The sequence below is a fragment of the Polistes canadensis genome, unplaced genomic scaffold, assembly GCF_001313835.1.
Source record: "Polistes canadensis isolate GaletaPanama2010 unplaced genomic scaffold, ASM131383v1 scaffold_28, whole genome shotgun sequence".
Taxonomy (NCBI): domain Eukaryota; kingdom Metazoa; phylum Arthropoda; class Insecta; order Hymenoptera; family Vespidae; genus Polistes; species Polistes canadensis.
This window is the reverse complement of record NW_014569575.1, coordinates 34,777-97,275: the sequence shown is the minus strand read 5'-3', so window position 1 is coordinate 97,275 and position 62,499 is coordinate 34,777. Positions and strand designations below refer to the sequence as shown.

The 62,499-nt window shown below is 33.6% G+C and overlaps 1 protein-coding gene across 1 annotated transcript; it reads left to right on the top strand.

Annotated features, from left to right (window-relative positions):
- The first annotated feature begins 8,700 nt into the window (after positions 1 to 8,700).
- On the top strand, positions 8,701 to 32,692 carry LOC106784033 (homeobox protein B-H1-like). Its single transcript, XM_014743122.1, has 3 exons — positions 8,701 to 9,993; positions 20,048 to 20,221; positions 32,341 to 32,692. Exons 1-3 carry the CDS (start codon positions 8,944 to 8,946, stop codon positions 32,620 to 32,622), a joined length of 1,506 nt encoding a protein of 501 aa, XP_014598608.1. The 5' UTR covers positions 8,701 to 8,943; the 3' UTR covers positions 32,623 to 32,692.
- Positions 32,693 to 62,499: the final 29,807 nt, after the last annotated feature.

Genomic DNA, 62,499 nt, shown 5'->3' with positions numbered 1-62,499 from the left:
AAAAAAAAAAAAAAAGGAACTCAACAAGATATACCTACCTTATTTGACTTGATGCGATTAAAAATTGGCAGGTAGATATACTTTTGACAAATTTCCCTTTAAATTCTGTTTTATCCTATTTCTTTCGTGTATAATATAAGACACCATAAATCAAATACGCGTGTCATATAACTCATGTCAGTAAAATTTTCAAAGATCGGTATAGATAACGTGCGTGTTCTTTCAAACGTTGTTATTGTTGTTGTTTCGTTCGATCTCGAGATTGAATTTGAGATCGTAACGAAGAATATAATCGACGAAATGAAAAGTCAATGGTATGTACGTATAACGTGTAACGATCTCCTATGGTCGAAAGATATAAAATCGATACTACCCCATAAAGATATCATTTTCTTTTAGATCGTACGGTTAGTTGCTTGACTTTACGAGGTGATTTGTATACGCGAATGAAACTTTATCGGTCTATCTAGCGTCAGTGTAGGTCTTTCTTGGTTGACTGCCACTGGTCCTCATGGTACCGCCCCCTTGTTTGAGAAATCAAGAGACGAGGCATGCCTCTTCTCTACGACATGCTTCTCTCTTTCTTGATCTCACGTCTCAGGTTGAGCCAACTTATACTCCCTTATTCAACCTCAACTTATATTTTATTTTTTGTTCACCTCTCTTCACGAAGCTTCGGATACTAACATAAGAGAAAGAAAGAAAGAAGCCGATCGAGCCGATCCGCTCGAGCCCTTTTCTATCTCCCTCTCTCTTTCTCTCTCTTTCTCTCTCTTTCTCTTTCTTGTTTTTTCCCCTTCTTATTTTCTCTTCTCGTCCCTTCGATGGAAGGTGGTGCTGGTTCGCGAAGTGGCTAGTAGTTAGCACTCCATTACACATGGTTACCTGTCATCAGAGCACGGGAGCCACGCGATTTCCTCCCCGAGCTCGAATTCTCGGCCCCATGGGTATTCATGGCGCGTAAGTAACGCGTTTCTCGCGAACACACCATGACCCCAAAGTAGATAGGTATATACGAAAACGGCAGACGTGACCATCGAAGCGCCTTGATCGATTATAATCGCTCGTGAATATCATCCTGCTTTTCTTGAGATTCCATAGGAAGGAAAGAGAGAGAGAGAGTGAGTGTGTGAGAGAGAGAGAGAGAGAAAGAAAGAGATTGTAAAGGAGCCATCGAGATGTAGTACGTGATTTCGTAGCCTGACTATTTCAGATTTTTATCGTAGTTGAACGATTACGTAAAGTGGAATGATCTTGAGAATGAGCAAGGAAAATCTTGAGATAAAGTGAACTTATTCATTTTTCTTTTTTCTTTTTTCCAATCGATATTATAGTTCGAGATTGGCCATCTGATTTTGTAAACAAAACTAAAAAATTACGGGGGGCTTGTATGAAGCAGACTATACCTACCTGTAATTATTCACATGGGAGCAAACAATATAATCTTGATATCGTTTCTCAGGAAACATAAATTATGTTTATCGATTGTTACATTTTCTTTATCCTGCGTTGGACAAATATTTGGACTGTTTATTATGGCAAATGGTATAAATTAATATTTTCGAAATAATATAATTTTCATTACTTATAAATATAACATTAAAATATATATATATATAATGTGTGTGTGTGTGTGTGTTTTTGATTTTGTTTCAAAACGGACTTTTATCGTAGCTCGAAAAATATTTGTAAAAAATATATCTATCCGTTATTGGAAAAAACACGTTAAGATCATTGAATTTTTATTGATTAATGTATGAATTTAATTACATATCCACTTGGTTATACTTTTTAACGATAATGATGTATTAAAATTGAAGCCCAACGACCTTAGTCAGATGGGGTCTCTGACCGATGGCAAAAGACCGCGACGATGATCGACGGTTTCACGATTGCTCGCCCACCTCGAGCTTCCGTCTTCTTCTTCTCGAGTTACCGCGGCAACCAACCAACCAACCAACCAACCAACCAACCCATCATCGTCCTCCACGATCGGTATTCCAGTATGGATAAAAATTCGAGTGCGAACACGGCCGATCAATTTGCCCTAAAGAGCCGTTAATTTTCGGTCGATGCACTTCTACTCTCTTGGTTATTCCTTTGAAAATCATTTCGAGGATATCTGTAATAGTGAGTTTGAGAGAGAGAGAGAGAGAGAGGATCGGAGGAGGTCCTTGGCTATATAAGGCAGGGGCTGGTCCTCTTTAATGAGCTATAATGGTTCAGCAAGTATGCGTAATCGTCGATGATGGCCAGGAGCACGATCGGTTTGCATTTTTCTTTAGGCACCTCCGGTTTCGTATATTCATCGTAAAGTAGATACATACTTATATATATATATATATATATGAATACACAGAATAAATATGTATTTGTGTAAGAATATTTTTAGGTATATATATATATGTATAAGGAAAATATATACATAGATAAATAAATTTGTGTGTAAAAGTAAGTAGGTACCTGTTATCGGATAACAATTTCGAATGATTACATAAATTCAAAGAAACAGAATATTTATAAGGAAAAATTTGTATGCCTTTAACGTAATCATGGTAGATTTATTTGTCAGATAAACTTACGTGAGAATACAATTTTTGTTATATTTTGTATTATATATTTTTTCTAATCAAGAAACAAGTATTTTTCTTTGAATTGTCTTTTCATCCAGAAATACCGTCTGATATATATATACTAGACAATTTGGCATTTAATTTTTCAAGACTGTTTCCAATAGAATATATTTCTATGCTTATTTTAGAAATTGGCAAAAATGTGTCAGTAGAAAAGTTCATTTCAAACGTTGTATTAATATATAACTTGCGAGAATATAAATATTGTCAAATAATTTCAAAATTTATTTTTCATGAACTTCGACACATTTCGTTGTAAAATTTTCAAGCATTCACATTTTTTAAAATGAACGTTTCTTTTTTTTTGTTTCTCCTCCCATGTCGTCACTGTTACATTAGAAAGAATAAGTGATGGTGATAAAAATGGAAATAAAGAGATAATAAAATGAATGCACTAGAGCGACGATCACGAAACGTCTCCTCGTTTGTCCTGAGTTCGTTCAAACTTTACGTACCGCGTGCAAATCCGTGCCACGAGCTCGTTTATGTTGGCCCTTCCTTCACTCCTCTCTCTCTCTCTCTCTCTCTTTCTTTCTTTCTTTCTTACATTACCTGACCGTCGGTGTTCGGCTTAGCGAATCAATTTAATCGGGCCGTTGGTCGTTCCAAGAAAATCATCGCCGGTGACCGGTTATTTAAGATACAGAGACCGCGAATACTCAGTGGTTCTCATCTTCTAATACGTTAGACTTCTTACAATTAGTCCTATCACTTTTATTGTTTTTTCGATGCATAATGTCAATTTAAAAAAAAATATAAACAATTATAAATAATATCCGTATTTTTTTGTCTAAGTTGAATATATTGAATTAAGATTTGAGATATCATCCTTGATATTATATTCTTTTCATTTTATTTCTTAACATTATTTTCTTTTTTATTTCGATAGGATATATTCCGCATCATCATCATCATCATCATCATCATCATCATCAGTATTATATACTTCGGGTGTCAAAAGATCCCTAAGAAACCTTGTAACCGTTTATACATTTTTTGTTCGAATTTATATCTAGGCATTATATACCACTTGGAACGAATAAAGAAAGGGAATGGAAGAAAAAAGAGAAAGATGAAAGGACTGTGTCCAGTTTTCTTCGACTGTAGTCCTTCTCTACGGGACACCAAAATAGTCTCGTGCTTCCATTATATCGGCATTACGAGCTTATTATAATTTTAACGCAGAAATCGATACGCACCGAAGCGAACTCTCCCAGCATTCATTGTGAAAGTAATATACAGTATATAGCAAGAAAAAGGGGAGTCTAGAAGGAACAAAAAAGTTTTCACGTTTTTTTAAACTACGACGATTGTTCGTTGATCGGTGAATAAACGAGCTGATTAAGTGTCACGCCATTTTTTTGAGTAATACGATCTATGCGAACACTTTTCAATTTGCCGTGGTATTATAATCAAAAAAGAAAGGGAAAAAATAAAATATATATTATATGCTCTTTATATACGACCATGCTTACCATTTTGAATATTTTAATTAAAACCTTAGTTGCAATTGTGTATAGTTTGCATCTTTTCTTTCACAAATTCGTCTTCTTGTTTTCTATTTTGCGTTTATTCGAAAAAAAATCTATTGTATTATTAAAAATATAATTTTCAATGTGTATTATATATACATAATATATGCAAATGAGCGTAGAGATATTATTGAAAAAATAATTTTTTTGTTATATACGTGGACACACATTATTCTATATACAATTCGTTATTTTTATTTTATAATTATTCTATAGAATGAACACACACACAAAATTGTTAGGGTTAACGTGAAATATTCACATCGACGTTAAAATAATTAATCGTACAAAATAATATTATAGTTTATTTACGAAATATTTATAATGAGTACGTATATCAAAGAAACAAAAAAAAAAAGAGAAAAGAAAAAGAAAAAAATAGAATATGCGTTTGATATAACGAAAGGAAGCAGCGTTGGCAATAGAATAAAAATTGTGAAGGAAACGTTAGAAAGATTCACCACGTCTCGTTTTAAATCGTCGTACCGTCGCGACGCTTCGATTTAAAATCGACGCGTGGCGCAAACAAACGGTCTCGTTAAAATCCTTACCTCGAAATAATGTGAACGCATACATACTTTCCTCTCTCTCTCTCTCTCTTTTTCTCATTCTCTTTTTTTCATCGGATACAAAAAAAAAAAAAAAAAAGAAAAAAATATTCTTTTTGGGAAAAAGTATATCGAAAAGTATTCTCATACAGTGGTCGAACAATGCATCCCTCTATTTCAAATTCAATGGTCTTTTTGTTAGAACTTTTTTATGTTCTAACTTAACGACATTATTCCGAAAAAAAAAAATGATTCCCAGTCGATTAGTCACATGGAACGTTACTTTGTAAATGGTGTTGAGAAGTATACACACATATATATATTATGAGGGGTGGTAGACTGAGTTGTTCTTTTGATAACATAGTACAAAATACACCGATTCACCCTCTTTTATTCGTCGAGCGTTTATGCGAAAAGTGCCGATGCCAAATGTGATCTCGAATAAAACGAAACTGTACAGGAAACGTTTTTCAGACGTATTGAAAGACAAGGAATAAGAAAGGAAGAAAGAGAGAGAGAGACGAAGAAAGAAAGTAAGAGAAAGATAGATAGAATGAGAGAGAGAGAGAGAGAGAGAGATAAAAGATATGAGAAAAAAGTAAAGGAAGAAGCCGTTGGAAGAAGAAAATAGAAGAAGAGTATAGGTAGAATGAAACGGGCGTGATCGGTGCTCGCGCATTGGTGCAGCATCGCGCGCTATGTGTACACAGTCGCCATGTTGAACATCCCCTCTTCGAGTACACACGTGGCCGAGGGCACCAACACACCTGCTTTCTCGCTCGTTGGAGAGAGACGGTGCCGACTAGGCAGCCTCCTCGGTAGTATAGGGCGAGAAAGCAAACTTCAGCAGCTCCGCCATGTGGGCTGGTTTCTTGCGTGGAAAGGGTAGGGCTCTCTCGTTCGCGTGCGAATGAGGGAAGGGGGAAAGAAGCCGAGCCTCCTCCATCGAGTCCAAATGAACGCCGCGACACCTTCGGGGAATTAGATTAGGAAAAACGTTCTCATACGTGTGCTAAGTGTGTATCATCAAATCCAATGTCTTATAACTTTTAACCAAATGTTATCATCTTTATTTTTTTTTTTTCCTTTTTTTATTTTGCCGAATTAGTATTATATATAGGTAATATCACTTGGGTGGGTTGAAAAGTTCTGAGCTTGAATAATAAGAAAAAGAAGAAGAAAACTTTAATTGTGCATTTGTTCGAAATAATATTGTTCCTATGTTAGGCTCGACATTTTTTAAATAGTATGATGTATTATTATATGGGAATTTTGTTCGTATGGTATGTTTATTTTATTGGGAAAATAAGATAATTCATGATGAGGGAGATTTTTGATGCAATTAGATATTTCGGTATTGTTTGTGTTATAGTCATGAGAATAATTGTGGAATATGTTAAAAATGCATGTGAAATCGTGGTTGATTATTTGAGTTTATTCTTAAGGATAAAATTTTGCAATATATATTGGTATAGTCTTCTCTCGTTTCTCAAATGTTAGAAGACTGTCTTTGACGTGCCATATTTTTGTAATATTTTCGATATTAAATATGTGGATTTAATCTGCATTTGTCTGACGCAATTCAGACACAACTCTAACACTTATTTTTCAATATCATAAAAATTTCAAAAGTTAATAGTCCGAAAAAATGTCTTGTCTTTTCTTAATCTGTAATCTTCGATTAAAAAAAAATATTTTGTACATTCAGTATACTAACTAATATGTTAAATTGAGAAAGAAATGCATATCCATTCAATAATCATTCAGTTTCATTGGAAATGAAAATTGGTTTCGATCGAGTATTATTAGATTAACTAATGTTATTAACTCGTAGGTGATATTTTAGATCCATTTGATCATTTTTATTAGCGAAAATGAATATAAATTTAACGCGATAACGTTAAGTGCAGATATTTATCATTTTAATGCAAAGTATCCGTTATGTTGTAACACTTTATTATTGATCTAAATTTCTGCAAGATTACGTTGACGAGATATTTAAATATTTAATATGTAGGTATATGGTATACAATATATATAGTTGCATAGTTAGTTTCTAAGATATTACGCTAGGTTTGGTACATATTGTGATAGAACGACCGACGGTACGAACGTCTTAATTATATAATTACATCGATCGAATTACGGGCTTCGTATCGTTTCACCGTTACATTCTTGATAATTATCACCGATTTGTTTCGAGCACCTATATCACCGCCAATTACTGTGTAAGTATATTATGCTCGTTCTGGAATTTCAACGACGGTCAATGCTTTTGAAATGTGCGATATAAGTAATTCTACGGTAAGAAGAAGAAGAAGAAGAAGAAGAAAGAAGGCAAAAAAAAAATATAATATAAGAACACTTTTTGTTCGAGTCGAGTAATTCGCAAAGGCCAATTTACAATACGACTGACAAGTGCTAATAAGGCACCAACCAAATAACGACCAGTCTCGATCACTCTTCTGTAATATTAAAATTTGATATAATTTTATCCTTTTGCGCAAGAGTAATAGAATTCGTTAGCCATTTATTGAAATTACAGTGAAATACTTAAGAAAATGACGCTTTACAAAAGAGTTTCGTAAGTAGTTGTCCTTAGAAATTTTTTTATATAAATCTTTGAACAGTTAATGCATTTCAAGGTATTTCATTTTTCTCGTTTTAGAATAAATAATTATTATAAAAATATAATCTCCATTTTTGTAAATTATTACTGGTGACAAACATACTATATACTTACCAAGGGAATTCGGCTTAAACGTGATTTTCTGTTCGCTTATTCGAAGATAGTATAAAAGAAGGGTTGAGTTTTAAAAAAACAAAAAAATAAAACAAAAAGGCGGAGAAAGAAATAAAATTAAAAGGATAAAGATAGAGAAAGAAAAAACGTGCGATTTTGTTCATCCCTTTGTCGAAGAAAAAAGAAAAAAAGAAAGAGGAGAAAAAAGGCCAAGAAATGGAAGCCAACTGTGAGAGAAGAGAAAGCATAGAGTAAGAGTAAGAGTAAGAGGGTATAAAAGAGATAGAGAGAGAGAGAGAGAGAGAGACGGAGGCAGACGTATTAATTAAACGGCTCATTTTCATCGTAGGACAAAAACGTGAGTTTAACGCCCATCGTCGACTAAATGCGTTGCCCCACTCGTCGCAGCATCCACGTAGCGGGCGAGAAATCGAGGTAGCTTCGGTTCGAAGGTTGCACAACGGACCAATCAGGTTGTAGCAAGGGTACGCCTCAACAACGGCCTGGGTATGATATAGTAACGCCCATTCGCGGTTGCTGTTCTTCCCCACTAAGGGCACTGGAGTAAGGAGCAAGAGTAGAAAAGTGGGGATACGCGTTAACTTGCTACGCGTTCCCCCACCACCGAGCGGGAGCGCCTCGTTTAGCCTGTAATTTGCTCAAACACTAGCAAGCTCTCGTGCCAGAAGCATCATCCGTCAGAGAACGACGAGCAGAGAAAGAAAGAGAGAAACAGGAAAATCCTACCGACGGTGTTTAACACGCGCATTTGCAAATAAAAATATAAAATGTCGACTTTCCTATTCGAGGCTTCATTCCAAGTGACCAATCATTTTATTTATTAATCACAATAATATTCGTTAAAACGTTCGCGAATAATCTACGAGTTTGGTGGGCTCGTGCGCGACCCCCCTCCTACCCCCTGTAATTGTGACAGTGTGCAGTGACAGACCCTGTTCGTTCAGTGTAACCTGGAATGCTTAAACGTTATAAATAAAGATTAAAACAAAAGGGAGAATATATATATATAAGCGAAGCTGGAGGCGACTTTGCTGTGATTTAGATTTCAGTGTGCGACGCGCTGTGTACGGACGAATGTGTTTCGGAGATGACTTGGAAATTTTAAAGGAGAGCCGTTAGGCCTCGCTGCGGGAATCTTACCTAGAAATTTACCCTAAGAAAGGATCCCTTTGAATTTCTTTTCCTTTCTTTTTTTTTTCTCTCTGTTTGTCTGTCTCTCTCTCTCTCTCTCTCTCTCTCTCTCTCATTCTTTTTCTCTCTTTCTTTTTTTTTTCAAATTATTTTTGAATTTCCGGTTCGCGAATGTACACGAGACTCGAACGAGATTCGATCACGCGCGTTTCAATAATAATAAAAAATGCAGCAGATTTAATTTCGAGGATCCAATTGGAGCGAAGAGGAGATAATTGTCGTTAGGTCTAAGCAAAAGTGGGGAATTCTTCGGCGAGCCGTACGATAATCGTACGATGATGCCGCTCGCGCCGACGCCAATCGTTCCGGTACCCTCGAAGCCAAAGATCGGCTTCAGCATCGACTCGATCGTCGGTGGCGGAGGTGGTGGAGGTGGTGGTGGTGCCGGTACCGGCGGCGGTCCTGGTGTACAGGCTGGCCGAGTCATCGAAGATCGAATTACTGGGAAAGATCGTTTGGATCCTCGAGTTGAAATCGAACGAGATGCCGGTAGTCCGATGGAACTCGTCGAGGCCTCCTCGTCGCCGAAGTCACGTGGCATCGCAACTAGATCACCCGGTGCTCATTCCGAAGGTTCCGATCGACCTGTATCACGTAGTTCCTCCGTAGAATCCTACACGAATAATCCGCGAAGGACACCATCCCACGCGACCACCGGGAATAATAATAATAATAATAATAATAATAATAATAATAATAATCATCACCATCATCATCACCACCACCATCACGCGAATCATCACGGACATCACCACCATCATCATCATCACCATCTCGGTGGCAGCAATCAATTAGATTTCGGTAAGAGTACCGTTCTAAGTCATAGCGGTGGCTCCACTCCGAACGATAGTCCGAGTCCACCTCATAGGATACCCGGACACGGTGATTCACCTGTAAGCTCTCATCCTCAGCCACCTCCTGGCGTTGTAAGGCCGAGTCCAAACTACCTAGCACCACCGCCTGGTGCCGTTACAGCTGCAGCAGCCGTCGCAGCCGAACAACTAAAGTCTCTTTACGGAATACCACCTGGACACGGACCGACGGCACCTCAGACCGGCCAAAACGAATATCATTCCCAACAATTAGCGCTTGCTGCCAATCTTGCTGCCGCTCAGCACTTCCAAGCGGCAAATCTTGCTGTTGCTCTTCAAGCGCATCACGGTGCATCTCCTCATGCTACACCTCATGGACCTTATCCGCACGGTGGCGCACCGGCTGGACCACATCCTCCACCTCATTCTCATCAACCAGCAAGAGATAGTTATCCTCTATATCCTTGGCTACTATCAAGACATGGCAGGATTTTTCCTCACAGATTTACGGCTGGKATGTTATCATTTATTTTTCTCTCTTCCTCTCTCTCTATTTTATTAATTTGTCCTCAAACGAAATCAGTGACGCTTATTGTTACACAATAATGGTATGTTATTATTAAGCATAATCGATAATATAAATATGTTCTCTGTAATTACGTAAATGTTTCCTCACACTTATGTTAGATTTAGCAATGTGCTATTTTTTCGTAAATCTTTTTTATCGGACTCTTATCGCTTTCTCGTATTCTTCCTAGTATTAAAAATGAAGAAAGCAAATAATGAGCGGGGCCTAATCAGTTAGATTATTTTTCTTAGTCAATGAATTCTTTTCATTTCTTGTTGACATTTGATCCAACGATCTCTGACTCCTTCTTATTCTTCTTCTTATTCTTCTTCTTATTCTTCTACCCCTTTAAAGTAGCACCTTGTTTTGTATGTATCGTGAGAATCCAATTTACGGTTTTATCGATGTTAGGTCGATGATAATGGCATCCTGCTTTCCGAACTCTCTTCTTACGAGGTCAGTTCTTTAATGAAAGTAACGCGGAGATAAGCTAGAGAGTACGAAGGAAGAGAAACAGAGTGAGAGGTACAGGAAAAGGAAGAGAAGAAGAGAGAGAGAGAGAGAGAGAGAGAAAGAGAAGAAAGAACGTCTCTGACAGGTAGAAAAGGCAATTACCATAAATTTACCGCGATCGGCGCTTATACGGAATGAGGCGTGCCACCCGGTAGAGGAATATATATCTACTTGAAGAGGACACGAAACTTGTTCCGTCGTAAAAAAATTGTTCGACGCCATCTTTGTCTTCGCGATCTCGCGCTTGTCCCGCGCGCACTACAAATGGTTTTTAATTCTTGGAATTGAAGGGCGGCGAATCTAATTTCCATCGTTCTTTTTAGATACAGCAAATATAGACTTTCAGGAACTAACGTAACGAGGAGGTGTAGACCGATCCTAATGAATTTTTTTATTTTCATTTCTTTTTTCAAACTACTCTCCCCACCCTCCCCCGACTCCCGTTTATTTTTTAAATACGCATCGTGTATTATCGTCAAAAGAAATTCATTAATTTACGCGATAAAGTGTATATTTATATTAATCATATGTGCTGTGTTAGAGGTTATGTCTAATTAATGTCTTTAACATTCATTGGTCTATTTTTTATATTTATATTTTTATTTTTTTTTTTTATTGATGCCTCGCGAATAGACAAATTATAGTGGAGGTCGTTGTTAATTAGGGTCTCGGATTTCAACGTGTTAAGATGTTAAGTTATAAACGATCGTCGTAACAAGTTTCTTTTCAATGTTCCAATAAAGAGTGTTATCGAGAAGGTGTTCATCAATTATAGCGTTAATTTCATTAGGTGTTTCAAAAAACGTTCATCGATTTGTTCACTTTTATTTAATTCCAATATAAGATTCCAATCAAATCCGTGAACCTTTGGAACATTTTTATAGTACTTAATAAATCAAATTATTTCATATTTATAACATCGTATTCAACAAAAATTATATTCAATTTAAAAAATTACTATTTATAATAATAATAATAATAATAATTTTCCGAACAATTAAATAAATCGTTCAATTTGAACGATTATTTGAATGGAGTCAGTCGGTGAGAATAAACCTTTACAATATCGTGAATAGTATGATATAATAGAGGTAGCGACAACATGACACTCAAATTCTCGTTGACGTTCGAGGAATATATGGTATAGTGAATCTAAAAAAAGGGAAAGAAAGTTGAAAAAAAAGTAATAGAAGTAAGCGACACCTTCGATGTTCGATCGACGACATCGAAAAAATCATCTGGTAGGTGTACAATACTGAGTTTAATCAGTATTATTAAAGCGTCATTTTATCCCCGTGACACTCTCACCACGGGGTATCTATATTCGACAATAGGACCCATCTCGTCCTTCTTTTTTTATTATTCTTTTTTTACGGTAGTTCCCCGTAGTTGATTTCTTGCTTGTTCGTGTTCCCCGTTTATATAGATGAGTTTCTTTTCTACCTCCGATTGTATTATATTATTATACTTCTTTTCTTCTTCTCTTATGTATTGTATTATTGCTCCCTTACGAGACTTATTGTTTCTTTTTTCTGTCTTACAATGAGCTTCGAATATATTAAAATTGTTGATGTATCGTTTACGTTCAGGAAAAAGTCATTAACTAACATTTATGTTAATATGAATTATTGCTTGTCGAATTAAATTAACTATAATTTAACTGGAAAAATCAGGTTTCGTTAAAGTATCCTTTTTGTTAATACATTCAGACGCTACTGCTATTGATGGTTTTTTGTTAAATAAAATAATAGGTAATAAATTGGATTGTTTATAAAATTGTGATCAACGTAAAATATATAAATCATTTTATACGAAAAAACGTAGTAATAATGATTTTTTCCGGATACATAAACGATATGTTCCTTTTTTTTGGTGTTTATTCTTTATTACTTGCACCGAATTTGTATTCAAACGAAAATCCTTTCAAAAATGATTTCTCGTGACACGCGCGTATAGATGCAACAAATCATTAATCTTCATCATCTTCACTTCAGATCGTGAGATCGAGTTGGTTTCTTTTTTTTTTTTTCTTGGATAAAACTCGTAAACGAAATTGCCATACAGTGGCGAACAACATTGCTGAGTTTAGTGAACTTGTCACGTCGTCGATATGCCAGTCGATTTCTTTCTCTCTACTAACAAAGAAAATAAGAAAGAGAGAGAGAGAGAGAGAGAGAAATATATATAAACTCGTGTGCAAGAAAACCATGGACTCTGTGTTCTCACAGGTGTCTAGGGAACGTTAGATCGCAGCAAAAATACGTCCCGCGGCGTTCCGGAATTGTTTTTCCAAAGACGTTTACAAGCAAGATGCATTCCACGCTCTACTCTATGTTACGTATTTTCTTTATTTTCAATAATAAATTCGATTACCTTGGGCAGCCATTTGTGTCCACGTTCAAATGTTAAGAAATAAATCATCGTTCTTCCGTATATTTCATTGAAATGTAGATTAAATTTAAAACTCATTACTTTCGTCACATGATCAACAAAACATAACACACACACATACAAGAATAATACACAAAACGATAAAATATGACGAAAGATCGTTAATAAATTCTGTTGTAGTATTATGCAAATTGAAAACTTGTTTATTAGATAATTTACGTTAGAATATTGTAAATTATTGGACAGGATTGGATAGTAAATGAAACGTTTATGTTTATTCGATCTACCGAATTCCAAGAAATGGAAGCTAGTATATATATATATATATGTAAATAGATGTAATGCACATTTTCTTTATCTCTCTTTTTCTCTCTTTCTCTCTTTCTCTCTTTCTTCCACTCTTTCTCCCATTTCTTACGTCTAAAGTCAAGTTAAACGACGCAATGTTTATTCGCATACATTCTCGGTAAAGTAAACATAATACATATATGTATATCTGAATGACGGTGTTGTACGATCGAGTGAATTTACTTACTTACTTACTTACTTACATAGATGTTGCGAAAGGTCGCTGGCTACTCGTCTTGATTATCGTTGTCCGTTCTTGTCGCATAATTTAAGCTCGTTATTATAAAACGTTTTATGTCACGATTTCTATCTTCGAAGCGTGCTCATTATTGTCCTTTTGTTTATGATTCCTTCGAAGATAACGAACGGACGTGACGAGAGATTTGCTTTTGTTATGATGACAAAAGAGAGAGAGAGAGAGAAAGAGGTATAACTTGTATTATATTGTGTTCGAGATCTATTGTAATATTTATAAATTGATCGAGGTTAACCGATGCAAGTGATACTTTATTCATTCTTTATCGATCATTATAATTTTATGATAATGATTTATTCTTTACTTTGACCTTGGACTCCAATTAATAGTAAGTGATATTACGTAATTCGATTTTAATTAAAGAAGAAAGTTAAACGATATCGTATATCGATAAATTTCAATAATATTTGTCACGTAAAGATTTGTTTTGCGTCAATAATTTTAAACGAGATGAGAGATGGCCGTCTTTAGAGATTTAACGATTACAAAAGGGAGGAAAAAGAAAACATTTGGAAATTTTCTTTACCTTATTAAAATACATTTAATAATATCGTAAGAAATATCAACTGGCAAATGTAATGAAATTTTAATCGTTCATTATCAATGAGCTTATCATAGTTAAGAGTAGTCGTGAGTTAAGCGTAAGTTGGAAACCAACCGGTTTGTATAATTGAACGCGGCGAATTGTTAATGCTTAACCAGTCGTCGTCATTTTTAATATTTTTTCTTTTTTTTTCTTTTTTTTTATTATTATTTGAGATAAATGTTCGTACGAGTTTATTAGAATACTCTAATAAGAATGAATTAATTCGTAAGGAAAAATTAATTATCGTTGCGATCGTAGTTACCGATAATCGTTCTCGAACGATTAATCATAGTTCTCTCGTATACTTTAACGTGATATCAACACACAGCGGAACCTTCGTCGGCACGTTCTTTCATAGATATACCGATTTTTCGTTATGAGAAGAAAAACGGGGCGGGGCATGTTGTATTGATATGTATGCAATATATGTACGTATGCGTATATGCATAAAATACCGTTATTTACGCAACGAATGTTTCTTTTATTATTTGCAATGCGTGCATCGGTTCTTTTTTTTTTTCTTTTCTTTTTATTCATATCCTTGTCAATAATAAATTTGTCACGTAAACAAATGTTCTATATAGGAATACATAAATACGGTGGAACTTCCAATATCCGATGATCTTAATATTCGAAAGTTCCAATTATTCGCATGTTGCATTATTGTAATGCTTTATTATATCGATAATTCATTCGTTTTTAATTCAAACAGAAGAGATTTCAATAAAATCAGTAGACTTTTGGAGTATTTTAATAATGCTTAATAAACCAAATAATTTCATACCTTAAATCGTATCTCATAGAAATTATAAATGAATTTATATTGACACAGAATTAACGTAACATGCAATTTAAAAATTACTATCTATATATAACAATAATAAAATCTTTTTTTAAATACTTAATTAAATCGAACACACCGTGTATATAATTTCTTGCTTATGTTTTTATTATTACAGTATGATATAAATATCGTACACATTTACGACAAATCTAAAATTACATTTAAATCGAAGAAAAAATGTCAACAACAAATACTTTATAAATGAAAACACATGACGAAAAGGGGTGCAGTAAAAATGACTAATATTACTAATATTATTATATAAAAATTCCTTTAATATATTCACTCTCTTATACTATACACACTAAATAGATGTTTCTACTACTATACATACAAGATAATTATTCGTATCCGTAAAGAAAGTAAGATTTGAGATAACGTTGTAAAAAAACACATGTTAGATGTTTCTTCGAAAAAATAAACTCGAATAATTAGAACGTTTGAAATCATTAGATATACGTTAACCTACCCCGTATTATATCGTAAGTTTTGCACGATCACCGGCGTCGCACGCTTGCCAACAATTAAAAACACATTAGGTCCGCAGAACAGGCAATGTATTAAAGGTCTCTCTTCCTTTTTCCGTGCTAAAGAAATCGCTGGTAGAATGCAGGAGGAGACGTGAGGCTTCCAGCAGAAGCCCAGGATGCAGAAGAGTTTAGAGAGAATCAGAAAGAGAGAGAAAGAGGAAAGAAAGAAAGAAAGAAAGGTGGGGTGGGTGGGGAGGGGGATGTAGGGTAGGAGAGGAGTATAATTTGATACGTTTACCATTTAGTCTTATTTTTGAGTAATTTCGAGTCGCTCAGGGCGTCTCAGCTGCGATGCCGCAACGCAAGCTCGATGTAATTATAGCCTTGGAAACTTTTTTCCTTTCTCTCTTTCTTTCCTTTTCATTTTCTCTTCCTTTTTTCTTCTTCTTCTTCTTCTTCTCTCTTTCCTCTTCTTTTACGTCGAACAGGACGAACGAGCCCTAGGCAATGTCTAGGAGATCAGCATAGAGAAACGTGTGAGAAAGGAAGAAAAAGAAAGAGAGGGAAAGAGAGAGAGAGAGAGAGAGAGAGAGAGAGAGAGAGAGAGAGAGAGAGAGAGAGAGAGAGNAGAGAGAGAGAGAGAGAGAGAGAGAGAGAGAGAGAGAGAGAGTAAGAAAGATTCAACGGTCGATATCTCTTCAATCTTTCGCGAGAAGATCGAGAGAATCATTCTTCATCCCTATTCACCTATCGTGATCCTTCTTCTTCGTCTACCAACGATTCCAATAATGTGAAAGAAACGATGACCAGCTCTCTCATTCTCTTTCTCTTTTTTCATTTTATATTTTATTTGAAAATATAGTGACCCCAAAATGTTGTTTTACCGACAATAAGCATTAAAAAAAACCAAAGGAAAGATTATACTATATATTGGTTTATTAAATAAAATTATTATATTTTATTGTTTACTTCATAATATATATGAATTTGTAATTTTAAGAAAAAGTACTAATAGCTTATAATTCTGCTATTGTGAGTGACACTCTTTTCTTTTTAATCTTTTTTTTTTGGGAAATTTTCTAATTAAATGATTGATATACACGTTATATTATGTCTAATTTAGTGCACGAAAAATGTTAAATAAGTTTTTATCTATTTATATTATTTTTATTGAATTATTCAGTGGTTACATCTGCTTTTAGCCATGTTTTCTTTTTTTTTTTTTTTTTTTTTTAATATCCAAATGATATTCGCGAGTTCGTTAATCGATTAATTATAAATGTTCTTCTTCCTAATGTTTTAACAACGCTGTCGTCGTTAAAATATTATCAACTTTGTAAGGCTTATTTTTGTTGGATCGTTTCTTTATTGTCAGCGTCTCATTAGTCGTATAATTGCGATTGTTTTGTGACATTTATCATTGGCGTGGCAGATGTCTTGCATTGAGAATCGTATTTGCGTGCAATTAACGGCGAGTCTGTTGCATCTAATATACATTATCTGTTCGATCCAGCACGTGACTAAGCGATTGCAGCTTCGAATAGAGATGTCTACTTTGTCGTTGACAAGAATTAACTCATTCTATAATGAAATTTTTATTTTAAAATGTATTTAACTTTCAACAAGATTGTATGTTTAATTTTCATAACACGCTAGGATCGTAATTTAACTGAGTTTTTTTTTCTTCTTCTACTTCTTCTTCTGAATCATAAGAGATTCATCGCGAATATATATATATATATATAAAAAAAAAAGAAAAAAAAGAAGACTTGTGGTAATATATGTATATTAATTAAGCGTATAATTTTATTGCGTTAGTTTGTATAGATGTTTGAATATGTATATGTTTGATACTTATTTAAATTGTATACGCGAGAATAGTGGTATGTAATTTAAATTTTTTAATCGCATTTGTAATAATTAAAATTTATAACAATTTGCACATATTACAATTTGATTTCGTCATTTCGTAATAATAAATTAAACTTACATTCTATAATATATAGGTAGGTATATATATATATATATATGTACACCTCTCTATATAAGTAAGTAAAACTTCTTCGTTGAATTTTCTTTGGCAAAAGGTGATACGGTCGATTACGTTATGCCAAGTTGGTTACATTGCTATCGGATAGCACGTCGAATGCCTGCGCGTCTACATTGTGCTTGCATAATATGAATTAGCATGTCATCGTGCATCGATCCATCGTATGCATTTTTGAACGCATTAATAGCTTGCTTTCCTATTGTTTTCGTTAAGGACAATCAGGTAAATGAAAAACGTATAAAATCTCTATTTAATAAAAAATAAATTCGAAAAGGACGAACGGTGTATGAGAGATGAAAGGAATACCATACTTTTATATATCTAAATTAAATATATTTATATAGATATTATAAAAATATTTTCTATATATATAGTAATGATTATTAATTTCTTTATCGGATAATATTATTGTTAAAATAACTTTCTTTTTTCCCCCCGAACAGATGAACATATAAAATATGATTAAAATAATTTGTTTGATAATTCGATTGGAAGATTGAACACACATTAATTATGTGTAAGTATAATACAATAGTTTGATCGTTGATATGTTATGAATTAAAAATACAGATGCGTTATATTCTATCACAATTAAAATAGACACATAACGATTTTTATAAATACAATATTTTCGAAAACGAATTCTCGTACGAAAAAATGTTAATACTATTTTAAAATATTTTTCGCGAAGAATTTATTTTGTATTCTGACCCACAGTATAATTCGTACATATATTAGAATAATAAAAATGTCAAAATAATATTTTCACTCGAGGTATAAATCAAAAAGACAAATCGCGTAATTAGAATTTTGAAAGATAATGGATAGTCAGTCAAAGGTTAGAGTAAGAGTAAGTTGAATCTTCGGAGAAACATAATCGTAATAGGATTTCTCGTAAAACTTCTTTGATAGTATATGTATGTATAGTTTTCGATCGATCTAAGGGTGGACGACGGACTTGGTATGGTTTGGTCTTCCATTTTATGTAGCTATACATTTCGAGGCACATGCCGAGTATGTATATATCTGTTTGGGTCGAAGCAAGGATAGAAGGTGTAGCGATTTATCGTGCAGCTTTTCCGGTAAAGTATCTCGAGGTACTTCCGGCAGACGTGGGTATCGGACGATCGACATGGCTCTTTCGAGGTGGAATACTCAATTACCTGAGCGAGTTCCTAGTAGGTACTTCTCTCTCTCTATACTAGTATACCTATACTAACTATATGAGTTAGGTTGTATTATGTAGCTACTTACATAGGTAGGATTATGCGTGGCCAAGCACGCTCGTGTTTCGTGACTTACGACGTTGAGGTGACGAGAGAAAGATGACGAGATGAAAGTATAGTGGGGGTACTTCTTACTAACTAACGAGAATAGAAACAATGATGACACAATGTTTACTAATTAAATTGATCCCACCCTTTGTTTCTTATTTCTTTTCTAAATTTTCTTTTCTTTATCCTTTATATATATATGATATTTTAAAGAAGAAATTCTTACAATTAATCATAAGCAAAGTGTTATTTTTATTTGATTAGAAATATAGATACTATTTACTTTTTCTAATTATCTGAAAGATTGATAAAATAATAATGTTATATATTTAATTTCATACTCAATTCTTGGAATGATTAATCAGTTATTTCGATCAATTATTTATCGTGATTGTACGTATTAAAAAATACGGACTGTATAATAATACCGGTAACATTGTTATTGCTGTTACCAAGCGTAGTCCGATGTTAATTAAGAATGTAAATTATCTACCAAACAACCCTTCTATCGTTGCACGTGTATGCGCCACTTGCTGTATCCTTTCTTACGTATTATCACGATATAATTATAGGTTCTTTCGTATAACGTTAATTAATCACTCTCTGATCATTATTTTTTGGTGGTAACGAACGTAAATAGGCAGGTTTTAAATCGTTAAATGTGAAAGTTAATATAAAAGTTCTGCCAAAAAATATTTTTTAAAATAAATATTACGATTAAATGGAAAACGTTTGTTTCTATTATTATGTTTATCAGTTACTCGTTATGTAAATACTTACTTATCAATGCTCTAATGCACTTAACATTCACATAGCATTTTCAAATCGATTTATTTGACCTTCATATCGTGAATCATTGAATAATAAAATCCAAGATCGTTTGAAAATTGTTTTTCCCTTTGCATTCAAGATTAATTAATATCGTACAGTTGCGTGATATATATATATATACCTAATTACTTTAAATATACATATTTATCTTGTTTATTACTTGATTTACAAGTCTGGTATTGTAAGAATAATAATAGATACATACATTATTACAACTCATGGAGATATTTATATAATTATAGTTTAAGTTTGATTCGTGATATAATTTTTCTTTTTTTACACATGTTGCATTTGAGTAATTAAATAATTAAAGTATACGATCGTTTGCTGTTGTTGTTATTGTATCATTATTATTTATATTATGCTGGTCGAATTTGTAAGAGATAAAATAAATGATTAATTATATACAAAGATAACAATATTTTTATCTTTATTAGGTCCCGACATATCTGGCTTCCTTCTGCAACCCTTCAGAAAACCGAAAAGAATAAGGACTGCGTTTAGTCCAAGTCAACTGTTAAAGCTGGAACACGCCTTCGAGAAAAATCATTATGTTGTTGGGGCGGAAAGGAAGCAGCTAGCGCAGGCGCTATCGTTAACCGAAACGCAGGTAAGGAAAAGAAAATTGATTGATGTCAGATACAAAAAAAAAGGGAAGTTAACATATTTTTTTCGAACGTCTATCCATTAAAACGATCTTAAAGTTTATTATTTTCATTCGAGATGTGAAGACGATCGATCGATCCCATCGTAAATATTTTCACGATTCAAATCTTTTTCTCAGATCGAGTACGAAACCAAATTAATCATCTTATGAAACAATTTTCAAATAATTAAGTATAATGTAAATCGTTTGGAAAAAACTTTCATAACAATTGAAAAAGTAAAAAAGAGAAAGTATTAAAAAAAAAAAAAAATTAGTAGAAGGGGAAGAGGAAGAGGAAGAGGAAGAGGGAAAAAAAGAGAACGTGAATAACGTGTTAGCTTAACGAGGCCAATGGATGTGCAAATTTGCTAAGAATAGGGATGGTTGTGGTGTTCTAAAGAAAACACGTTGCGGAGAATCGGTGAAAAGGGCGCGAGAGTCACGCTTTATGTATTCTATGGGCGTAACGCGCCCCGAAACAAGGGGTGGGGAGTCTTAAGAAGAAAGAGATAGATATATAAAAGAGAGAAAGACAAGAGAGGGAGAGAGCAAAGTAGGAGGGGTGTACGAAGGGGAAGGAGAAAGGTGGCGAGATAGTGAATTAAGCTGGGGGAGCGCTTACCGTCGTCGACGCCATTTTGGAAGGAACTCGTACTTACGCATTGTGGTAACAAGTTCTTTATATATATATATATATATCTCTCTCTCTATCTATCTTTTATTCTAACTTAAACTTTCTATTTTTTCTAATATAACTTTTTCAATTGGGAGGATATTTTTCATTTCATTGAATTATTTTTTTCTTTAGCGCGTGTGAGTAATAAATATAATATTGCAATATGACGATAAAATGATTATGAAAATAATATAAAAATTATAATCAACATTGTGTGTTGTATTTAATGTATATTTAGATATGATTTATTATATATATATATATTTGTATAAATTAATCTGAATTTTGTGTTATAAAATACGTTTGAATATTAAAATCAGTTTCCAATTGTATATCATTTTTCTTCAAATTAATCAATGTTGATAATTAGATAGATAGAGAAAGAATATTTTGTTGATAATGTTTTTTTTTTTTAAATACAACATTCTTTTCGATCAGAAATTCAAAAAGAGATTGTTAATTCGTGTTAAGTTGTACGGTCACGTTTCTCTTATCTGTTTTAAGAAATTCTCTTATGTTGGCTTGTGGGAAAAGGAATAAGACTCGATGTAGGTTCGCGAATGGCAAAAGCACCTACGTGATCGCGATTCGGCGAGTTGATTCGCGGTCATAATGTATTCCCAGGTAATTGCTGGGCTAATCGTACGTAATTAGTGCTCTAATGAGGAACACAGGGTCGCGTGTAACGCGCGTCTTTCTTATGAATCTTAACTAGGGTGAAACGTACCGTTTCTCTGCGTGTTCGGAGAGGCCTCTGTAAGAGCCTAAGGATATAATGTGACTGCTAATTGCGTGCCGTTCCAAGTAAATATATATGTATATATATATATATATATATATATATATGTATATGTATATGTATATGTATATAAGTAAGTACATTGCTGATTGCCTTCCGGATCGAAGAAGACAACGTTGCTGTTGGCCGTCGTTTCTTAAACGTAAATTTGCTCGTAAAGTATCCTGCTACCCTTGGCTACTATTTATTTCTTGGCTACTACCGAGGGGAACACTTACAGCAAACAAAAGAATTCAAGATTATCCTTTGGAAAGAGAGAATTTCTACGTCATACATAACGTATTATCTTTATTGTTATTTATGGTCTTCAATCTCGATTAGCTTCCGAAGTAGGTGTATTAGATAGATAGAGAGATAAATAGATAGTTAAATGATATATAGATAAATAGATAGGTATGTCCATGTTATGTGTTGTAATATCCGACGAGATAATATATTATAATAAATGATAATACGAAAGAGTACCGAAGGTAATTTGTAATTATAATAAGAAACGGGAAAGTCAACGATCGAGACAGTTAGATAATAGGATTAATCGCGATCATGTATCTGATTAGGCGTGGTTCTTGATATTGAAGGATACGACGATGTATACTACGAAGAAATGTGAAAGCTGCTTTTTTTTTTTTATTAGCGAGTTTCCCTTTTAAAATGAAACGTAATATATTATACGTGTTTTATCATAGATATCACGTAGCGATGGATAATGTAATGACAAGTTTAATTCGAATTAACGGATCAGAAGAAGAAGAAGAAGAAGAAGAAGAAGAAGAAGAAATAGAAGTAGAAGAAAAAAGAGAAAATTGAAAGAAAGAAAAGAGAAAATAGGATATAAAGATAACAAAATTATGTGCCCCGAGGATTAATTGGTAATTTAATGCGGGATATCGGGAATATTATAGGAATAATGACGTTAATTATATGCGAATCGATCGATAGAGTTAATTCTAATGATTTATCAGTCTTGAATAGGGCAACGAGTCATTACGGTTGTTGGTGTTCTGCCACTTATAGAGTAATACGGTCTCGTGAGGAAACTTGCAGTCTTATTTACGTACGCGAGACATAAATTATTAATGGACCTCTCCATTAAGCCGAATAATTTAGCCGACCAAACGCACGGTTTACAATCTAATCATACTCACTCTCTTTCTTTCTCTCTTAGTCTCTTTTTTTTTTCACTTTCTTTCTCTCAAACGCGATTGGAGGTTTAGTGCTAAGACAAGAGAGAGACACGAGAAGGCTAAAGATTTTACGACTTTCCTTGCACGAAACCAAAAATGTTTAATTTAACGCACACCGTTATTATATATTGATTTATTTTTCCTAATATATTTAATATTTATTTTCAAGTGTATTTATAATACTACAATATTTTACTCGTAAAATACGATACGCATGATAAATTTAATTTTATGATAATTAATAAACACAATTCGTTTCGAGAAAGTCAAATCCGGAATATATTATATTAGAATAAAATGTAAGAGAATAAAAACGGATTTCTAAAAAGCCGTTCACTTTCTAACGTTTTCAGATCGTATGACGATATTATCTTATCGATGTGTTGATGCTGTTGTGCATTTATATATTTTTTTTTTTCTTTTTAATCTTTTATAGACAAAATAAATATATATATATAATATATAAGGTTTATTATATATATATATATATATGAATTTTATTTAGTAAATTGGCAACGCAGCAACAGTCATCGGATGACCGACGAGCCTTAACTCGCGAATGCTTTATTTTTAGTCCAGCGACGTCACGGCTCATTATGCATAGAGAATCCGTACGCGGCCTGCATAATATGCAAACTTCTTTCCATTACCGTCCACGGCAACGTAATACGCACGGAGAAAAAGTCTAGCGCGATTGGCTGAGAATAAAATAGTGCCATGTCGGGAGAGCTACGATATCGTTTTTCTCTTTCCATCTTTAACTGTCTCTTTCTTTCTTTCTTTCTTTTTCCTCTTCCTTCCTTTCTTTTTCTCTCACGGAAGAGTCGATAGAAATCACGTAAGTAAGTATAATACATTTCGAAGAAGACAACGGTACCGAGCGTACCAATCATTTGACCATCCTCGTTGCAATCGCCCATTTCGAAATTAAATTATTTTTTTCTTCTTCTTCCATTTCAATGTCATTACGTATTCATTGAAGAATTTTTTAATTTCTTTTTTGTTTTTGTTTTCATAAGTAATATTTTCACAAGCAATGCATTTAAATCTTTCTTTAATAATCGCAAGTAATTATCACGAATGATCGACGAGTAAAATACGATCGTACGAATGGCAAGGAAGATCGTTTTGCAAATGCAACCAACGATCATAATTGAGAGTAGAAACCGAACAAGAGAACTTTTCTTATCGCTTAGCGGTATTAAAGTGAAATTAAATTCGTTGTATAACGTTGAAGGTTATCAACTGTATTTTTCTCTCGCGTGTGCTCAAGGGTCTAGTTTCTGAAAGCGAACAATGGTACATTAAAATCTTGGATAATTTCAAATCCCATTAAAGACTTATTCTCTCCTCTCCTCGCAACTACAGTTAGAAAGATCTTCTCGTCGTTCTAAACACGAATATCGTTTTTGCTTGATGTTTTTATACACTACAAGTTACTCGTTTAATATTGTATTATTGTAACCGTTTATCGTTCATATCGTATTCCACGAACGATACTACGTATATATATTTGCGAATTCGAAATTTCACAAAAACGTGACTCTCTCTTATTTATTATAAAATATTTATTATTTATATCATTTTTTTTCTCTTACAATTAATTTTAAAAACAATTTGACGAGCTTGTAAAACTGATCGATCACTTCGATTGAGTATTTTTTTAAATATACTTAAATGACTCGAAAAATTTCTTACCTATTATTTTCTAATAGTTTTGAGACTACACGTCAGAAAGAAATAATATATTAATTAGAAGTTAAGAATATATTTAAGAAGAAAAGTCAAAATGATACGTTATTAAATTAGTTACGTTAATTATAGACAGTTACTATTCTATCTTATTAATTAATTAATTACATACATATATATATATATACTGTCACCTTTGCTATACTTTCTAAAGAAAATTATTAAACACCTATCAAATAAAAACTATCAAAAGGATTGATTAAAATTTCCAAAAAAATCCTACATTTATTTCTGGATAGTAGTAGTAGTAGTAGTCACGAAAAATGATATTATCCCGTTGATCGTCATGTGAGAAGTATATAGAAACGAGATGAAAAAATATATACATATATATACACACACGTGTGTGTAGATATGTGTGTAAAAGAGAGAAAGAGAGAGAGAGAGAGAGAGAGAGAGAGAGAATGCGAAAAGCGTCATTTTATCGAAGCGTGTCGTTTTAGGACCAGCCACCCCAACGTGTACGCACGGTGTCGGCGATTGAAAAATAATATCGTCAAGTTTATTTAGCTGGGAGGGTAGGTTGACGAGAGGGTGGCGGGAGGCGAGGTGGCGGGGGAGGGGTTGGAAGGGGGTGGGTTGAAGCTCGACGATGACGACTACGAGGACGAGGACGAGGACGAGGACGAGGACAACGACGACGAGGACGACTATGGCGTTGATGGTTCAACTACGCGCACCGAGGATTAAAAAATAATGTTTCGAGCGTGATCGTCGGAAACCGAAGGGGAGATTATTGGACCGCCTCGAATCTACGCGATTGGTCGTACCGTGTCCAGCTGCGGATTTTATTCGACTGGGAGAATTGGCTGTGCGTGCCGAAAGAGACATCGATCGACGAAAAAAAAGAGAAAAGAGAAAAAGGAAAAAGAAGAAAAATACAAAAAAAAAAAAAACGAATGAGCAAAAAAAATATCTCTCTCTCTCTCTCTTCTCGTTTGTTTATTCGTCGATATTTCGTTTAACGCACGTTACACACACACACATCATCGTTCCGTTCTTCTTTTATAAAGTTTCGATCAATATTACGCACGCGAGAGAGAGAGAGAGAGAGAGAGAGAGAGAGAGAGAGAGATAGAAAATGTAAAATTGACTAACAAATACTGTGCGACGATTATAAATTGTCATAAATTTGTAAATATTACCGATCAATGTGATTATATAATCGAAGGGAAATGTTAATATTATTAATGATTCTTTTCACGAGATATTTTTTTGTCTTCTAATCGAAATTACTGTCGAGATTGTTTTTTACTCGAGTGGGTCGAAAAGTTTTCAAAATCTCGATTTAAAATGATTTCTCGAGAAGTCTCGTCATTTTTCTACCCACACGGTTTTGCACGTGCAATTATTCGTTTGCAATTATTGTTCCTTGCTTTTTGTTGTTATATTTACATTAGTAGTTCGGGATAGTATTTGTTTGCGTAATTTGAATGAATTCATTTGAATGTTTTAAGTTGTGAAAGGAAAAATATTAAAGAAAACGATAGATTACTTTGCTATTGGTTAAGATACTCGAAACATTTCTTCGTAGAAAATAGATCAATTTGTCTGTTATAGAACGAATGTCGAATGTCATAGGTACTCGCCAATTAAGATATCGCCTAGTTGTAGATTTTACAGGTACATTGATTTATCATTCGTAAGATAGAGTTTCGGTAATAAATAGAATGTTGAAATAAATTGTCAGTTAACTTACGAAGATAATGCGATTACGAAACTATCTGTATATATATTCTTGACTTATATTATTTAAAAAATTTATTTTAATTCTTTTTGGTTGACGCAACCCTGACATATTCATGGTAATTAGTTTATCCAGTGTTTTTAATCGAACATTTTTCCATGAATCTTGTAGAAGTTGTGAAAAATGTCTCACAGTTGAAAAATTCATATACACAAACATATATTTTTTATTTGATGTATATAAAATGTATAAAAATATTACGAACATAAGAAAAATATTAAAATTTCTTAAAACACATAACTCAACTTGTTAATATTTGATATAATAACGATAGATCATTTGAAGAAATCAGCAAATTTTGGCCCCGGTATATTGTATATAATAATACTTATATAGATAACAATATATGCCATCGGAGAACTTAAATGTTGCTGTCGCAATATTAATTTCCATTTAACGAATATCCAATTTCTTATGGTAATAAAAGGAAAAGACTCATCAGCAGGGTAGATCTTAGCTCGTATATATGTACTTTATATACATACTTTACATATGTAGTTTTATAATTAAGCAACGAAAGGTTTTCTCTTAATGGCAACTTCGCTTTCGGCCGTTTCGAATCGCGAAATCGGACATTACGGATTCTCCCGTGGTATTAAATTATCCGTAGTAACTCAAGAAAATTTTTACGAAGATAAACGTCGAGTCGTTATATTTGTTAAAAGTTAAAATACGCATTTTATGCGTATGGCCGGAGGTGTCTGTTATTATTACAAAAACGAGCAAGTACACGACGATAACAACCGTCTAACTTCTCGACAAAATTGGATGATTATGTTACGTTATCGTTAATATCACGTTGGATAGTAATTATGTATTTTTATCATTCATCTAAAACGATACAGTTATATGATCGATCGATAGATATTGATAGATACTTATTAGAAATGAGTAATTATTAATATATAGCTATATATATAAATAGTATTTCTTGTACGAGTATAGTATATAGGACATGATGTTATAAATAACGAGAAATCTATGTTTAATATCTACCTATAAGTAGATATTTAATAAACGTATTGTAAGTGCTACGTCATTAACGTTAACTCATTAACATTCATTTTTATCACGACCGATTTGAAAAATTTATTTCATATTTCATTACAAATTTCATTGAAAATTTGTCTATTCAAAATGTTATTACTTTTTAAACAATTATAATATAATCATTATATTGTGTGTTTTATTTATTATTCAAACCTCAATGAAATTCATTGTTATTTGTATTTAATTTAAAAAAATATGATCCTTTGATATACGGTTACAATAATAATAGGTATATCTGTATAAGTTTTAATAAGGTAGTAATAGGAAAGAAATATGATAATAAATTTTTCTTTTATATTTTTTTTTTTTTATACAAGAAGTAATGCGAATGATATTGTACGATTAAATAAATTATTTAAGATTATAAAATAATCATTTTTTTGGATAATATTTTGCGCAAATATTATGTTACATAGCATGTTTTACATATATACATAATAATATAATAATAATAAGAAATATTTTCACGAACAAAAGAGGAATGATAAGGAGAATGAGATAGAAAGAAAATAAAAAGAGAGAAATGCAATGCGAAGTTTGCGTCCGTCTCTCGTTATCCATTTGTGTTAACCTTGAAAATGTTCGCGAAGCGTTTCTGATCAGCGGACGTGCTCGTCGTGTCGCATAATTAGAATATCAATTAATAATCCGGATTAATTGAGCTCTTCATTATCCATGCATACCAAAGTGATATCCAGAAGCTCGCTGCACGCTTTCATTATTCTCCCTAACGCGTGGCGTTTCAAAGTGCAGAAAAAAAAAAAAATGACAGAGATGAACTACTATGTTAACGATATCCGGCTCGAGACGATTAAGGATAACGCAGAAATTATGATAAACGTAATTACGATTATCGAATTTTCTTTCTGATTTATTTATTTTGATTAATTCAATAATTTTTTTTAAAATGTGGAATTGAATTTGACATACAAGTAAGTTTGATTTGTTTTGTTAATCGTAAAAAAGTATATGTATTTTGATTATTTATGCATCATTATAAATTTAGTATGCAGAGTATTTTTTGATAATATCATTTTATCGAATAATATACGATTAAAATTTTGCATTATTAATTTTGTCCATATAGTATTTAGATTGAAACGTTTTAAATCTAAACACAAAAGAAACTTTTATCCTTCCTCTATAATTAATATCTAAAAGGATTAACATAAAAGGACAATGATCGTACGATAATATAACATTCTCGAAAGTTGAAATCGTAACTTTCATGGAACTTCGATGGAAAGGAATTCAGGAAGATTCATCGTTCTCATACGTATATAACCTCGGTGTACAATTTTCCAAGAGATCGGTGAAAAGATCGTTTCGAGCGGCATGGCATCTTAAAGAAGGTATCATTCATCGATACGGAACCAATTACAGGCAATACCCATCTCCGTAAGATCGGCCAAGATCGAAATTAAAGTCGGTTTTAAGAAAATAGAGGAAATAAAACTAAGAGAAATGGAAGAAACGAAAAAAGGAAGGAAAACATAACGAGAAACAAAAACAAACAAAAATAAAATAAAGAAGAAGAAGAAGAGGGAGAAGAAAAATCTTGGTCCAGCACATGTGATGGTTGGTAAAGGATCCTGAAAAGATGTCGGCTATCTATCTGGGCTCGCAAGATTGCGAGTTGGAAGTGCTCACGCGCACTGTGTGTCTGTCGATCGTTTGGACGAGATAACGAGTACGTAGGTACGTTACATAGTAAGAAAGAAAGAAAAAGAAAAAGAAAAAGAAAAAAAAGAGAAAGAGAAAGAGAAAGAGAGAGACTTTGCGAGTTAACCGGCGTTACTTCGGACTTTTAGTTGAACAGGGTAACAGCCTGGCTTAAGCACCAACAGAGCTTACCTGCCTTCCTCGGTGAGTTTGCGCGGAGCCACGTAATTGAGGCTGTTTCTGGAACGCGCTTAAGTGACAGGTGAACACCTTATATGCGAGTCACATCGCCAGTGACAGTCGTATGCGCCTTTCTAAAAACATATATATATATATATATATATATATACGTATACTAGTAGACGGTCAGATAGGACAGCAGAGACAAACGTAGGACGAACTCTTCTTCTTCTTATTTTTTTCTTCTTCTTATTTTAATAGTCCCTTCGTTTTCTTTATCTTATTATTCTTTTTCCACCATCATAACTTCTATTTATTCTTCTACCATAACTTTGTTGTGCATTTTATTTAGTTACGCACGGGTGCGCGCGTATTCATTTTTATTTTCATTAATATCCCTGTTTTTGTTTTTCTTTTCTTCTATCTCGACATTTAATCTGTGCAACGCGTGTTCTTGTCTCTCGTACGAAGTATAGTTTCTTTTCTTTTTTTTTTTCTTCATACGGATGTTTCTCTGTTAAGTTTACTCAAATATTTTGGGGGGGGGGCGATTAATTATATATTTGAAAAATACTTGTTTCAAATAATAATAATATAAAATCAATTATAACGTAACGTTAAATTTAAATTACGTACTCTCGAAGAGAAAAATAATTCTACAATACATAATTCGTGAGAATCCAAAAGATTACTTTTTCCCGAGTCATTTTATATTCCTGATGGATGATATTAGAGTAGTTTGAACAATGTTAAAATTGATGGAATCTGAGAAAGTCGATGGAAAGAAGTAGGTATAAATAGAGGATAAGGAAAGGGATGAGCAAAGTGTGGCGGTGGTGGTGGTGGTGGGAAGTGAGGGAGGGAGGGTTGAAACTAAGCGTAAATCCGAAATCCAATGGGGTGGGTGGGGTGAGTACTTTAGTAAGTTAGGGGAAAGAAAGGAGGGTGGTGGGAGGGAAGAAGAGGAATAGAGAGAGAGTTGTCTACATTCTGGGAGATGGTCCGGAACTTTGTGGAAGGGGATGCTCGTATTCGTATTCGCGTGCGTGAAAGATCTACCAATCGGATCGCAGGTCCACGTTCGTTGCCGTGGTAACCAACGGTAGAAAGAGCAAGTGAGATAGATAGAGGAAGAGAGATAGAAAGTGGGAAGGAACGTGCGATAGGGGTAACTCGATTAAGCTTGGAACGACGTTCCCAAAGGGAATGGCTACGTGAAGGAAAGAGGAAGCTTGAGAGAGAGAGAGAGAGAGAAGAGAAACTTCATCGTGCTTGCTAGAAGGGGTTGCTCTCTATTTGCCCTCTTAATCACCCGTTAAGTGCCACGACCCCAAAGAGCCTCCCTTCGGGCATAAAACTTGTGATTCGTTGAGTGCTGCTTTCGGACATTGCTGAATCGTACGACCTCAACGTTACTCTTATCTAACGGATTTCTAAGAATTCGTTGTTTAAAAAAAAAAACTAAAAAAATCGAGTAGGTTAATATATCGACGCGATTGATATATTATTTTATTGGATTTTAATATTTTAGATAATATATTTGTTTATATTTTGAGACAATAAAATCCGCGATATTATTATATTCATTGGTGAACGTGGATAGAAAATATTTTGTAAACAGTTAAATCCTCTGAGAAATAGAGAGAGAGAGAGAGAGAGATTTCGGTTTATATATAATACCATTCTGATTTTGATCCGAAATGCTTGGTTTAATCTGGGTCTCGTCAAAACTACGTTACGTTGGACGTGAGACGAGATTCGGTAGACCATTTATTTTGTCTCTCTCTCTCTCTCTCTCTCTCTCTCTTTTATCATTCTTTTTCTTCTCTTGGAACTCGAGTACAATGTCGATTTTCCAGCTTGATAACTTCAAAATGGCACTCTATCTGCAGCCCTTTCTTTCGGCATGAAATATGACGATCGTGCAGTCAATTCAAGGACAATAGTGTCCTCTGCCTTTCTCGTTCCATAAAAGGGAGCATGTGTACGAGAGTTACCCTTTCTTTTTCTTTCTTTTTTTTATTCTATCTCTTTCTATCTCTTTCTCTCTCTCTCTCTTATTTGACGATCGAAGGGGTTCCGTGTCAGCACACGAGCTATTGTAACCGGATAACTGCGTTTAGGGGTGGCTGTTTGATACATCGGCTCGTCCCTACTACTAAGAGGTATAGGGGTTGGTTCCATAACTAGTTGCCACTTAATTTGCCAAACCACGGGGCTACGATCCCGAGGGTGGAACGTTTCGTGTCCCCTTTTCAAGCGGATTGGTCCAATGAGCTTGATCGTCTGTATCGTTGACTGTCCGTCGGCTTAACGACGGTCGAATGATAGGGTAACACAACTGTAAAAGAATATATATATATATAGAAGATTTACACACGAAATTGCGTACGAGTGAATTCATGAAAATTAGGGTATACTATTATTCGTATCGGTTGTTTTATCACGTCGTCGACAAATGTTGCGCGATATTTATATAGGCTTTTAAAATTGATTATTAATCATCGGTGAGAGAGAGAGAGAGAGAGAGAGAATATTCTCGATAAATAGGTGTGAACTCTATGGGAAAATAATTTTGCAGCGATTTTATTATATATCATGCGTAGAGAATACTTTCTTAATGCGTGATAATGTAATTAAAATGTTATCGTTTGAAATTTAATTGATATTTTGTAATGTGTCGATTATTTTTTTAGTTTTTTTTTCTTATTTCTTTTATTAACATATTAAATCGTAATAATAATCCCACACTCTGTTCATTATTATAAATATTATCTTGAAAATTATGAACATATCTCTCGTGCAGTATTTCGATGACCTTTCAATATTTCTTTTCAATATTTGCTAGAATATATTGGTATTTTTTTTTTTAAACTAAATTATATTACCACAGAATCCTCGTGTGTTATTCGAAAAGTGAGAAAAGGTTATGGCCTTTCGTAGGACATAAAAAAAATATTGGAATAAATTGAATCGTACGATAAATGAATAAAATGAAAATCAAAAACACAAATGTTTCGTTATTTGTTACAGGTGAAGGTGTGGTTCCAAAATCGGCGGACGAAGCATAAGAGAATGCAACAAGAAGAGGAGGCAAAAGCTCAACAACAATCTGGGGGCGGTGGGGGCGGGGGCGGNGGGGGCGGGGGCGGGGGTGGTAATGGTGGTAACGCGAATAACAATAGTAATAATAAAAACACTCATCACGTTAGCAAATGGCAACAAGAGACGGGCGATTATCATCACGAGGACGAAGAGGAAGAAGAACAAATTGATCCCGAAGCTGAAGAATGTTCCAGCGATTCTGAAGCGTAGCTAGACGTTTTGTGCCTGGATTAAAGTTTCCAGGAGGAAGACATTTTCTATCGTTAGAACAAAAAAAAAAGAACAGAGAGAGAGAGAGAGAGAGAGAGAGAGAGAGAGAGATGTTCTTTACGAACGTATCCTCGAATAACATTTTTTCGTTGAGAACGAATTCTTCATGAAGGAGAATATGGTTGTTCGTTGATTCAACGTAAAAGTGATGATGATAATGATGATGATGATGATAAACGGTCTGAAAAATGTTCGCGATGTCTCATCAATGAAAATCGTTTAATCGATTTAATTTGGATTTTTATCGAGAGAGAAAAATATTAATAAAAGATTAATAAGAAGAAGAAGAAGAAGAAGAAAAAGAAGATAAATCGGACGTTTACGATCGTTTTATTACGTAGAGGAGTACAAAGAGTACAGAGGAGGAATAATATTATACTAGACTTCACGTCTCGTTAGTTGAAAAAATACGAGAAAGGATAGAAAAGAAGAATAAGAAGAAGAAAAAGAAGAGGGTGGAAAATAGAGCCGGGTCGGAAGTCAACTAATGGAGGTATTGTTTCGCGATGGTCTCGGCAAGGTTAAATGGAGATACTTCCGCCGGAAGAAAACAGACTAGACGAACGGAACGAGAGAATCACGAGATATCGACGAACATCTTCTGTCCGTTAAAGAGAAAAAAAAAAGAAATCTTGTTTTTTTTTCTAAACGGACTGTTGAGGAATAATCGATTATAGGATTTTTCTCATTATCGTTCATACCATTATTATTTTGTCGATTTTATTCTAATCATTTTTCTTTTTTTTTTTCGTTTTTGTTCCATTCAAACGAGATTTTAAAGTGAGAACACGAAAATATAATAAAGTAAACGAGTTTACGTTAAATTTTGACAAATATTTTGCTAACATACGGACTATTTCTACACGTAATAAGAGTTTTTCATTAAATATCAAGATGATTAATAATAATCTTTGGTGATCATCAGCAGGAACTCCCAGCAAAGCCCCCCCAAACCCACCCCCTACTGTCGTCTTGCCATAATTAATTCGCCATAGTGACGAGACGAGACGAGACGAGACGAGATTAAACGTCGAAAGTGAGTGTAAATAAGAAAGGTGTAAAAAACGATTCCTCGATGATAATGATCGATCTCGTCCGATCGATTAAAATTATATGTATATACATATATATACATATATATATATATATATATATATATATATATATATGTATATATAGACAAATACAAGGACGATAAAGCTAGTGCCAAACGTCATAGTACTTAAGAAGAGAGTGAGAGAGAGTGTGAGAGAGAGTGAGAGAGAGAGAGAGAGAGAGACAGTGTAAACTAGAAACTGAAAAAAAAAGAAAAAAAAAAAATTAAGAAATACACGGAAGACGTATTACAAAAGTAGTATCTTTGATCGTTGTTCTACGAACGTGCAGTATTCCTTTCGTCAATCGATGTATCGAAATATACCGGCGACTTAAATTATTATGGACGATACTTATAATAACGATATTTTGCATCACGACTCTCGGCTTTTATTTTATTTTTAATTATCTCATTCAAATTAATAATGATGATGAAGAAGAAGAAGAAGAAGAAGAAGAAGAATCTTATAACGAGAATCGAAGTATCTCTCTTAATATTTAACTTTTAAGTAAAGTTTTATATATTCAGAGTTTTTAATAATCAATTTATAATAAAACAGAAAGAAAGGAGAAAAAGTGGAAATGATAAGAATTATTTGAATCGTAAGGAAAATTCGAATGCAAATAATTAAATCATTTCTTTTAAACAAGAAATAAATTGGAAACGTAAATGAACGAAGAAAAATAAAAAAGGAGAGCTTATTTATAATGACTCGAGAAGAAAGGGAAGGAAATGGAAATGATGAAGAAGAAGAAAAAGAAAAAAAAAAAAAAAATAACAAGGAAAAAAAAAAAGACCAAAGAAAATTAACAATTCGCGTTTTATTTGATATTTTCTCGCCGAGAGTCGCGTTGCAAAATACGTACACATATTAAGTGTAAATAATCTTGTAAATAAGAAATTGTGATTTTATTTGTCGTACGAAGACATCATAGAATTGTACGATCGTCCAGAAGATTCAGTTCGAGCTTCCAAACGATATAGCGAAATAAATTATATCAAAGTAATTCACGATAACGATATACATTGTCGTTTTATTTCTCCTAAGAACGACGAGATAAAAATAAAATCTTTATTAATTACACACATTCATACATACATACATACATACATACATACAATACAATACATATACATGCATGCATATAAATTAGTTTATATTTCATCATTTTTATAATACAATAACGAACGTTATAGGAAAACGTTTCGAAAATCGTGCCAATAAGATTGATACCGCGATAAATAAATCTCTATAAACACTATTCTACGAGATATATATATATAATATAACTTCCAACGAGATTTATTTCAGAATATCTATGAGAAAGTAAAATGTTTTAGAACGGAATTGGTAATATAACGTTGAAACAATGCACAGACTCGATTCTACGCGATAGAAGGTAAAGAAGAAGAAGAAGAAGAAGAAGAAGTATCTCGACTTTAAGTAATTGGGCCTCTTCGTGGTTTCGTTCGAACGGTATATTCATCGTAAGATCGATAAATCCTCTTTCTCGACGTAAAACATCTTGCTCTCGACGCGAACGCGATTACGATCTTTCTCTTTGGCCCCCCCCTCTCATCCCCGCATTCTCCTTCTTCCCCCATGGGTCCTCTCACCCTCGTCTCTCGTTCCCACCCCTCACCCCACCACCCCCTTCTCCGTAGTAGCATTGCTCCTTGTGGAGCAATTTTGCGATGATGAAAACGGTGCTTTTAAACTCATGATATTAATGCAATGATCATCCTTGATTACCGCTTTATAACTATGCAACGTGTCCGACAAATTGCCAACGCGAAAATGATCGTGTATGCCCTCTCTCCTTTTCGGAAGTTCTTTCTACGCGAAGATAAGGAACGATTCTTCCACGTAATCGCTTTATAATCGCCGCTTCCAAAATGAATAATTATGGCACATGGAAGTTCTCCACCGTAATTAAGCGTTCGTGTGCATATAACGGAGAAGGAGAAGGAGAAAGAGGAGGTTGAGGTGGTGGAGAAGAAGAAGGGGGGGGGTGGGAGAGGTTCTCGCGTATATGCATGCGTGGTTTTTAAACCGAGAGGATGTATTATTCTTTCGTAAAGATTTTCAAGGAAACGATGTGATTTTTATCGTATTTTAATTTCACATACAAAGGAAAAGGGAAGAAAGAGGGAATGATAGAGAGGGTGAGGGTGAGAGAGAGAGAGAGAGATAATAGTAAGTTCTCTTCTTAATATCGTGTAATCATTATTTCGAGTAGATATCCTGTCTATAATACGTCACATTTTCGAACATTTACATAAAGAAAACTCGTGTAATAAGTCCGGTATAGCGAAATCGTTTCGTTCGGAATTCAATGTTTCTTCGTGGATGTTGAATATACGTGTAAGAGTAAGAGTAAGAGAGAAATAAAAAGAAAAATAAGAGAATCCGACTAGTAAGAGGCACGCGATGTATTTTGGGACCGACCTTTTCTCTCTCGGCGCATAATTATTCAAAAACGAACAACGCGGTCGGGGGGTAGGGGAGGTGGGGGAGGAACCGGATCGATCGGTAACACCCACGATGGAATTTGAAAAGATCTGGAGAGACGAGATATCGAGAATCATGTGTGACAATGAAAAAAAAAAACAAAACAAAAAAAATGCAGATTAATCCGAATAGCCGAAGTTGATCGTTGATCAAACGTTTGCATTCTCCAACGCGATTGATCTTTAATAATAATAATAATAATAGATAAATTAGGTACAATAAATCTATCTTTTTATTTTCTCTTTTTATCTTGATGGTATTTAAAAAAAAAGAAAGAAAAAAAACAGATAGATCTCAAACTCGTCCGTTCTTTATTTCCAACTTCCGCGATGATCGTTTTCCCAAACGAGAGACTCATTTACATTCGGTAGGCGTGCCACTGTTAATCGCTTATTACTCACTCAACTGGTAATTAGCGCGAGAGAAACGGAGTTATGTTCCAGATTCATTTATCTCGTTCGCCCTCGATCGCCGCTATGTTTTAGAAGATTGTTTCGACGTTCGATCTATAATTATATCGCATTTATCATTCCACCGAGTTTGTTTACCCGTATTACCAGAAAGAACGATGTATATATACATATAAGAGATAAACAATTTAAAATGACGATAGATAGAAAATGATTTTTCGTTTCTATCGATATAATAATCGATTTTGTCAATTAAGTTTAAAGATATTATCTTATTCCGTGTTTCTTATTTTAGTCAAATTTACATATATAATTCGTAAGATAAATCGAATCTCTGTTTAACTAACTATCCGTAGATAAGTTCATTATTTATAAAATCAAACTGGTATTCCCATTCGGATCCTTGTCAAATCATTAATTATATTATCATGTTAGATAAATAATTGTCATTTGGATATAATAAGTAAACGTTGATAAAATTTGTAACTGTTTATCCATAAACGAATAGAGGAGATAACATTTATTTAAAATAAGGGAAAAAATATGTTCAATTGTATGGTCTGATGAAATTCGACATGTTATGAATTTCTACGCCACTGTTTCTTTCGTTCGGGAGCGCACGCTTTGGCTGTTGTTGCTTTGGGTTTCTCTTGGTTCTTCTCCTCTCCACTTGCATTGGTTTTGAAAAAGGTAGGTAAGTGGTATGGCGAGGAAGTCGAATGAGTGGGAAAGATAAAGAGAACGAACGAGTGCGAAAGCAATATAGGGAGAGGGAGAAGGGGTGAGAGAGAGAGAGAGAGAGAGAGAAAGTGGAAATATCTTGGGGGTGGGGGTCGTCCAAGGGCCTGGAGTTCAGAACTGCTAATTATGTAAATTACCAGTGTTGCAAATTACCCTCACAGTTTGCGTTCATTCTACACACAATCCACATGGTCCCTGAACATCTCGCACACCTCGCACGGAATCCATCCACTTTCAGATACTGTTACTTCCTTTGAGAGATAGAAAGAAATAGAAAGAGAAACAGAGAGAGAGAGAGAGATAGAAAGAGATTGAGTGAGTGAGATAGATTAAGGAGGAGATATAAGAGTGCGAGGAGGATGTAATATAACGACATCTCTGCCCTACGGAAGGTTCAGCCTTCTTTCCTACCTCTCTTCTTGCTCCTTCATTCATCATAACCAGTACTCAACGAGTAAGTATACTGTTGGTTACGAGTGTCCATGTAGAAAAGATAGTCGATCGATGTTGCAAATTGCTCCTAGAAATGGTGACGAGTAGATTTCTTTTCGTTTTATTCTTTTTCTTTTTCTTCATCTTTTAATAGATAATTTGTTTTATAGAGAATTATTTTTGAAAACATGAAACGAGAATTATTTATCCTTTCTTTAAAACGCGTTCTTCGAAATAAGTTTGTGAGAGATCAATGTCGGACATAAAGTAAAACACACATAAGTACTTTACTTAAGTTTTTCTTTTTTTTTTTCTTTCTTCTTTCCAGATTTTTATTGATTATATTATCAACGTGTAGAGATCTTTTTGATATCTTCCCAACCAGTTCAGATTTATTTCATAATATTGAGACACGTTTGTAAGTAAAAAAAAAAAAAACTTGTATTGCTTGATAATTTAATTATTTAACTTATGGGGGGGGGGAAAAAGAAGTTAGTGAGACGTAAAGAAAGTTAATAACGACATAATCTGTTGTCTTTCTTGTTTGTTTGTTTGTTTATTATTCGTATTTTATTATACTTATAATACGTAAGTATTTACAACCCGATTTTCACGCCGATTATTTTACGTCTTACGTGGAGGATGTATATTTTATCCGACACAAGGTATCCTCTTTGTTTTTTTTTTCCTTCTTCTTCTTCCTTTTTTTTTCTGTTTTTATTCGGCAGATTTGTAAACGATCGAGATATGGCTCGTACGATTTTAAGTTTAGCCCCCGAAGATAAGAAGAAATTCATTGCTTTCTTTCGTGTTAACCGGCGACGCGTAAAAATGCAATCTTTCGTTTTTCCTTTTGCCCGTTTAGCATCCGACCGGCTTGTAACTGGTTATAAAGGAGATAACCTTCGTAAGTTCTCGTTTTCCGTGGTTCCGTGCTTCTCGTTTGGCCTGTGAAACATATTCGGTAGGTGCGTAATGACTCGCTAACGCGATAACGATGATAACCTCGATGACGCTCAACGATCCGATATATTCATTAATTTCTTTTCTCTGCTTCTTTTTTTTTATTTATTATATTTTTGTCTTTATCCCCCCACCCCCACCGCCCCGTTTCTTTTTTCTTTGCTTTTTTGTTTCTTCTCTCTCCCCCTCATCTTGTTTTCTCATAAAATATATCATAGCTTTCCAGAATATTTCAAGTGTTGAAAGAAAGAAAATGAAACGAAAGGAAATGAGGTCATCGATAAAGACCGGATAAGAGGTTTTTTTTTTTTTTTACGAAGAAACAAGTATAATAATATTGTATTTAATATTTATCTCGAGGAGAAATGATTTTAATATTAATTTGTGATTGTGGATTTAAAAAAGGAAAATTTAATCAAATACGATTTATTTTGAATTCATCGTTTTCTTTTTCGTATGATTTCTATTTCGTGATTTTATTCTTTTTTTTTTTTTTTTTTTTATTTTTCGTTCACAACCATGTTAACACACACTTAATTTTACTTATATTAGATAATATTGAAAATATGAAAATAATGATATGAAATTTATCGGACAATTTTATTAGATATAATATTATAAGAGAAAAAGGAAAATGCCGTTAGATCATGACGTTTCGATTGTTTACATCGTGTTTACATAATTTGTGTAAATAAGACTCCTACATGAACCGTCCGTCCTACCGTCTCGTTGTTTCATACGAATTAAGAGACACTCGTAGTACTTTCATTATCACACGAATATTAAGTGAAATTCACGTTAGACGTTTAACGACACGATATGGCATCACCGAGTGTGGTATGCAAATTAAATAAGATAAGTGAATGCACGAGATGAAAGGGGGAAGGAGTTTTCAACACGCGAAGAGTCATCACCTTTACCATTTCAAATCATTATCTAAAGTTAGTTATCTATTTCCAAATTTCTAACACCTTTAGAGATTTCATTTTTTCTTTTTTTTCTTTTTTATAGAAAAACAAGTAACTTCAAACAATAATCATTAACGAAAGTCCAGTTGACGAGTTAACGAGTCTAGATTGAAACAGTGTTGTTGAGAGTTCAAATCATAACGATCGAATATTTAACGAAGTTTTAGATGTTTTGTGTTTGGAATATTAATAAAAAGAAAAATGTATGTCTACACAATAAAAAAAAGACGCTGAACTTTAAGATTAAGTTGCTGAAGAAGTCCCAATAAAGGGACGAAACGTTCAACTTAGTTAAATTAAGTTCTACTTCTTTTTATGTCCAAGTTCCCTGTGATTCCGTATTAAGAATTAACGAAAAATGTTTTATCACTTAACTATCATTAGAAATATTATCTCTATTATATTCTATTGTATAGAATTACTATTTGAAAACAAAAAAAAATAGTTAAATGAGTTAAAAGATGATTAGAATGACGGTGATTTGACGAGCATAACTAAGAATTAAAATGAGAAATTCTTGAACATCAATATCGCAGCGGGTGACCGAACCGATACGTGTGACCAATGAAATAACCCGTGAACACGAACAAATCGTTTAATCCAAGTCGAGCCAGGATGGAGGGTAATGATGACCATAAACTGTTGGAGAAACGAAACTGAGAAAGAGAAAAGGAAAGAAAGCGGGATCTTGCAGTAGAAGAAGAAGAAGAAGAAGAAGAAGAAGAAGAAGAAGAAAGGAAGAGCAAAAGTTCCTGCACAGCCAACCGAATAGAGGGCCTGACAGGCGAAATGGGCCTCGAGTTCCAGGCCATGTATACCTGGTCCTCTTTCTCTCTCTCTCTCTCTCTCTCTTCTTCCGTTCTATCTCTTTCTCATTCTCTTTCTCTGTTTCTCTCTACACCGTTCGTTGGATGCCACAAGCTTGAGATCCCAGATGGAGGATCCGGTTCCAGGAACCGAGCGTGTAAAACACCGGTTAAAGCCGTGCTTTCCAAGCCGGAATCAATGGGAAAACAATGGCCCGACAGGTCTTAAAGTGTCTGACAAATGTTCCACGCGTGTCTCTGCCTTGACCATAGACTTAACGTATAGATGAACTTAGTTATACGGAAAATCTAATCAAAATATATACATAACCTGAAAAAATTTTACCTCGTTAATTTCTTATTTTTCTATTATCTCTGTGCCATTGTAGATATCTCTTTAAATGTTCATTTAAATGGAAAATAATATCTATTAAGATACTTCACACACGCACGTGAAATTTACGTTTAATATATGAACCTATTTTTGAAATTATCGAACGTTTATTTGCCCCTTTGCAAAAGAAAATAATATCCCTGCTTAGCTTAGATTTGAATGTTACTTCTTTTTTCTCTTCGAGTTACTCGATACACACACACCACCCCCTCTACCCCGTTAGCCACCTTCCCTTTTTTCCCCCCCTTTCCACATCTTCTCTTCCAGCACTTCTTTGCATTCCGAACAACTCCAAGGATTTTCGTTTTCTTCACGCTAATAAGTCAGAGGATGTTGGGTAGGGTGGGTGTCCCTTAGCCGTAGCGATGTTTGCATTTGAATAACAAGCGGCCGACACGACCTTTTTCACGTGAATGTGTGCCACGAAATAAATCCACGGGTATGTGTATTTGTATTTGTTTTACGTACCTACGTATATATATGTACCTTACTTATTTACCAATACTCATGTATGAATGTAGATGAGAGTAATGTATCTACGAGCGATGAAACGCATCGGTCCATCCGATTGGACCACCGACGGGTGCAACTAACGAACCTCGTAAAATACGAATTAAACTTGGAAAGATACGTCACGATCGATCGTACTTTTCTTATTCTTATTATTTCTCTTTTCTCTGTAGGAGGAGGATGAATCGATCGGAATGATCGTAAAATTTCGAATCGACGTAACGTGATCGGTTTCTAATTAAAAGAACTAATGCGGAGAAATATTATACTATTTCTAAATCTATTGCATAAGTTTGAATTTAATCTAAATTAGTTTTCGTATAATATTGTATATCCAAGTTTCGTGCAATATACAATTGATTTTTCTTTCTTCATTCGATTCAGATAATATAAAAAAAAATTATTATTTTGATAATAAGAAAATTGATTGAATTTATTTATAAGAATATTTTTGTTTGTTAAATCTTACGGAACATCACATTTGTTTTATACTTTCATTTTAAATTTTCATTTATACGATCTTTTTGTTTTTGTATAAAAAAAAATCAATTTTGTCGATCTTAAATGAAAAGAAAAAAATGATGAAAATAATTTTCTCCATAGAGAAACAAAGTGTTAAAATCAATTAGTCTTGTTGACGTTATCGCGTAGTCATTAAAACCAATAGCAATCACAAATATTGATAATTCATGTACGTATGGACAAATTTTGTTTGTATTACCATCTATTATCTTCTCTTATTCGTAATTATTTGGAGATCTGGTTACACCAGCTTGCATCCCAGTTTTAAAGTCAGCGTGAAGGCTACATTTACTTTAGTCGAAGGTAAAAAAGTGGCCTTGGTTTGCCGACGGGGATAGGGGAGGGACTATCTTCGAATAAAGTGGAATCGGCTTAATGAATACTCGCCCTTCGTAATTACGCTTCGGTTTTGCGACTTTTGCGAAATTTGATTTTCTTTATTTATGACGCTCTTAAATTATATTAAAGTGAACGAACGAGTAATTACTCCAACAAAAGTATCGGAACAAAATTTCAATCAAATTAAATTTAAATATTTTAATATATGATTACACAAAGTGTGATCCTATGATGAAGCATCGTTAAGAAACTTAAATCATACATTATTAAGTGTCATTTCACATTTTATTTTTTGTATTTTAAAGAATCTTCTGATGCGCAAAGATTTTATATCTTTTTTATATTTTGTTGATTAAAAACCGTGTTTGAAATTTAATCAATATTAATAAATGTTTGTATTTAGTTTACTATTACAGTCTAATCAATGTCGTGCGTTTACGATTTAAAAATAACAGATCAGTTAGTTTATACAAAGATATCATACAAGCGGCGTACAGATAAAGAGATTATTAGATTAAAACGTTGTAAAAATTATTTTATTATTGATACAACTTTATATAATTATATTACAATTATTTATAATATTTGTAAAAAAAAAAAAAAAAAAAAAGTAAACGAAATATTGGAGGTATCAATTTAAAAATGTTCAACTTGGTAATTCGTTTCATCATTTCTTGAGAAGTAAGAGTTCTCGAGTTTCTCGATAAATCGACGAAAAGGAGGTGTCCAGCAATTTTCTTCAACCCGAATCGTGAGGGATTCATCTCTCTCTCTCTCTCTCTCTCTCTCTTTCAAGTTAAGGGAAAGAGGAAAGTTAATCGAAGAAACGGAATTACACGCTGGAAATCATTCGATCGTAGAAACGTAACGTCGATAGGTCGAATCGAATACGGGAGGTCGAGTTACCAGTCCGTTCGTTCCTTCGAGGACTTGCGAGAGGGGTTGCGAGAATGAGAGAGTAAGAAAAAGAAAGAGACAAGACACACATATACAAGTATAGATAGAGAGAAATAGGGTGAGTTGACTACGGGCATGTGCACAGTGTGTAACATCTAATAACCGAGTATCATCCAACTCAGGAAGGATTTCTACGATTCCAGATCTTGATTTCTCGATCTCTGTCTAATGTGGGCCAGCCACGCGAACCTATCATAACCTGGGCCAACGTCGGCCACGTAACTACATGTTTGTCCAGTTAACTTCTTCCCCCGAGCCTCCACCCTTAACAACGAATTCCCCACGATTTCCCTTGGATTTGCATTTCTACGAGTACCTCTGGCTTCGAGTACGAGTAATGGCACGAGAGAAGTCTCATCGTATTCAACACTAGTATAATACATATATATACACACACACACATATATATATTGAATTGTGCACGAAAACTAAGCTCGATTTCGATTCCTCGTTGGAGGATCCTTGGGCGGTCCGAGTATTATTCAGATTCGTCTTCGGGTATACCTTTAATTACGAGATTTGCTTTCTCGGATTTCTCATTACGATAAAGTCGTATTGTCGAGTATAAAGAAAGACAGAAAGTGAAAAAGAACGGAGAGAAAGATAGATAGAATGAAAAAAACAAAACAACAACAAAATAACGTAAGAATGAAAGAAAGTAAGAAAGAATACGGGGGTAATCTTTACCTTTCACAATACTCTCTATATAAGCACGTGGAAAGATCGGTCCAATCAAGATCCTTCTGGAGAACCTGCGGACTCTCCACCAGAAGATAATTCTTCCGGATCGGTGGACCTTGTACACATGATTCTCCTCTTTGGACACTCTACACGGTATTTCGTGCGCTGTGCGAGAAGAAGTTTAAATGTGTGCATGCACATTTCCCTTCTCTTTTTCATTCTCTCTCTTTCTCTCTTCTTTTCTTTCTTTCCTTTCTCTCGGCAACACCCCCGACAATATTGTAAACAAAATGGTACCACTATTTCATTGGTAACCCGACACCCCCGTTCTGAACCCACACGCATCGCTTTCGCCCGCCTCTTCGTTCTCTCTCTCTCTCTTTTTCTTTTTTTTGTTTTATTCTACTCTACTCTACTCTACTCTACTCTACTCTTCTCTTTTTTTTACTCACTTGTACTCACTTTCCTCTTTGTTTCCTCCTTCTCCTCCTACTCCTTGCATATTCCATTCTCAAAGAACTCAGTTTATTTTCGTTTATTTTTTACTAACCAAAATTCAAACTAAGTAAATTTATTTCGATACATTAACTACCTTCGATTACTTCGAATTAAGTAATTATTCTACTTGTTTTTTTTTTAAGACGAACATTTGGAAAACTTACGTAATCGCTTAAAGTAGACAAATGTTTTCTTAAAGGCAACAAAAAAAAAATGCATCGATTATAAGTAGATTTAATATCATTTCAATGAACTTCCCCTGATAGACAAAAAATAAGATATATATCGAAAGGACGAATAAAATGATCGTTCATTTAATTGCTAACGTTTACCATGTAACCAAAAAAAAACAAAAAAAGATTATCAAAAAGTTATAACTAATATCTTCGAATGAGAGTTTTTTTTTTTTAAATACAATTCTTAATTTGCGCGTTCTTTTTTTCTTCTTCTTTCTTCCTTTCCTTTTTCTTTTTTTCTTTTTTCTTCCTTTAATTTTTTTGTTTCTTTTTTTTCTTCTTCAGGTAGCACAACCCAAGCCCGTTCGCCGTCCGACTTCGTAATTTTTCTTACATTGAGATTGCGTAGAGTAATGTTTTCTCTCCTCTTACTATTCTCTTTTTTGTCTCCCTTTTTTTCTTTTTCGAACGTCAAGAGGCGAATGACGAATAATCGAGGTGAATAGCTTCCAGGACGCAGGAAGAATATTAAATTAAGAGTCGACTCTTAAAGACCGTTCACGAGAAGATTCGAATCGCGAAAGTAAAAGAGAGAAATAGGGAAAGCAAGAGAGAGAGAGAGAGAGAGAGAGAGAGAGGAAAAGAGAGAGAGAGAGATCAATTTATAATAGAAATCTCGTTTGAGGATAATCATAATTTTACTGACGTTTAACGTATGCATCTACGTCACGAACATCGTAGATAACGATGGGAACGATCCAGTTGTTAGTAATAATCGAATAATACAATATTACAAAGTATAGTTATTCCCGGATGATGATGATAATAATAATAATAATAAGGAAAATATTTCGAAATAAAAAATCAATTCGGATCGATGTATAGAGAGAAAAACTTATATACGTATACGCGAATGAATTATTACGAATTGATGGAACTTTAAACGTTAAGATAAATAAAAAGGGAAGTAAAATCTCTAAGGTTATTAATTTTATTACGATATAACAACGTCAAAAAAATTGCTGAAATCTCTAGCAATAATTTCCATCGAGTTCGGTTAACAATAAATAGATACATACGTATACATATATACATATATATGTACACAGATAAACATAAATCGAGGAATAAAAAGTAGCTCGTAAATTTTCCAGGCGTTAAGGCGTTTCTATAATCTCGTATAACTCGATAACCATCTAACGATCTTACCTTCCACAAGATTGAAAGTTTTATTATTCGGCTATGTGTTTATATGTATTTGGACATGTGTACGTGTATACGTGTACGTGTCTACACATACGGTTGAATTAAAATTCGTTTAACCGGTACGATTTGCGAGGCACGACATCGCCATTGATCATACCCCACATCGGGGTCCTCTTATATGGAAAAGTAATTATTTGATTTATCACCTTTGTATCTTAAACATTACGCCTTAATTATGATATTGGCTGAAAGTAAAGCGGATATTCTGATCGTCGCGCGAGCTCTTCGACGATAATCCGCGCTTGTCAGCCCGCAAATTAACTTTTATCGATCGTTACAGTCGCGAAGAGATACTCTCGAGTTCGATAATCGAACTCGCCTTGGACCCTGGACTCTGTGTCGAGGAGATGTATCCTTTTTTTAAATTATTTTTTTTCTTTTTTATTATAAATTTTTACTTTAATTTTCATTTTTTCGTGTTTCTCTTTTTTTATCAACATTTGTCTTATCATCGATGATGATCGAATCCTATCGATCTTCGATCGAACATCATTCGAAATAATTACTTCATCAACGACGTTAATGCATTTTATTAACGGACCCGTATACACATGACGGTTCTATTCGAATATTCTTAAAGTCATTTTTCTTCGTCAAAATCATCGAACGTTTTAAAACACGTCGTCCACAATAGCATCGGAGTTATCGAATACCATTACTCAATTTTTGCAGCTTACCATTCGAATATTTTTAACATTTTGAAATACATTATAGTATATTAAAAAATATTATTTTTATTAAGGGTAAAGTCTTGTGTTACCATTCTTTTATTTTTCTATCAATCTATTGAATATTTATTCTTAATTTTCATTCATTTTCAAGATGTAATCATTTTTGAATTAATAGACAAATATAACAATTAGTTTTCTTCAAACAATTTATCAAAAAATTACGAAGAAAGATTTTACCAAGTCCAATATAATGTTACTTGTTAATGAAATTTATAAAAATAATTATAAATTAAATATATTATATACAATTTCATATATAAGAAATAACACAAATATATAAAAGAAGAACAGAAAAAATAAATATAATACATTTCATATACATGAAAGATGGAATTTAACTATGCTGCAGTATAAAACAATAGATTACTTTAGAATCATCCTGTAGATAGAAGGAAAGTTTCCATAGGAACCATTCAAGCTCTGGACGAGCGGATGGATTCACGTGGGTGTAGTTATATATATATATATAACTATATATATATATATATATACATACGTGCGTTTACCAGCCTCTCTGCTGTCCTAGAAGATATACTCGCCACCATTAACATTATTATGTGCGCCCGTGCTCGTCAGTGGGGATAAGTGAACGCGGCTGGCTTATTAAATTGCTGGTGTAACATTACGATTTACAGGGCAATAAGAGAGTTATCCAAGCAGCGCGGGTTCGTGAGTGAGCCCGTAACGTGGCGTTAACGTAGCGTGCTTGTTCTCTTCTCCTACTCTAACCAATTTAATACCAGAAGGAGTAAGCTAAGGTAGCATTGAATTTTACTGCTGTGTTCGATTCCATGATACACGGATTACATTATTAGATTTTACACGTAAATGGACGACGTGAATAATTTTTTGATAATTAAATTTACAAATTTTTCACACACACAATTATTATTAAGAAAATATTTATTTTAGTTTTTCTGTCTCTTATTGTTAGTATTTATAATTTTATACGATGTTTGTGGCATTACAAATAGTTGACTGTTGCGTTAGATTTAATCGATACAGTGAAAATTACGTTTAACATTGATGTAAAAATGAAATTTTTAGATGAATTTCTTTATATTATGGAATATAAATTTCAAATCTAAATATATTTATAATATATTTTTTTGTTTCTTTTTTATATAGTTATTGCATATAATTTATTATTTAATATATATTATCTGTGTGTGAATTACAACGGTCACTGTTATGATTCATTGATACATGGATTATGCGTTTGAAGTATTTCAAAAATAATTCTTTAGATTACGGAATAATAATTCAAAATCACAACGATATTACACATTTTCATTTGTTTGTAATAATTAAATCATAATAGACATCATTACGCGTATATTGAAATCTAGTTTTTACATTTTCATATCACAAAGTGAGTAGTTCGTTCAACATACTGACATTTTGTTGACGCAAATGTTTAATTAATACTTTTGAAAAATAAGTTGGGTTGAAAAGAACATTGCAATTTGACATTTACGTTTCTCATTAGAATTAAAAAGTTCGTATCTAATAAGAGAAACAATGGCCGTTCGACGAGTTCGCCTACTTGTTATCCGGAACACACTTGTCGTTTCTCCAATTCATTAACGTCGTACGATGACGGTAATCAAGGTTCAAAGACGAATATATTAAAATCAACGTTTATACTACTACCTGTATTTGCGTGACGCAAATCAACGGATACAACGCGTTCCGTGAATCAAAAAATAGTTTGCAAAACGAAGGATGCTGCTGCTGCATCTTTCCAATCCTACTTTTCCCTTTTTATCTTATTTTCTTCCCCCCCCCCCTTTTTTCTTGTAAACGTGTCAGCCATATTCTAAAGGATTCGTCGTCACACGACCGGTAGTAATTTCATCGGTAATAATATCAGATAATATAGCAACCGGTAGTTCGATATATTCACTCGTCTATGTTAAATCCGCGAAAAACACGTTCCGTTCGCATCGTAACTCGTTTCAAATATTTTTCTTTTAATATAGCGCATTATAATTTCCCTGGCTTAACGGCTAATTTACAGGACAGACGTAGATAAGTCTTTTAACGTTGCTATGCTTCAGACAAGAAGTTAGAATACCTATCGATCATTCCTTTCCTATCTAAGCGTCGAGATGTCATGGTTCGGAAATGTCGAATTATCGAACGATCGAGACTTGCTGTATACCTATATTTCATCTTTTTTTTTTTTTTAATAACATATTTCTCCTTTTTCTTTACTTCTTCTCGTAATAATTCATAAATAAATATTATTTAATTTTGTCTAATATATAAAAACTATATATATATAGGCATCATCGCAATTATTTCTAATTAAAATATTCACTGTGTACATCAAAATATTGATCTCTCTTTACATTTAACATTTATTATAGTTATCGTAATTCATTATTCAAAAATAAATTGATATTATTAATAAATATTCCACATTTTGGATTTGTTTTTCGTTTATTACTCTTTAAGTTGTTTTAGTTTAACGTAACGTGACTCCTTCGAAATGCCATGCGAAGGAAACGAGGCGACGAGGCTATAAAAAAGCATGCTGCTCGAGGGAAGGAGCAGGTTAAGAAAGAGGAGGAGGAGGAGGAGGAGGAGGTGGGAACCGCAGTGACCGCGAGTGCTTGTCTAAAAGGAGTCCTAGGCGGGTTATCGCTCGGTAGAGCTTGAACAACGTTGCAATTATCAGCCATTCCTCGCAAATAGCTGATGGTTAGTGATAATTATCTGCCAAGAACGCCACGCCATCGAGGCAGCATCGTGTACGGTTGATCTATATACCGGGTGATCCGATCGACGGATTATTCTTTTACAATATGGATCATTTATTTAGAAACCTTCATTTTGCATGCAACAAATAATCTTGATATCGTTTAATTAACGATAACTTCAACAATTTTTTTATATATCTTATCTAATAATTTAACAATAAATGTATAGATACAAAAAATAATATCTTTTCATACGGCTAGAGTCTTCCAACATGTATACTTTTTTAACAACCTGTAAAGTATTGTAATTAAGAGATAATTAGTAATTGAATGGTTGTTTCCGTAGTGTCGTAATGTTTTCGTGTTTTTATGGAAGAAGAGATAAAAAAAGGATCGTAAGATTTCGATCACAGGTAAGATACATACATACGTACATACATATATACATAGATACATACACATATATATATATATACGTACGTATATACCTACCTATAAGTATGTTCGATGGGCGTTCTGTTTTAACTCGTTGTACGGTTACGTTAAGTTAAAAACGTTTGGCGATATTTAGCTCGACGAAGAAAGCGAGACTCCCATAAAGGACGCATATCTTGGTAATTACACGTTCGCGTTAACAGTCGCTCCGAGAGAGAAACGAGAGACGAGAAATGTTATTTCCATCGTTGCGAGACCTACATTTTGTATGTATATATGTATATGTATTTATACTTACTCGTAGAACGTTTCATCTCGCGTTTCTTTATTTCCTTCTTCTTATATTAATTTTTTCTCTCTCTCTCTCTCTCTCTTTCTCTCTCTTTCTCTTTCTCCTTCTCTGATTTTATTTTTTTCTAATTTTCTATATCGATTCAAGTGAACATTTTGACAGGAAATTTGAGGTGTACAGAAGTTTCGATTAACATTCTAACTCTGTAAAAGTTTAATCGAATGGGAACGTTAATCACGATTAAATGAGGGATAGAAAGAGACGAGCTTTATCAATTTAACGATCTACGAATCGAATGATAGCGCGAGATACGTGGAACGATCGTATTCCACGGATATAATTACATGCTAGTACTCTACATGAAGGAAAATAGTCTCAGTCAAGGTTAAAAAGAGTTAACTTCCCATTTACCAGAGAACCACGGCAAAGAGCAACAAAGTAAGTAGCAACCACAGCAGCAATAGTAACAGCAACCTATAATCCTTAGTTTCGTACGAGAAAGAAAAAGAGAGAAATAAAAAGACCTTAGTAAAGTGAGATTGGGTAAACGCGATGTACAAGGAATAGTAGTAAGTAAGTAAGTAAGTAAGTAAAAAAATACATTCGCCCAGTTGTTTTCTTTCAAATACTTCAACGTTAAATTTAAACCAATAAGTATCTGTATTCGTCTCTCATTTTCTAAAGAGAAAGAAAGAAAGAGAAAGATAAAAAAGATAGTAATGTTTTAAGTTTAGAGGGAGATCATAAAAAGAGAAATATATATATATATATATCTCAGTACGCGATAGTAGATCGTTTCCGTACGTGGTTTCAAGAACGATCAAAGATTTAAAGCAGGACACCCGGTCGTTGCCACGGCAAATAAACGACGAATATGTGCAGGCAACAGCGTGTTAAGTACTGGCATTAGGGTAATAAGCGTGCAAAGAGAGTTCCCTGACTATCGAGTTGGAGAACCGAGTCAAGCAAGAGAGTAGTTGTATCGACAGAACTAGGTGCGGGTTTCCTCTCCTTCGGGGAGGAGAGATCCCTCTCTCTCTCTCTCTCTCTTTCTCTCATTCTTATTCTCATTCTCGTTCTCATTCTCGTTCTCGTTCGTTTCTTCGTTCTATCTATCTATCGTTCTATCTCTCTCTCTCGTTTTATCTTACCTTTAGTTACCTCTCCTTCCCTCCTGTCCGATCTCACGGTCAACGATATTCCTCCGGTCCGTTCGATCATTCTCTTCTCTTGGCATCGATCTCTCTCGTTGCTTGCTTGCTTGCTTGCTTGCTTACTTGCTTGCTTGCTTGCTTTCCTTCTCGCGAATAACAGGATGCGTGCTATGCACGATCCTCGTGATCTCCTCGCGTAGAAAAGAAGAAGACTCTTCGCGCGCCGTTCTTGCCAACTTTTCTCGATCGAACTCTACGATTATCCCTCGGCGAGTAAGATTTCTTTCTTTTTCTGTTTTTTTTTTTTTTACTTTTTTTCTTTTTTTTCTTTTTCTTATAACGATGGAGATGGTCTTAGAATCTTATTTCTTTCTTTCTAAAATTTGTTCTCTCTCTTTCTTTCTTTATCTTTCTTTCTTTTACTTTCTCTATCGTTTCTTTTTAATTAATTAATTACAGTTATTTTCGGAATACGTTTCTTTCGTTCGAATTTAATTACTCGGCATTCGCGATATAGAGGGAATTTTCATTTTTACACACACACACACACACACATACATACACTCGATGTATTTCTATTTATTATTATTATTGTAATTATTATAAATTTGTTTCTTTTTTTTTTTTATTAACGAAAAAATAGCGCGCGAGTTAAACGTGTTTATTAATTATTATATCGTTTAAATTGACTAGGATTTTTGATGACGTTCAACGTGTTAACGAAACATCGATGAGGGGAAGGGGGAAGGAGGATGAAACAAGCCCGACGACTTGTAACTAACATGGAATAGTAAGCAGGTTGAAATTCACAGCGTTGACCTATGTGTGGGTGCAGCCTTAAGGTCGTACGTTGAGAACTCTAAGAGAAAAGAAGAAAAGAAAAGGGAAGAGAAGAGAAGAGAAGAGAAGAGAAGAGAAGAGAAGAGAGATAGGTCCAATGGCCTTGGTCCGTGCTGGAGGCAAAGATACCATCTGACCGACCAAATTGTTTTGGATTGTTGGTTAATTGGGTGCTCGTTTGAGTCCTGTAGAAGAGATGACCACGAGGACGAGGACGAGAACGAAGAAGAAGAAGAAGAAGAAGAAGAAAGTGCCGGCGAAGGACATCAATGGAAAATAAAAAAAATACATATGGGAATATCCATGTGATTCCATTTCGCATATTCATTTATAATTATTTTCCGATAAAAAGTAAATTATTATTATATCGTAATGTGATTTTTTCGAACTATTTTTGTTATTTGATCTCCATTATGAAAGTTTTATTTCAATTGTTGTTTTTTTATTATTAATTAATATTTAATCTTTGTTTTCTTTTTTTTGTTCGAATGTGATCGTAACTCGAATTATATTTCTTCAAATGTGTATATGAAAAAGCTGGTTTTTTTTCTTTTCTTTTTTTTAAGCGAAATTTCTTTTCAGAGGGTACGAAAAAGTTTCAACCGACACGAAAAGTGAAAGATTTTGAAGAAGAGCGCGTTGTTTGGAAATATCGGGGAAATATCGATTGGAAAAGACTGCAGCAGCACAAACAATTTAAGTGTAAAAGTGCAATAATGTAATTGATAAGAATAATTGAAAAAAATGCTTGATATGTTTTCAAAAAATAAAACCCAACCGAGTATTAAAATTTAATCATTTGATTTTTATCATGAAACTCTACTTCTGAAATCACGTTCATGATTGATTCATAATAATGCAAATTACGAGATTGGAGATAATCTTTGAACACCATAAACCGTCCATATATATATAGGAGGAGATTTCCATGAAAATGAAAAATCATGAGAAAGACGAGAATGCTATTCGTTACAAGCTGAATAAACGAATCAAGTTCTCTCTCTCTTTTTCTCTTTCTTTCTTTCTCTTTCTTTCTCTATTTGCTTTTTGAACTACGCGCATGACGCGTGTTTCAACGAGACGTCGATATTTTAGACGCGCGTCATGAACGTGACGACCACCGTTCGATCTTTTTTTTTCTTTGTCTCTCGCAATTCCGTTCCTCTTCTTTTTTTCTATTTGTTCTTTTTCTATTTCGTTTTCCCTATTTTTCTTTTTTTTTTTTTTGACTAGAGGATTTTCAGATAGGATTCGATAGTGCGCAAGATTAATTCCACGATTCGAATGAAATAGTTCGCGCGTTTTCGTATCGTGTAAAAAGTTTCCTCGAAGTAAAATATATAACGTGGGTTATTAAATTGATTTTGATATTATAAAAAAAAAAATAAAAAATAAATATTTAAATAACAGTAAAAACACAAATGATGACCTATAAAAAAAAAGCTGGGTATTTCACCCTGTTAGATCAATATGTAAGATTTCAATATAGGGGCCTTTTATATACATTCTTTTCGTATATTATATTAAATTCACTTCTTATAAAAAATGCACTAAAGAGGGGGGTACATTAATTATTTATTTCTTAATTTTCTTCATCCACGATTCAAGATTATCACAAAATATAATTAAAATACTCTAATGAGTTAAAAAAACAAAAACAAAAGAAAATTCCAACAAATATAGATATAAATCATGTTAAATCTAATTACAAAATATTTGAAATGAAATAAATTCTCACGATTGCGGAAGGTTGCAATTTATGTATAGTTCATTCGTGAATGGTTGAAAAATGACAGTTTTGACGGACGGATGGTTCGTGCTTAAGATATTAGGTGATGAGAAACTACATACATACATATCTACATACGTACGTACATACTTAAATATCAACACATACAAAATATATATTATAAGCGAAAGCTAAAGGATCCTTCAAAAAATCTTAGGTTAATCGTGGTAGGCGTTGCGTAAAAGGATCCACGATTTCAATCTATCGGCGATCTATCGTGATTTAGAAAAATCTCAGGAGCAGACCGTGCCCGTTCGGCACGAATCGAGGCAATTAACGTGCCAAGTAAAAAGTCTGCTGGAATTAAACGACCGAAGTCGGTGAGCGAACGCGTTTGATCGACAACGCGGAAGATCACGATAAGCTTTTCTCTCTCTCACTCTCTTTATTTCTTTCTTTTAAAGGCGTTTATCCGGACGTTAAAGAGCGTGGAGGATGTTAAGAGCGATGCTGAGAAATATTATTCAAGGTCAACCGGGTGGAGCATTCAAACGCATTACGCATATATATATATATATATTCTTATCTTAGAGTATTAGTGCCATAAGCTCGTAATTATGGCGTCGTACCTTCAAAAAGTCGCTTTAACATTTTCCATCTCTCTCTCTTTCTCTCTCTCTCTTTTTTCTCTTTTCGTAGATCGTAGAAGATTGTATCTAACATATGTGAAGGGTGTGGGAGATGGCACGTGACCTTACCGAGTGCATGCAAATGTCGAGTCTCATTGCCGTTGAAAGAGAATTTTCATTTCACATACACAATATACTCCTTTGAGAAAAAGGGTTTGTCTCGCGTCATTGAGCACGTGCACGCTAGCGTATATACATACATACACACACACATACGTATTACAAATAAATTTACACGTTATATTTTACTCGTCATATGTATTATATTATTTCGCGGTAGGTAAATTCGTTCGAGATTAAAATTGTTACTGGAATCAATTTATTATATTATCCATTTAAGTAATTATCATTATTGACGAATTGATCTTTGATTTATTAATGGATCGCTGTTGCTTAGACACCTTCGTATATAATCGTTCTTTCAATTATTTAATATTCATTTCATGTATACTTGTAACACTTTAACGTATTATACTGGTTGTTATTAATTATCTATGAATAATTTATTATTGGTAATTGTTTAAATAAATGCATCGATATAGAAGTAATATAAAATACATTTTGATTTAATAATTTCGTCAGAGATAGAAACATTTAACTCGAAATCGTTAATAATCTTATGTTAGATTTAAACAAAAAAAAAAAAAAAACTCTGACGGTATGTTTACGGTTCGTTAGTTTTCCGTTAGAATTTGACCTGTAAAAATTCAATGACGATAATTGATGAGTGAAATTTATTACACGTGTATTTATATTAATTGAAGATCTTAAGAATAACTATTATTTTTGATGAGTACATGCATTTGGTGCATATCATATTTATGTTTTATATTATGACGTGATTGCGATGAGAAAGGTGAAATAAAGCAATTAGCACCTAACTTAACATAAGATTCTATTTTTGATATGCTATTAGGCTGACCAATAAGTCTCAACAGTTTTTTTTTCTAAATAAATTACATGAAACAGGAATTATTTTTTGGCTTATTGGTCAAAGTAATTATTTGCTGGATTAATATATTACATATATATTTTCTAAATATTACAACATACACCTATTAATTTGTATTTTATAAATATATATCTATTATATCGATTTATGTATTTATTAATTATTTAACAATATTTAAATAACGTATTTTTTTAAACGTGTTTTTTTTTCCACAGATCGTATTGCACATATGTTATATATACATATAGCAAACACCTAATCGCATGCGTTATCAAGGAATAACACGTTATAATTCATAATATTTCTCCTTTAATCTCATTCGGTCTATTATTGATTGTTGCACGCACGTCATATTAACTCGGTTCGTGCAATGTTATCGCGAGATGATAATCTATCGGCCATTATCTCTATCCATTGATCATTCCGAATGCAAGAGCAGTCGTGTCTGACACGCGTGCCTTTGCACGAGACAATAAAGAAAAAGAAAAAAAAAAATAAAAAATAAAAAAAAAGGGAAGAGTTTAAACGATAGATTGTCGTTCACATTCGTTGACACAATTTTTCACTTCGTACAAATAATCATGTTTTCTACATATGTTAGCGTTCATTTCGTTAATAATTTTAATTGTTTTCCTTTCTTTTTAGAAATTTTTGGAAGAAAAATATACATTATAACTATTATTTAATATCACATAAATATTAAAATTACATTATCATATAATTTTGCGTTTGTACAAAATTATTAAATGAGAAACTAAATTATCGAATGTTTCAAGATTAATGAGACGGAATATTAGGAACACTTCAAATTTTTAATATCAAGGACGTAACTGAGATGATTGATGTCCGACATATTTAAATCTTTCTCATAGATCGTTCATCTACCTTGCTACCAGTTTCATTCTTACATTCTGAACACAGTGTATACGTGAATGTACCTCTGGTATCTTAGTTTTCCTTGCTTGGGAAGAGTACTCTCTTCTCTTCCTCGGTTAACTACAGCCGTCAGTGATAATGTTGATGAATCGTCTTGCTTACACCCGCTTGCGTATCAGAATTCACACGGTATATATATATATATGTTAGATTTATTAGTAGTAGTAATAGTAATAGTAATAACATATACTTGCTAATACTTGTTTGAGAGTTTTATACGATCACACTTTTGGTCTAACCACTTATATGGTTTACCTATATTTTTACCTATTTATTTCTTTTTTATTTCCCACTTTTTTCTTTTTTTTCTTTTTTCCTTGCTCCGAATAAGTAAACGTGTTACATTTTTCTCAATAAAAAAAAAAAAAAAACGAAAGATTTTGTTTCAGTTATGCGTGAATATAATAATACGTATGGTAACACATACGAATTTTCAAATTACACCTTTGACGCGTATAGAATATAAAACATAATAATTACGATGGTTTAACAATATCACTAAAACGATCTTATACGATAGCGAACGATCTTACACAATCTTGACTGAACGATTTTAAACGATCGAAACTATAAAACGTTATGAGGAATAATATCGTTGAAAAGGGAGAAAAAGAGAGAGAGAGAGAGGAAAAGAAAAAGAAAAAGAGAAAGAAAGACTCTCGACGAGAAAGTTCAGATCGAACTTCCGGCCGAACGTGCGAGGACCGATCGATCGACTCACGTTGAAAACGTGAAGAGAATTAACGCGTTGAAGTCACGAAGAGGAGCGAGAGAATAGAGGAAAAGATAAAGATGGATAGATAAATACGAGTATTTAACTAGACAAAGAGCAAGAGCCTCTCTCTCTCTCTCTCTCTTTCTCTAGGTATACTTATATAGAGAAAAGATAAAATAAAATAAAAAGAACAAAAAAAAACATAGGAAAACAAGAAATAGATAGAATGAGAGAGCAAGCGAGCGAGCGAGGGAGTGAGTAAGAAGATGAAAGAAGAGTAGGAGGAGAATAAGGAAGAGAGAAGGGAGGAGGAAACGGTCGTTGGTAAATTACATGACGTTACTGGGAAATTGATCGTCTAATTATGCTCAAGTACTCGCGAGCTAAACAAGCAATTTGCTGGCCTCGGCACTTTTCGATTAGAATTCAGCCGATAGGATGGCTCAGTCAATTTCGTTCGTGGCCAAGCGCACGTGGTCTTTACACGGCCGATAATGACAGCCGGTGCCAAAAACCAACTCTTACATATTAATAGACAGATTAGATTAATAAAACTCGGGGACTTGGACGTCGTCTTCGTCGTCGTCTTCGTCGTCGTCGTCGTCGTCGTCTTCGTCGTTGAGTTGTCGTCATCTATCTCTCTTTCTCTTTTTCTTTTTTTCTTTCTTTCTTTCTCTTTCTTTCTCTTTCTCTTCCTCTCACCGATGCTCGGGCATGCGCGCGTGCGTGCACATCAAGCGTATCTCATAAATAAAACATTCCCTTTCGTGGTGAGCATCTCGTACTCGAGTAGTCGACGTCCGTATTAAATCGTAGTCCGAACATCGTTTACTCGTATACACGAGCACGAGCAAGTTAATGATAAACACACGATATAATCGCGAAAAATTTACTTAACATTTTTCTTTTTTTTTTTTTTTTTTCATAAAATCATTTTTTTTTCATAAAGTCATTTTTTTTCTCTCTCTCTTTTCAATAAGTTATTCGTTTTATTATTAACCTGCTTTTTAAAAAAAATGACGTCCCACATAATCAAACTCGAAAGATTATTTAAATGTATATTTTGTAAAAATGTATAAGTACGCGAACAATAAGTAAGTTAATGATAAATATAATGATTGTATAAGTATTTTATATTTTAGAGGTTTTTTATTTTTTTCAATATTATTTCCTCAATATAATTGTCATTTTTTTTTCTTTTTATTTGTTTTAAGGTGTCTTAATGACGCATGATTTTGAATATCAATTAAGTGTATACACGAGAAAGAACAAATTAATGATATATATATATATATACGTGATGATTGTAAAAAATTAATTTACATTTTTTCGACATTATCTCTCGAATATTTTTTCATTTTTTTTTTTTTTTTGAAAGTGTTTTAACGACGTGTTAATAATATTTCGTAGATTTGTAATATTAGTAATCTTGGTAGAGTAGATAGATATATACTACTACCTATGTAGTACTAAGAAATTTTAGACGTGAGATGAAAATTTAAGATATCAGATATCTAGGTATTCTTATAGGAATATTTACTACATATACGTATTATTCATGTACGCATATATATATATATATATATATATTTTTGTAATATATTTTACTTCCTCTTATATAATACGTGCACGGGAGAGATACGGAATATGAAATCGTTGAATTTAACATGTTCTAAACTATTATATGATATCATTCTTATCAAATATTTTTCTCACACATGTATCTTATTTACAATAATTATAAATATTCATGCAGCGTGGATACGTATTTTGTGATTTAAAAATCAATTTAATGCCATCTAGACACTTATTTTAAACAAATAACTAATTTTAATACAAATAGCCATTTACCCACGTAGAAATTCTCTACGTGAGATGAAAGTGTAAGAAAAAGAAAAAAAAAAAGAAAAAGAAACGTTAAGATCCAACGTATATTAAATTAATATATTGTACATCTATTTCAATGCTATGAAATCATCGTCATTATGCAATAATACGATGATGTTTATCGTATATAACCATAAATATTTATTACAGTTGCATATAATTTACTTAATCAAATTTATGCAAACGTAGATTCTCGAATGGTTAAAAATCGATTTAATCGCGATATAGATAAATCTGATCGTTAGTATGTAAGTTTGAACATAAGTATTTGTGTAGAGATGGGTGAAAATTTTCAAGAAGGAGGAGAGATGAAAAATAATAGAAACGCGCGTTGGAAGTAACGTGTTTTAAACAACGTCGACGAATGCCACGCGTGGGAAGGTAAATGTATATACGAAGTGTAGTATCCTAAGTACATGGAGGCCTTGTGGTTTAGATCTCGATTAGGTTGGTATAGTATATCCACGCGTGCACACGGACGCCTCCGCGGGTAGCTTCTCGCATCTACAAGATGCTTGAGGCCCGATAGAGTCGTCATGTGCCTCCTCGTAATCAGGGGCTCTCAATTGTTGGAGAATGCGAAGGATTATTCGTCCTTCTCCTGGAATTTCAACTTTTTCCTCCTCTTTTTTTACATTTTTTTTTCATCTAAATTATTCACTAACACTTCGAGGAAGGATTTTACGACGATAACGAAGAAAGACAAACCTTTTCCTATCGCTAGAAAACAAAATTGATTTTTCCTATACTCGAATTAAAGAATAATAATATTCGTATAGTAGATTATGTATGAATATGTTAAATAATAATTATATGTCACGCGACATAGGGAGGATACATAGATTTAGGATAGAACGTTGTTACGACAAGTGACGAATTTTGTTTACGTACCAATATTACGGTCTACTTCATTTTTTTTTATTTTTTATTTATTTGAAATTCTTGGACCGAAAAGAAGAAAAGATAAAACCCGTTATTGCTTCACTTTTAATAGGTCGATCCTTTTTTTTCCTCTATACAAATAAAACAAAAAAATAAAAACAGAAAAACAAATCAACGACAGATTTTTATCCCCGATAGTGTGTATATTAGTTAAATTTAACATTTTAAATGTTACGGAGTTATCAAGTTAATTCCTTATATCTTAGAAATAAAGTGTAATCAAAATAAATATAGCGTATGATATTAAAGTGTTAAGAAAAGAGGATATTTGTTCAAGGATTTTTCTAATTTATGCTTCCTTTTCCTTCTCTCTTTCTCTCCCTTTCTCTCTCTTACCGTAACTAGTTTATCGTTTTCAGGATAAAATCCTGCTTCTTAAATCGAAATTCCGTGGTACATAAGTGGAAGTAGGTAGATATCAGGTTCCGCGAATCGACTACGTATTTTCCGCTTGGTTGTGTTAATGCTGCGAAGATGTAACATTTTATTAATTGGCGGTTCTAATCTCTACCCAGAACTACCTAGTGCGATACTAAAGCGACGATATATCGCGATGCACGAGCGTATCAAAAGAGGTGGTTGTGGGGGTAGAAGGGGGGGGCTGGGGGTGAAAGGGGGGGAGGATAGAGTAAGTTACCGACTTTATCGCGCCTTGCGTTCCGCCTATTTAAGAAAGGCACGCACGAGATATTAATCAATAACCAGGTACAGCACCACTAACCGACGATGACCCGTAATGATATCGGGAGGTGCAACTGGCGACTATATCTGGCGTAACCTAAAGATAAATAAAAGATTATTGAAAGTGACGTTGAGGCTAAGTGAAATTTTTTTCCTTCCCCCTTTTTAAAAATTCGTTCGTTCTCCTTCGCGAGAGATTGGAAAAAAAAAGAAAAAAAAAGGAAAGAAGAAAATTAATTAACCGACGAACACCTTGTTTTTACATTCTTTTTTATTCCCCTCCTCCCCCACCCCCCTACCACCATGTATAATTAATTTTTATCCTCGCGTATGTGCGTTTTTTTTTCTACCAGGGGTAAAGTAAACATGGATCAAGTTCATAGTAAATCAAAAGTCGAAAGAAATTGTAATGATATTATTACTTGTAATTTAATCTATCAGAATTTATAGATAAAATTTAATTCTTTACCACCGTGTAATAAGACTCTTTTTCTCTTCTCCATTCCTGTATATATATATATATATATATGTAGATATAAAATGAAATAAAAATAACTCAGATACGTGGTACACAAGTATTGGACGATAACGAAGCACTAATTTCATGACGTGTCTCGTGTGAATAAAGCTTTAAAGTCATGGCTACATCAGGTAATTGTGTCCACCAATACGGAGACACGCGTCCTGTTGCTTAATGCTACTCACCTCGAAGACTCGGACCTCGTCCAGTATTAATATATCAATCATCGTGGTTGAGTTAAATGGCCGTATCGGGGCCGGTGGTCATTAAAATTCATTTGCCTCCGATTCACAGCTATCTCTCTCTCTCTCTCTCTCTCTCTATCTCTCTTTTACTTCAATCTCTTACTCATCTCTCCCACGTCTCTTTATATTCTACTAGCGATACACCTCTTTTTATTTCCACACCATTCCCGTGCTAATCATCGAGACGGCGAATCTTACTCGAAGAGAAGATGCCTTTTAATATGGCAGCAATGATCACCAACTAAACGAAGAAAGCTCATCGTCGTAGCTTTTAGACCACGAGGAAGACGATGAGGAGGAGGACGACGACGACGACGACGAGGACGAGGACGACGACGACGACGACGATGAAGGCCACAATGGGAGACTGCGAATGATTAATGACGATCGAACATCCACGAGGAGTCGTTAATGAGACGATGACTCGACCAACTCGCTAACTAGCACCTTTCGAAGGCAACCTGCAGCAAACAGTTTCTCTCCCAGTCAATTTTTTGATTATGACCTAACAACTCCTGAAAATTTTCGGCTCGTTGTTGCATCGGATCTTTTTTCTTTTCTTTTTTTATCAAAGATTCCGTACGCCTTTTTTCGCGATTTTTCATATTCAAATATTGAATAATTAAATGTTTGACAAACAAATTAATCGAGTTAACACGTAGAAATAATTGTTGATAATATATTATATAAATAACGTATAGGTATGTATTAGGATTCAATGAAATATTAACAAATAATCTAAATTGTAGATCTCTCCTTTTTTTTTTTTTTGTATAATAATAATAATAATAATAATAATAATAATAATAATTAGACGAAAAAATATAATGATTATGTATATATACCATTATGATTTATTTCATATAGATCAATCGAGTAAGAAAATGAATTTCAGTTTTATCAGAAATTATAATACAAACGTGACTCCAATCGCACGTAGGTATTATACAATGTAATCGTGTTAAAAATGGGTAACATAATCGGAGCGTTTATGCATATAACGCGAAAATCAAATATCTCTAGCAGCTTTTCTACTTGGGTGCGGCTAATGAGCCGTAAATCACAGCAAAACGCGGGGAAAGTTTGAAACTAT